This window comes from Canis lupus, chromosome 5 (genome assembly GCF_048164855.1).
Source record: "Canis lupus baileyi chromosome 5, mCanLup2.hap1, whole genome shotgun sequence".
NCBI classification, from domain to species: domain Eukaryota; kingdom Metazoa; phylum Chordata; class Mammalia; order Carnivora; family Canidae; genus Canis; species Canis lupus.
The window spans coordinates 14,954,973-15,027,061 of NC_132842.1; the positions used below are offsets into that span (position 1 = coordinate 14,954,973).

Consider the following 72,089-nt stretch of genomic DNA (forward strand, 5'->3'; position numbering starts at 1 on the left):
GAATATAATTTTTATTTCTCTTGGGTGAATACCTATGAGTGAAACTGCTGGATCATATGGCAAATGTACCTTTTATAAGGAACTAGCAAGTTGATTTTCAAAGTAGTTATACCTGTACCATTTTTCATTCCCAACAGCACTCTATAAGTTCTTCCTCATCTTTGCCAGCACTGGGTGTGCTCTCTGATTTTTTAAACAATAAACCATTGTTTTTCAAAGTACCACAAAATTTAATAGAAACAGGCAACTGCATTTTTTTAAAGAATTTATTTATTTATTCATGAGAGACACAGAAAGAGAGGCAGAGACACAGGCAGAGGGAGAAGCAGGCTCCATGCAGGAAGCTCCATCTTGGGACCCCGGGATCATGACCTGAGCCAAAGGCAGATGCTCAACCACTGAGCCACCGAGGTGTCCCAGGCAACTGTATTTTTAATAACATTCTTAAATCTGCCCATCAAAATCATAGTAATGATTTAAGAATTTTTATTTTATTGGTAAAATTAAGATTTTTTACATAAAAAATCAGCCAAATGACTTTATTTTCAAATAAAGACAATAAAAACTGGTTTTATTTACTGTGGAAAAATAACAACCATTTTTGATAAATGAAAAAGTATGGTTTTCTTTTTATTTGTTTGGCTGTCTTTCATATTTTCATTCTTACAAGTTAAGAAAGTCATAATGATTTTGTTTGCTTCATTGTCTATGATCTAGTTTGACACAAATGGGATTACTTTGGTATCTGCTGAAACATAAGTGATAAGGTTCTTAAAGATTTAATAGAACATTAAGTTGGGTGTTCAATATTTTGAAAGCTGAATAAACTATTTGGAGTTTGTGGTCACAAAGGATTTGTCATTTTTCTTCCTTTGCCCACATGAAAATACATTAATGGAAAAACATTTTAAAATTTATGTTACATTCCTATTAACTTTAATGATAACACTTAGTTAGCAATTATATTAATTTCTTTCACTCAGTATTAATTCTTTATCTAGAATTAGAGTAGAGGTAGACTGATCATTTGTATTCAAACATTCTGAAACAGAAAGTTTTAAAAGCCATATAAGGAATTATATAAAATTGTACTTTAATGATATTTGAGATTTAACTTACTATTAGATTCAAAATAAGTCTCTTTTTAAAGATTGACTGATTGATTAATTTGGGAGAGAGAGCAGGTAAGTAAGCATGAGTGGGAGGGGCACACCGAGAGGGAGACAGAATCTCAAGCGGACTCTGAGCTGAGTGTTGAGCCTGACTCAGGCCTCGATCACACGGTCCTGAGATCATGACCTGAGCCGAAACCAAGAGTTAGACCCTCAACCAGCTGAGCACTGAGGCACTCCCAAAATAAATTTCTTTTTGATATAGAATAAATTGTTGCTTAAAGCCTATTTTATTGAAATTATTGCTTGAAGGAACTATCTTAGGTACTTGTAACAACTAATAGTCTTCAGAAAACAAGAATACCTATTTTCTTATACGGATTTTCATTTTTGGGAAAAAAAAAAAAACTTCCAGTGACATCAGTGTACTTCTAGATCCTCTTACAACAAAGAATTAGGTGCCCGAGTGACTACTGATATAAAACATAAAATTTAGAAATGCAAATTGGGTTAAATAAAATACTTATATTACATTTTGTTATTTTAATAATAAAATGCAACTTTCATCTATAAGAAGTAACTCAGTTTTTCCTCTCACTCTTGTTAGCATCTTGTTTTAGAATAGAGCAAGAAATGGATGGGCCTCTCTGGTGTTCCTCTGTACCTATGAAGGCATCCCTGAAACCCCCAACCACATAAAAGTGGGTGAGATGGGAAGCTGTCTACCTGCCAGAAATAAGAGCAAGGGCTTTAGTAATAAAAAACAAAATGGGGAAGGCCTGGGTGGTTCAGTCAGTAAAGTGTCTGCCTTTAGTTCAGGTCCTGATTCCAGAGTCCTGGGATCTAGCGCCCGTGAGATACTTTCCCTCACTCCTCTGAGAATAATCTCTCTCTCAAATAAATAATTAAAGGTATTTAAAATAAATTTTGCAAATTTTTATATTTTAAGTTTGAGGTATTCTCTATTAATTTTAAAATACATGGTTTTCATTTTTGACACAAAAGGAATTTTTTTCTTTTTTTAAAAAAATATGACCACATTTCAAGTTTCTGTTGAATATGTATGTAAATATAGTAATATCACTTGAAATTTAACAATATAACAAATGAGTCCTTTTCTAGAGAGGAAAGATATCAGAAAATCTGTTTTTCATTCAGCATCTGAAAATAAAAATAAACCTGAAATTATAAGTTTTAGAATTATAATGTAAAAAAGAAATTTTCCATGGTTGAACCCAATTTACAAAAAATTCACATTTTTATAAGATTTACCATTGAATACAACAATACTGTTTATTTTTTTAAAGATTTTATTTATGTATTCATTAGAGACACACAGAGAGAGGCAGAGACACAGGCAGAGGGAGAAGCAGGCTCCCTATGGGGACCCCAATGCAGTACTTGATCTTGGGACCCCAGGATCACGACATGAGCCAAAGGCAGGCACTCAACCACTGAGCCACCCAGGTGCCTGTACAACACCACTGTTTAAGCCAGATTGTGGAGACTAGGGATTCTGAAGTGAACACTCCTTGGTAACCACTCATCTTAAACCTTGGGGAAAAGTGTTTACAACATGACAAAAGCAAATTAAGATCATTACTCCTCTGTCAGAGATGATTTCCCGGATTTGAGAACAAGTTCTTAATGGGTGAAGAAAGTTCTTGAAGCTCTTGATGGGTAGTACTAGTGATATCTTCTTGTTCTTTGTCTAATTCATCACTCCAAGGATCATCTCCCTAGTCTTCTTGTTTTGACTAACTAAATGCTTTACAACCAAACCCTGATACTTTACCAGAAGCATATTCTAATCCTCTGGGATTTTCCTGTTTAGAAGAGTGGTGATCTGGGAAACACATCTTCCAGTTGCACGGAGCATACTGAGGGCAGAGAACTGAAACAGGGCTCAGTGTGAGCTGCAGAACCAGAGCAGGATCTTCTTACGAGTCCTTGATTGTACGCTTTCTACTAGTTCCAGAGGCAGAAGAACACACCACCTCGAGATAAATTTTACTAAGAAGTTTTGTCAAGCACTCAGCAAGTTCAGAAACAAACTCCTCAGGGGCATCTTGCATGTGTTTTCTTTAAAAGTCTTCAATCTCAACCTGGAGCATAAAAGTGATCTCTGGTTTCTTCTTACTGGTGTGAGATGACTCATCCTCATGATCATCATCTTTTCTTCCCTTCTTCTAGATGTTTTTTAAGCTTTGCACTCTCTGGCATTGCCACCACCATCTCCTCCCACACTTCCACTGCTCTCTGTTGCTTTTCTCTTTCGTTCATCTTTTTTATCCTTTTTACTCATATGAATGCTTTCTAAGATGGAGACCTGTTTCAGGTCTTCTTCCCTGATTAAAGGAATAGGATTATTTTCAAATTCCTTTTCAGTTTTTTGGTGCGTCAGTTCACTGAACAGTTCTGTGCTTATCAATAACTATTGATAAGTTTTCCGCTGACTGCAACAGTGTCACTAAAGCCTGCGCCGCACCCTGCTCACTGAATGCTCTCATTACCAGTGGAAGCAACACAGCAGCATCTTCAACTGATGAAGATGTGGGCAACAGAGGTACAATATTAACCATGTTCCAGAGCTCAAGGCTCCCTCTGCTGATGCTTCCACGAGATCCTCAGGTCCATGACCAACACACACTGCTTTCAAAACACAAGAGCTATGTAGCCTTTTATCTTCTCTTTATGTAGATCACAGCACCCAGGAATCCAAGTCTGGACATTCTGCCTGAAAAAGGACTCTGCCCAAGCACTCTGTTCTGGAGTAAATGTCAGGGACAAACACCACCGTGTCCGTCTCTCACCAACCACACTGCCTCATAAATGTCCACTATTAACAAGCTTCCCAAGCACGGAGTAGAACAGCTGCTCTTGACATCCAGATTTTGAAATCAGAGAATTCACTGCTGTAGCCAGAATGGTCCGTGGATGGTGCATGCTTTATGTCAGGCTACAAAAGCTTCAGTAAATATTACTCCTCTGTTGTAAGATAAATGTGTTCATTAATAATTCAACCTAGCCACTGAGTTAGTGCTGGTGTCAGAAAGTTCTCCTGGAAGATCATAGTTCTGATATGGTGACATGACCACTTACTTTCCTGCTAATTATCATTTACCTCTTCTGCTAATCAATGCAAGTAGTTCTCATTTATCAGTTGTCCCAACACTAGCTGAACATGTTTTTTTCTGATTTAACAGTGCCACTAGTTCTATTTTCATTATCAGTCAGATCCACAGTGATCACCTGTTGCAGATCAACAATGTTTACTTGACCACCTCAGACATATAGTTCATCTCTCACTTCTTCACTAATTTGGGCTGGAGTAATATATTCTTTCCCATCAAGTTTGTGAACTACTTCTAGCTGTTTCAGAGCAATCAACTTATTCACAATTTCAACACAGTTCCACTCTGACAACCTCTGCATGGCTTCGGCAGATCTCCTAGCAAGTGTCCTTTCCTTACTCACCCAGCTGCCAAAGAACTGACCACATGTCAACCTAAAAAATAAACTATTCTAATAAATCAGTAGTGATTCAATATATATGCATTTCCCTAATGACTAAGGATGCTGAGCATCTTGTCAACTGTATACCTTCTTTGATGAAATGTCCATTCAAATCTTTTGCCAATTTGTTTTTTGAGTTGTTTTCCTATAGTTGAGTTTTGAGAGTTCTTTATATATTCTGGACACTACTTATCTGTCAGATTTGTGATTTGCAAACATTTCTCCCAGTCTGTGCCTTGTATTTTCCTCCTTTTAAAAGCATAGTTTTCAGTTTTGATAAAATCTGATTTATCCATTTTCCTGTGGATCTTATTTTAGTTGTCATATCTAAGAACTCTTTTCCCAACTCAAAGTCACAAAGATTTTCTTATATGCTTTCTTCTCGATGTTTTATACTTTATTTATTTTTTAAATGTTTTATACTTTAATGTTTGACATTTAGGTTGATGATCCATTCTGAATTAATTTTCATATGAGGTATGAATTATGGACCGACTTTTTTTTTTTTTGCATATGGACATCCAACCTTTTGAGCACTATTTGTTGAAAAGACTATCCTTTCTCTAACTACTTTTGCATATCTTTTTCAAAGATGGGTCTATACTGGGTTCTCCATTTTGTTCAGTCTGTTTGCCTATCTTTTCACCAGTACAACACTGTCTTAATGGTAGTAATTTTTCTTTGATTTCCGAATTGTTTTGACTCCTCCCATTCATTTGCCTGTCAGCTTGTCAATATCTAAAAAGAAAAAAAATTCCTAATGGGATTTTGACTGGGATTGTATTGGATCTATCAATAAATTTGGGAACAATTGACATTATAACACCACCGTGGAACTCCCAATCCACAAACAAGGTACTTGTATCCATTTATTTATGTTTTCTTTAGGTCAGGTAAGGGTCCAACTTCATTTTTTTTTTGCATATAGATATCCAGTTTTCCCAACGTTAGCTGAAAAGTATCTCCTTTCCCCCATCTACTGGTCATGGTACTCTTGTCCAAAATAAATGAACCATAAATATGAGGATTTATTTTTCAGACTTTATTCTATTCCATTGCTGTATATGTCTGTCTTCATGCCATAGTTCTGATTACTATAGCTTTGCAGTAAGTTTTGAAATCAGAAAGTGTGAGTCTTCCAGTTCTGTTCTTTTTCAAGGACAAAACCCTATTCAGGGTTACTTGAGATTCCCTATGACGTTTAGAATAATAGATCTGTCAATTTCTGCGAAGAGAAAAGAGACCATCACTGGGATTTTGATAAGGTTTGAATTGAAGCTGTAGATTTCTTTGGGAAACATTGACATCTTAACAATATGAAGTCTTCCACTTCATGAATACAGGATGTTTTTTGCACTTATTTGGGTCTTTCACTTCTTTCAGCAACATTTTATAGTTTTCAGTGCACAAGTCTTTTATTACCTTGGTTAGATTTTTTTCCTTAAAAATTTTATTCTTTTTGATCCTATTATAAATGGAATTTTCTTAATTTCCTTTCAGATTGTCTATTGTCAGTGCATAGAAATGCACTATTGTGATGTCTATCTGTAATATCTTTGTCTCTGCGTATGCTGCTGTGTATCTGGGAAAATAAGAGTGTTCCTGGTAAAAATTCTTCTCAAATTTGGGCAACTTATCAACATTCAACTTCTTTAACTAGTTTGTCCCCAGGGTTTTCAAGATTTTATTATCTTGCTTAAACACACTGGATAGAACTTTCAGGGTAATGTTTTATGTAAATTTTAATACTATAAATTTTTTATTTGCTCTATAATTTGGGGGAAAACAGTCAGTATTTCACCTAAGCATGATGCTAGATATAGTTTATCTATTGAGATGACCATAAATTTTTCTTTCTTCTTTACTCTAATTTTAAAAAATATTTCATTTATTTATTCATGAGAGACACAGAAAGAGAGAGAGAGGCAGAGGCACAGGCAGAGGGAGAAGCAGGCTCCATGCAGGGAGCCCGATGTGGGACTCAACCCAGGACTCCAGGATCACGACCTGGGACGAAGACAGGCGCTAAACCGCTGAGCCACCCAGGGATCCCTACTCTAATTTTTTTTTTTTAAGATTTTATTTATTCATTCATGATAGACATAGAGAGAGAGAGAGAGAGAGAGGCAGAGACACGGGCAGAGGGAGAAGCAGGCTCCATGCTGGGAGCCCGACGCAGAACTCGATCCCGGGACTCCAGGACGGCGCTCTGGGCCAAAGGCATGCGCTTAACCTCCGAGCCATCCAAGAGATCCCCCTTACTCTAATTTTTTAATGTAAAACCAACATTGCATTTCTGGTATAGACATCATTTAGCCATAGTGCATTATAGTCACTTAGTGTATCATACTTTTTATTTATGACTGAATTCAATTTGCCAATATTTATATTTTTATATGGGAAATTTTCACGTACAGGAATGGTTTATTACACTCCTTTATCTAAACTCATTGGCCAGAACTGAGACCAAACTTAATAGCAAGGGAACTAGAAAATGTGGACAAATGGCTAGTTCTGCCACAGAAGTTAAGAGATAGGAGGATAGCAATGAGAAGGTCCTTTGTATATCTAATTAACCTCATTAGGAGGAAGGAGCATACAAGGATATCAAAGAGAGACTATTTGGCTAGAAGTTGTTGAGAATTTTCCAGAATTGATCAAAATACATGAATCCACAGATTTGAGAATACAATATATTCCAAAAGAGAACAAATTTAAGAAAAATTCATGCATAAACCTGTTATGATAGACTACAGAACATCTAAAACAAATGGAAAGACAGGAATTAGAGGGAAAAACAAATCAATCAGAAAGGATTGGCAATATGACTAACAACAATTTTTCAGTAGTAACACCAGATACTAAAATACCATAGAATGTCTTCAAAATGCTGAGAGAATATAACCATAATACTCCAGAATTAAGCAAAATCATCCTTCAGAATTATGGTAAAATAAAGATACTTTCCGAGAGTCAAACAATGATAGGATTCTATCAAGAAATCTATACAATGAAAGATGGAAAACTGAAGCATTTCTGAAGTGCAAGCAGGAATGTAGAATAAGTAAAATTGTAAACATTTACATAAATAAATACCACCTATCTAAAATATAAGGTTAATTTGTAGGATTAAATAAGAAACAGGCCTAAAATACTGGGTAACAAGAGTATAAGTTGGAGAAGAATAAACAAAGTTTAAGTGTTTTATGTCGTTTGGGAGAGTTTAGATTTTGGCAAATTAAATATACATGATAAAATTGTAACAGTAACCACTAAAAGAATAGAAAAATTATATAAATGCCAGAGTAGATAAAATCAAATTAAACTTAAAAACAAAGAACATATACTCAATTTTTAAAGGAGAAAAGTAAAAAGAACAGAAGAAGTACAAAAACAAAATAATGGAAACAAGTGTAAATATAATAGATAATCATAATAAATGACTTTGGACTAACTAAATTCAGCAGTAAGTAACCAGATAATGAGATTGAAAAAAAATATATAGCTGTCTACAGGTAGCATACTTAAAACACAGGGACACAGGAATATTGAAAGTAAAAGAATGGAAAATCATATACCAGTATAATACCATTAAAAAAATTAATTAATTTTTTAAAGATGAAAGAAAACTGAGGTGGCCATACTAACATTAGACAAAACACACTAGAACAGTAAGTTTCAGTAGAGACAAAAGAGTCATTTTAAAGGTAAATTTTGTATAATATTTCTAAAGTTTAAGCAAACTAAAAAATGTCATCAAAATACATAAAAAGCTTCTGTTTTTCAGACTGTCATACAAGGAACTTGGAAGTCATTGCCTCAACCTAACAACAAGTAAAAAAGACTGAAAAATCACCGACTCTTCTTAGATCTGTCTGAACAGTGAGACCACACCAAACTGCTGTCCCCCTAAACCTAGAGAGAAAGACAAATCAAATATAGAAAATTACAACTTACTAGAACAGAAACATCCACAAGAACTAGTACCAGGATTTAGAAAAAATTTAAACTTATAACTGATGAATTGCTGGGGGCTCAGTGTGGACAAGTCTGAGAATTTAAAACTGTAGGTATCCAGTCATCGAAGACCCTCTACATCTTGGTGATTTTTTTTACCTCCAGGAGCCCTACAGGTTCTCATACTTAATATCAGAGAGAAAACAAAACAACACAAAACAAAATAAACAAACAAACAAAAAACCCTTCCTGTTTCTGACAGAGAGAAGAGAAAAATAATCATTTTGAAGTACCTCAGAGCATTTTGTTTTTCATAAGATCTGCCCTCAAAAGAAACTTTTAACACAGGCTAACCTTTTGGGAATTTTATCTGAGCTTAACCAACCTTGAGGAAGGAAAATACCCAACTCCACCTGGCTCTAGCCTTCCTATGTGAGACAATAGAAAAATCCAAATTGAGGGACACCTAGATGGATCAGTGGTTGAAGGTCTTGGTTCAGGGTGTGGTCCTGGAGTCCTGGGATCAAGCCCCACATCGGGCTCCCTGCATGGAGCCTATTTCTCCCTGTGCCTATGTCTCTGCCTCTCTCTCTCTCTGTCTCTCATGAATAAATAAATAAAATCTTAAAAAAAAAAAAAAAAAGAAAACTCCAAATTGAGCCATCCTATAGTATTCCATGTGGGGGATGCAAAATACACAACTCCAGCCTTCTCAGGCCAGCCTGTTCCATCTAGGGTGGGAAGGGAAATCTGAGAACCACTTGTAAAGTTCACAGCCCAGGGTTACAGGTTCAATAAAAGACTAAGACCTAACCACAGGATTCTAGAACATTTTTCCTCCTACACTTTATCACTACGTTACTAAAGGACTATTTATGACTGTTCCTTTTACTCAGTACATCATGGCTGGCTTTCAACAAAATAGTACAAGGCATACTAACAGGCAAGAAACAGTTTTGATAAGTTCACAGTTATCCTTCATAAAAATTCTTAGCAAGCTAGGAATACAAGGGAACTTCCTTAACCTGATAAAAAGCATTATCTTGCCTGATAAGGTATAATTCAGTTGGAAATATAATTTTATATAAAATAATTTTATAAAAGCAACAAAAAATGTAACATACATATTGCAAAATACTATAAAAACCCTGGATGGAGAAAATTATTTTTTTATTGAAATAGTAGTGGCACCTGCGTAATTCAGTTGGTTGACTGCCTTCAGCTTGGGTCATGATCCTAGGGTCCTGGGATCAAGTCCCACATCGGGCTCCCTGCTTAGAAGGGAGCCTGCTTCTCCCTCTCCTTCTGCCATTCCGAAACCCTGCTTGTGCTCTCATGGACTTTCTCTCTCAATTAAATAAATAATATCTTTTAAAAAAATAAATAGAAAAGTTACATAGATACACACTGTTCTTGGATGGAAAGGCTCAACATCGGAAAGATGTCAATGATTCTCCCAACTCATACATAGATTCAATGCAATTCTGACAAAAATCCTCTCAGGGCTTTTTATGGGATTTGACATGATCCTTAAAATTATATGCAAGAGCAAAGGGCTGAAAAGAGTAAAAACTTGAAGAATAAGAAGTTATGGGAATATAATTCGGACTTACTTTTTGATATTTGATTGCTGAAAGGCTCACTCCACCTTCTTCCCTTGTGTTCCACATCTGGACAACCTGATAAGAAAAACTGGGCACTCCCTCCTTTGCTGGCAGGAGATTCAAACAAGGCATGCCCCTTTCCTAGCCACCACAGCCCTATCCCTATCCACAATAAAAAACAGAGGTCAATCTCCTTTCCTTACTCTTGAAAGCCACTTTGGACCTGCTTGGGAGGCCTGCCCCGCTCTCCTCAAAGATCTCAGATAGGTAAGTAATAAATCTTGTTATACCTTCTTAGAATGTGTGTGTGGCATCTTCTGTCTGGACATCTGAACTGAACTTTAGATGAGGAGTGTCTATCCACCTCTGCAGGTGACCAAACAGGGAGGATACCTGATGATACATTAAGATGTACTGCAAGACATCCAGATGAGGGTCTCTGCATCAATGATTCTGTTGCGTAGGAACCATTGCTTCTGGAGTTGTGCAATGTGGTCCTGGGTAAAAGGGGGTAGACAGGGACCTGATTACATAGAGTTTTGAAAGTAAAGGTAAGGAGTTTGGATTTTACTTTCAAAGTGATGAGAAGCCAATGGGGAGTTTTAAACAGGGAAGAAAGATGATCTGCTTTAAACTTTTTAGAGATTCATCTAAAAGTTATAGACTGAATTGTGTTTCCCCTCAAATTTATATATTGAAGCCCTAACTCTCAAGGTGACTATATTTGATTAAGTCCTTTAGGGATGTAATTAGGGTTAAATTAAATGAGGTCATGAGGGTGAGGACCTAATCTGAGAGGATTATAAGAAGATGGAAAAACACCAGAGATCAACCTCTCTCCACAATGTGAGGACACAGTGAGAAGGCAGGCATCTATAAGCCAGGAAAAGAGCTCTCATCAGAAACCAGTCCTGATGGCATCTTGATCTTGGACTCTGAATTAATTAAATTTCTCTTGTCTGAGCTGCCTGGTCTATGGTATTATGTTATGGCAGCCCTAGTAGATGAACATACTAACAAATTACTATTGTTGTTAGGTGGAAAATGGTAAATCAATATTGGAAGTGAGTAGAGAAGTAAGAAGATGACTAGCTTGAGCTAGGGCATAAGCAGTAGGGATGAGGGGAAGCATACACATCTGGGTTACGGGTTATCCTCTGCAGAAGAGCCTACAGGACATACCAAGGGACTGGAGCTAGAGGATAAGAAAACTAAAGGAAATCAAATTCTAGATATATATGCAAGCAAATAAATCAGGCCAACTTTTCATTTTTAGTTTGGACTTTAAGAAAAAATCATTTGGCTATAAAACAGAAATAAGCTTGAAGAGGAATAAGAAGATATTTTCAGATGGAAACAACAATGAGGTTATATAGGTACTAAATTATCATTTTTTAGTATAATGTAATGCATTTTTTAATAATATAACAGAATCCTTCAATCTTAGAGTACATTAGGGCAATAGCACCTGAAAGAGATATAAGCCATCTCCCTCTAACTCCCAAAATAAGGCCTCAACTATGTTTCTTCCACATAGTAACCAGTGTTTTATTTCCTCAGAATGTACATTCTGACACAGGTCTATATTGCTCTTAAGTCACTTAGACACATATGAGAATAATTATCACTTTAATGAATTTCCAGAAATCTCTGTGAGGCTATTACTTGGGAGCCTAATGACAGCTCTAAATTTGCTGTTATATTTTCAGGGACTACCAGCCCTTTTTAAAAGTAATTAATTAATTAATTAATTTTTAAAGATTTTGTTTATTTATTAGACAGAGAGAGGCAGAGACATAGGCAGGGGGGGAAGCAGGCTCCCTGCTGGGAGCCTGATGTGGGACTTGATCCCAGGACCCCAGGATCACATCCTGAGCCAAAGGCGGATGCTCAACCACTGAGCAATTCAGGTACCCCATATCAGCCCTTTTAAGAATAATATTTCTTGGGGTGTCTAGGTGGTTTAGCCAGTTAAATGTCCAACTTCTGGTTTCGGCTCAGGTCATGATCTCTCAGTCATGAGAGACACTCTTAAATGAAGCAATCTGTTTTTCTCCTGTTATATGTCTGACTTGGCTCAAAATGAATTCACTCATCCATCCATGCATCACGCTAAAACTACCCAATTAAAATTGGAATAATAGCTTCAATTTATCCATATACTGAAATTATGGATTCTGATCTATTGACCAAAATCCAGCCTTACTGTCTGCCAAAAAGGTAAGCTGTCCAAAAGCACAAAATACCATTCAGCAGGGATATACTATGTTACAACTCTTATTAGCAAATATTCTGTTACATTCATTTCTAAAATTTTCCTATCAAAGACTAATTATGTAAATAATTTTCTTAATCGCAACCATAAATACTTCATCATTTAATATTTATGTCAGGAAATATACATCATAATAAATATTATGTCAAAAATGCATTATGACTTATCAAAACAGGACCAAGTATTATTACCTTAATAATATATGAAGCATTGCTTTTTTCTGGTATTATACCTAGAGGATATATGATCTTGTTATCCTAACAGCCACTTACACTGGCAAAATGAAGACAATATCCACCATCATTCTGGTATTCTTTTTCCATATCAATGTTAGTGAGGCATCAAATTTCTACTTCTCCATCACTGAAGGCTAAAGCCTCCTTCCATTTAAATAAGCAGTCTAATCTAAAGCAACTTTCAGGGAGAGAGGTCAAGTTTAGATCTGATGCACAAAATTATTTTGATTAAACCTGAAAATACATATAAAATGCCCAAATTTAGGAGTTTCCTGCTACTTAAATTAATGCTTTTAGATCAAAGCATCTTATTTTTTAAAGTGAACTTAAAACCACATTTCCAGCTGTTCTGTTTCCAGGTCAGTAATTAGAATGCCTGATGAAGCTCTCTTTCCTTCCCACTGTAACTGCTGTAGTTAATTTATTAGTTCATAATGGCCAAGTACACACAACAGGTATTTTCTTGAGAAATGAAAAATAGCTTACTGGCAATGAATACTTATCAAGACATTCAAAACTAATTTTGTTCTCTTACTCTTAAAGAAGAAAAAAGACAGGGGCACCTGGGTGGCTCAGTCAGTTAAGTGCTCGACTCTTGATCTTAGCTCAGGTCTATCTCAGGAGTGTGAATTCAAGCCCTGCGTTGGGCTACATGTGAGACATGGAGCCTACTTAAAAAAGAGAGAGAGAGAGAGAAATGAGACAAAAAATGGCTTTATTCATTAAGATCAGCTAAAGCACTATTATTTTATACTATGCCAAAAAAAGACTGCAATGTCTTTTCAATTAACATATTTCTCATCATTAAAATGATTTTTTAAAGGCCAAAGAAATACTTTTGTCTTGAACAATTATAAGGTTATCAGTATGTCTAGTTTATAGAGTAATTGGTAAAAACCCAAGTTTACTAATAAAATCCAAATTTAATAGGTGAAAAACTTAAAACTCTAGCCCATTATGTGACTTTTATAAATGCATAAATTTTAATTACTGACTTCTTCTTTCAGCCAAGATGGAGTAACAGGGATTGCACTTATTCTCCCACTTAGAATAACTAAAATACCAGATAAACTGTATGGGGAGAAAAATAATGAAAAAAATAAGTTTTTATTACTTCAGACCTAAAAGAAAAAAAGAAGTGAGCTCTGAGAAATGGGAAAGAAATGAAGTGAGCCCTGTGTTTTTCCCAGCCTACTGCCTTGAGAGTTTCCAGCTGTAGTTCTAGGAAGGGGAAGCCAGGCAGAAACATGAGGACTTCCTGAATCAAGGCACTACAGTTTGCATATACTTAGGATGTTGGCACACAGACACTATATAGTTGGATCTTTTTAAAAAGATTTTATTTATTGATTCATGAGAGACACACAGAGAGAGGCAGAGACACAGGCAGAGGAAGAATTATACTCCCTGCGGGTACTCGATCCCAGGACCCCGGGATTATGCCCTGAGCCGAAGGTAGATGCTCAACCACTGAGCCACCCAAGTGTCCCTATATAGTTGGATCTTGTTTCTTAATTCATTCTGCCATCTCTGCCTTTTAATTTTCATTTAAAGCAATAAAAGTACTTATTTCTGCCACTTTTGCATTTGCTTCATATGTCATATTGTTTTTTCAATTCCTTCATTACTGCCTTCTTTTGTGTTCATTTGTTCTAGGGTACAATTTTTATTGTATTCTTACTTGCTTTTCTGTACACCTTTTAGTTATTTTCTTCATGGTTATCCTGAAGTTTAAAATTAGTATTTTAAAATATAACTGTCTAGTTTGAATTTACATCAGTTTAGCCTCAATAGTAGAAGAGTAGCTTCAATCCTGCTCTTCTATAGACTTGTCCCCTATATATTGTAATTGTCACAAATTACATCTTTAAACGTTGTGTGCCCATGACATGGCTTTATAAATATTATTTTATATGTTTGTCTTAAATAATATAAAAAATAAAATCAGGATTACAAATAAAAAATGTAACAACACTGGCTTTACTTATTGCTCATGTAGTTAACCTATGTTGGTGTCCTTTACTTATTCATATGACTTTGAGTTATGTCTGGTAATCCTTTCATTTAAGTCTGAACTTTTCACTTAGCATTTCTTGTAGGGCAGGTCTACAGATGACTACCTGAGCTTTTGTTTATCTAGGAAAGTACTATTTCTCCTTCTTCATTTTTGAAGGATAGTTTTGCCAGATATAGTATTCTTATTGACAGACTTTTTTCTTTCAACACTTTAAATTAATTAGCCACTACCTCTAGGTCTCCACCATTTCTGGTAAGAAATTAGTGGTTAACCTGAATTGAGGACTCCATCTACACAACAGGTCACTTTTTTTCTTGGTAAATTCAAGACTGTCTTGGGCTTTGATGGTTTAATGTAATATGTCTTGGTGTGCAAATCTCTTTGAGTTTATCCTACCCAGAGTTTGCTGACCTTCTTGGATGCATACATTCATCTTTTACCAAGATGGGGAAATTTTCAACCATTATTTCTTCACATATTCTTTCTGCCCCTTTCACCTTCTCCTCTCCTCTTTGGCTTTTTATTATGTGTAGGTTGGTAAGCATAGTAAGTTTCCACAAGTCAGTCAGATTCTATCTCCTGGGTTTTTGTTTTGTTTTGTGTGTTTCTTTTTTTTTTTCCTGCTTCTAGACGGGATGATCTCAACCGACCCATCTTCAAATTCACGGATTCTTTCTCCTTCCTGATCAAATCTATTGCTATGCCCTTCTGGAGAATTTTTTTTTTTAATTGTTATAATATTTAGCTCAAAAATTAGTTGATTCCTGTTTATGGTTTTTATTTCTTTGATATCCTCTACTTAGTAAGACCTTTCTCTTGGTTCCCTTTACTTTGTTGTCTGTGATTTTCTTTATCTCTTTCAGCATGTGTAAGATGATTTAAAGTCTTTGGTAAGGGATCCCTGGGTGGCGTAGTGGTTTGGCGCCTGCCTTTGGCCCAGGGCGCGATCCTGGAGACCCGGGATCGAATCCCACATCGGGCTCCCGGTGCATGGAGCCTGCTTCTCCCTCTGCCTGTGTCTCTGCCTCTCTCTCTCTCTCTGTGTGTGACTATCATAAATAAAATAAAATAAAATAAAAAAATAAAGTCTTTGGTAAGTACAATGCCTGCTTCCCTAAGGACAATTGCTGTTAATTTTTCTTCCTAATAATGGGTGATACTTTGTTTCTTTACATGCCTCATAATTTTTCGAACATGAACATTCTGAATATTATAATGTGGTAACTGAAAATCAGATTCTTCTCCTTCCCCAGGATTTAGTGTTACTATTTTTTGGAGGGATTTTTTTGGCTTGTTTAGTGACTTCTAAAACTGATTTTGTAAAGACTATAGTCTTTGTCATTAGTCACTTTAATCTCTGTTATATAAGCTTATTGGTCACCTAGAGACTTGACAGAGATATCTATGACTTAGCCAGTAATCATCATCCTTATCTTCATCATCTCCCAATCTTTGCAGATTGACTCTGTTTGGACATTCCTTCAATTCTTAGGCAAGCTGTATACAACTCTTTGTTTCCTGCTTCTGTGAAGCCTAAAGGTCATCCAGAGATGAAGTTTCAGGATCTGTTCAGGTCTTTTTTTTTTTTTTTTTTTTTTTAACATTTTCAAAATTTATTTATTCATGAGAGAGAGAAAGAGAGAGAGGCAGAGACACACAGGTAGAGGGAGAAGTAGGCTCCATGCAGGCAGCCCGATGTGAGACTCAATCCCGGAACTCCAGGATCATGCCCTGGGCTGAAGGTAGGCCCTAAATCACTGAGCCACCCAGGCATCCCTCTGCTCAGGTCTTTAATGAGCAAGCTTCCAGTCCTGTGCATCTGTGTGACTTTTGTATATCTGAGAGCTTTTCATTGCTCTTACATCCCTCCATATTCCCTTTCCCAGTCTTTTCCCCCTGGAATTTTCAGTGTATCTATTGTTTACGCTGTTATCTCTTGCCCCAGGCAGTTGTAGCTAGTATATTTCCTATTAAGTGTTTTGATAAATGCTTCCAAGTCTCTGAATCTGATAAAGTTCTGAGGAAAATAAATGAAAGTCAAGCCCTTGAGATGATTCTTCAAGGAATCACTGAACAAGTCAAAACATATAACACAACTCTTTGAAAAATAGGGTCCATATTACTCCCTCTGAACCAGGAAGCTACATTAAGAGTGCAGGCTGCTGTTTTCATAGCCACTGCCAAGTAGAAAACTAAAAAATGGTAAGCAAGTAAATTAAAATGTCACAGAGCTCTTTTACTGAAATCCATTAGCTTCCTTTCTTATGCATCCTACAGTACATTGCATGAAGTTTTTGTTAGATTGCAAACTTTCAGAAAAGTTGCTTCTGAAAGTTTTCTCTAGCTTAATCACTGTTTCAGGAAAGAGATGGAGTTTTGGAGTTCCCTACTAAACCATCTTAATGATGATTGATCAGGAGTAATGTCACTCATGGACAACTGATTTTTGACAAAGGTATGAAGTCAATTTGATGGATATCTGTATACAAAACAATGAATTTCAATCCAGACTCTATACAATATATAAAAACCAAGTCAAAATGAAACATAAACTAAATTTAAAATATAAAATAACAAAACATGTAAAAGAAAACAAGTGAGAAAATCTGTTTCCTTGGATTAGGCAAAGATTACTTACCTATGACTCCAAGAATATGATCCATAAAGGAAATATTTGTAAATTGGACCTCTTCAAAATTTAAAACTTCTGCTCTTCAAAAGATACTGTTACAGAGTTTAGGGAGTTATGTTAGCAACATGATGGGGTAAGACATTCCTCCTTTTTATCACCCGTTTTAATTAAAGAACTGAACATCCTTCCATTAACAAAAGTACCTTTGTGGGGATTTTTTGACCAAGTACTTTATTCCAAGAGACTCTTTAGAAATCTCATGTCTGAGTGCAGCCCAGCCTGTAAGATATAGACAAGCCTCTGTATGGGCTACAGAACCATGGAGCCAGTCAAACTGCAAAGACCCCTCTCATTGCTGTCAGCATAAAAACTAGGTGAGTGCTGTCCTGGGCAGGCACTGATGCATAAGAGAGAATCTGCAAAATTCCAGTCTTCCCAAAGTGGGGCTCTAGGACACCACGGGGGCGGGGGGGGGGGGGGGGGGGGTTGGGGGAGGGGAGGAGGCTGGGGCCAGCAGGTGGGGTGGGAAGAGGGGAAGAAGACAAAGAGAAAGAAGTAGACAAAGAGGAGGAAGAAGACAAAGAAGAGGAAGGAGAGGAAGAGGAAGAAGAAGATGAAGACAAAGAAGAAAAAAGAAAAATACGAATTTGGTTGTATTTTGGTTGCAGTGGAGATAGTAAGAGAAACTTTCCCAGTGCCATCCCCTCTCTCAAAGAAACACTGACATGGACTGATTTATCAGGAAGTTATCTGTCCTACAAGGAAATAGGGAAGTGGTGAGTGACAGCTGAACTATATACCAGTTAGATGGCACTGAGCTGAAAAAAAAAAACAAACAAAACAAAACAAAAAAAAAAACAGTTCTCTCCATCAACACCCACAGTACTAAGGTGGGAGCTCTACAGTGGGGAGAGGGAGCATAATGAGAAATAGGCAGATATGAATTTCAAGTAATATTGATTGTGCTTAGCAGAAAGTCCATTCAAAAGCCTCTAGAAGTACCACACCTGGAGATCTCTTTATTTGGTCCAGGGGCACCCCATGCATGAAGTGCAAAACCCACACCTACCCTCACTCTGGTACCTGCTCTTTGTGTATGACCAGGAGTCCACCTGGGAGAACAAGGTCCAGTACACAGGGAGCTAGTTAAGAAAACAGGCCAAGGTTGGTGGGCAAGGGGCAGACCACAAACTTGAACTATAGTGCCACCTGATGGAAAAGGAGAAAGGTTTCCAAATCCAGCTGAGTGAATTATAAGAACCAGAGCAGACACAAAAGCTTAAAAATTCATCCACAGGAAGGAACAATAAAAGTGAGTCAGATACACTTTCACAGAGACAGAGAAGAAGAAAGAAAGAAAAAAACCTCAGATAATAACAGCATAGAACATAACACTCCGTCTGCTGAAGGATAGGGGCAAAGAGTTAAAGGTGTCTGCTATTTCCAATGTAAAAGCATTAGGACATAAGCACATAAGGATAGCACATAACTACAAAGAATATGAAAATACGGCATCACAAAAAATTATAATTCTCAAGCAAACAAATTCAATGACAAAAGATTGTGATCTGATAAATAATTCAAAATAGTTGTGATGCTCTTGAATGAAATACTTCCACTTAGATATTTGGACTTCCTTCTGTTATAAACCTTCAATTAATATCTTTCTCCTCCCGAAAAACTGTAAGTTCTGTGCCAGCAGAAGCCATGTTGCTTTTGTCATCATTATATGAACCAGCACCTACAACAACTGTGATGCATAGAAATGTAAAATTAAAAAACTGAAATTATTTTTAAATATACATATGGATATATTATTAAAATTGATTTCACTTTTTTCTCTTGTATTTTTAAGGTGGCTATTAGAAAATATTAAAGGAAGTTTGGTAGGGGGGAATGAGTGAAATAGGTGATGGGAATTAAGGAGTATGCTTGTTGTGATGAGCATTGAGTGATATATGGAAAGGTTGAATCACTATATTGTACACCTGAAACTAATATAATACTGTATGTTAACTATACTGGAATTAAGATTTAAAAAATAAAAATAAATTTAAAAAAGAAAATATTAAGTAACAATTATTTTTAAAGGTTATGAAGAAATAACAAGCTATAAGAAAACTCTAAAAAACAATTCAATGAAATCAGGAATAAAGTATATTAATAAAATGATTTATTAAAAAAAGATATTGAAATTATTGGGGAAAAACCAAATAGCAATTCTGGAACTGAAAAATTCAATGAATGAGATGATAAATCTAATACAGAGTGCCTGTAGCAAGGCAGACCAGAAGGAAGAAAGAATAAATGACTTCGAGAATAGGAATTTTGAAATAACACAAATATAATAATAATTTGGGTTCCAGAAGGAGAAGAGAGGGGAAGTGGGCAGAGAGTCTATTTAAAGAAATAACAGCTGAGGGGACTTCTGGGGATGATGGCAGAGTAGAAGGATTCTAAACTCACCCTCTCCCACAAATACAACCAGATAACACCCACATCAGTGTAAATAACCCAGAAAGCAGCCTAAAGATGGGCAGAACATATTCTCCACAGCTAAATGTAGAGAAGAGGCCACATCTTAGAGGGTAGGAAGGATGGAGATGTGGTGGGGAGCTAAAGAGGTCCATGGGACCATCTGCAGGAGGGAGGGATATTACAGGCTCAGAGACAGTAGGAGAGCAACCCCATACCAGGCACCCCAAGCACAGGCATCCCACATGGGGAAGACAAATCCCCATAACATTTGCCTTTGAAAACCACAGGAGCCTAATAATAAGTGGGGCTTAACATCTGGAACTTTAAAATCAGTGGGTTCAGCTCTGGGAGGGCTGTGAAGTCAGAGTCTCTGCCCTTGAAGAGACAGCACAAAAAACAGTCCTATGAAGATATAGTATTAGAAGCAGCAGTTTGAAAAGCACCTGAGTTATATGGGAAGGATATTTATTTACTAATCTTAGAATGTGTGCTGGAGGAGCAAGAATCTTTGGGAGACTTCTTTAAGAATGAAAGAGCTGATGGGTGTCATTTCCCTCCCCTCCCTCACTCCATCCTAGATACATGGAACACTTTCCACCTAGCTTGCCAACAGTGTAGCTCATCCCCACATGCTTCTGCAAATCTGCCCCCTCCAACCCTGGAGCTACAGGTCCACACCAATGCACCAGTGCCCACCTTGCTGGAACAGCATACCCCACCACTACATTCTCTTGCAGACTTGCCCTCTCCAATACTCCCTTAGCTAGAACCCATCCAAAGCAGTGCCACAAGCTTGGCAGTGTACAAGTAGCCTTGACAGGGGCCAGCACCACTCCAAAGTGACTTCTGCCCTGGGGAGAGCGAAAGAAAACCACATATATCAGTCCAACTTTGGTCCTAGTAGTGGACTAGGGGCAGACTATAGGACCTGCCCTCCAGTGAAAGGTTTTCAAGGGACAACACAAGGAAAATGCTTTGCAGGTCAGTGCTACTGCATCATTGGCAAACACCTGGTTTGACCCAACTCAAGCCTAAGGTGACCCAGACAGGCCCACTAATGACATAAGGACCAAACACTGCCCATAACAGGCAAAGAGAGCCATTGGCAGGTGACTGAACTGAAGGCAATTGCAGCTCAGCCACACACTGGGCACATGCTATACACATAGGAGATACCCCTGACAGACCAAGTTCTCGTGAAGGGGACATTCCACTGTAGGGCACTACAAGAACTCTTCATAAAGCCACTACTTTCAAAAGCAGGAGATATAGCTCTCTTTCCTAGCACATAGAAACAGACACAGAGATTTAGATGGAATGAGGATACAGGAATATGTCTCAAATGAAATCACAGCAAGAAAGCAAAATGAAATGGATATAAGTAATATAACTGATAGGGAATTTAAAATAATTTACAAATGGTCATAAAGATACTGGGCTTGAGAAAAGAATGGAGACCTCAGTGAGAGCCTAAATAAAGAGGTAGAAAACATTAAAAAAAATCAAAGATGAAGAACTCAATAACTGAAATTAAAAATACACTAGATGGAATAAATAGTAGACTAAAGAAAGCAGAAGAACCATAGTGGCCTGGAGGACAGAGTAATGGAAAGCAATCAAGCTGCGCAGTGAAGAGAAAAAAATAATAATAATAAATGAAAATAGACTAAGGGAACTCAATGACACTATCAAGCATAATAACATTCATATTATTAAGGGTCCTAGAAGGAGAAGAGAGAGCAAAGGGGGCAGATAATTTATATGAAGAAATAATAACTGAAAATTTCCCTAAACTGAGGAAGGAAATAGAAATCCAGATACAGGAATCACAGAGAGCCCCCAATAAAATCCATACTAAGGCAGTCCACACCAAAAAAAAAAAAAAAAAAAAAAAAAAAAAAAAAAAAAAACATAGTAATTAAACTGGCAAAAAGTAGTGATAAAGAGAGAATTTTAAAAGCAGCAAAAGAAAATAGTTATATACAAGGGAAACCCCGTAACGCTATCAGCTGATTTTTCAGCAGAAACTTTGCAGGCCAGAAGGGAGGGCCATAATATATTCAAAATGCTGAAAGAGAAAAACCTGAAGCGAAGAATACTCTAATCAGTAAAGCGATCATTCAGAATAGAAGGAGAGATACAGAATTTCCCAGACAAACAGAAGTTAAAGGAATTCATCACCACTAAACCAGCCTTATAAGAAATGTTGAAAGGAACTCTTTGAGTGAAAAGGAAAGACCATAGCAGGAGTAAGAAAAATAGAAATAAGAAAAGCAGTAAAAAGGAAAAAAAAGTAAGTAGATCTATAAAAATCAGTCAAGGGATTCACAAAATAAAAAGATGTAAAATATAATACTATATATCTAAAATATGGGGGGAGAGAAGTAAAGAATGGATTTGAACATAAGCAACCATCAACTTAATATAGACTGTTACATGCATAAAATGTTATATGTAAACCTAATGATAACCACAAATCAAAAACTACTAATAAATATGCAAAAACTAAAGAGAAAGGAATCCAAGTATATCAGTAAAGAAAGCCAGCAAACTGTAACAGAAGAGAGCAAGAGAATAAAGGAACAGAGAAGAAATATAAAAAGAACCAAAAAACAAGTAAAAATGGCAAGAAGTACATACTTATCAATAATTATTTTGAATGGAAATGGACTCAATGCTCCCGTCAAAAGATATAAGGTGACTGAATGGATACAAATGCAAGATCCATATGCTGCCTACAAGAGACTCATTTCAGAAACTAAAGACACACACAGATTGAAAGTGAAGGGATAGAAAAGCACTTATCATGAAAATGGAAGCAAAAAGAAAGCCAGGTAGCAATACTTATTATCAGACAAAATAGACTTTAAACAAAAACAGTAATAAGAGACAAAGATGGACAGTATATAATCATAAAGGGAACAATCCAACAAGAAGATATAACAATTGTAAATATTTATGCACCCGACATGGGAGCACCCAAATACATAAAGCAGCTAATAACAACATAAAGGAAATAATCAATAGTAATATAATAATAGTAGGGAACTATAACACCCTACTTACATCAATAGATAAATCACCCAAACAGAAAATCAACAAGGAAACAGTGGCTTTGAATAACGCATTATACCAGATGGATCTAACAGACATACTCAGAACATTCCATCCTAAAACAACAGTATACAAACTCTTTTCAAGGACACATGGAACATTCTCCAGAATGCATCACACACATATTAGGCCATAAAACAAGTCTCAACAAATTAAAAGAGATACATCTTTTCTGACTACAATTCTATGAAACTAGAAATCAACCACAAGAAGAAACCTGGAAAGAATACAAATATATGAAGGTTAAATAACATGCAGCTAAACAATTAATGGGTCTACCAAGAATCAAAGGGGAAATCTAAAAACACATGGAGAAAATGAAAAAGAAAAACAACAGTCCAAAATCTTTGGGATGCAGCAAAGGTGTTCTAAGAGGGAATTTTATAACAATACAGGCCTACCTCATGCAACAAGAAAAATTTCAAATAAACAACCTAACCTTACACATAGGGGACCTATGAAAAGAGGAACAAACAAAATCTGAAACCAGTAGAAATAAGGAAATAATAAATATTAGAGCAGAAATAAATGAAATAAGAACTAAGAAAAAAAATAGAGGAACTTAATGGAACCAGGAGCTGGTTCTTTAAAAAGATCAATAAAATTGACAAATATTTAGTCAGATTCATCAAAAAAGAGAGGGGGGGGGGACTCAAATAAAATCAGAAATAAAAAGAGAAGAAATAACAAAACACAGAAGTACAAAGGATTATATAAGAGAACATTATGACAAATTATAAGGCAACAAAATGGACATACTAGTAGAAATAGATAAATTCCTAGAAACATATAGCCTCCCAAAACTGAATCAGGAAGTAGAAAATTTGAACAGATTGGTTATCAGCAATTAAATAAAATCAGTAAGGCACCTGGGTGTCTCAGTTGGTTAAGCATCTGCCTCTGGCTCAGGTCATGATCCCTGAGTGCTGGGATGGAGTCCCAGGTTGGGCTCCCTGCTCAGTGGAGAGCCTGGTTGTCCCTCTCCCCACCCCCTGCTCATGTTCTCTCTGACTATCTCTTTCTCTCAAATAAATAAATAAAATCTTAAAAAAATTAAATTAGTAATCAGAAAACTCACGACAAACAAAAGTCCAGGACCAAACAGCTTCACAGGTAAATTTGACCAAACATTTAAAGAAGAGTTATTACCTAGTCTTCTCAAACTATTTGAAAAAATAGAAGAGGAAAGAAAGCTTCCAAATTCATTCTATGAGGTTGGCCAAATATCAAAACCAAATAAAGACACTATCTAAAAAAACCTTCAGGCCAATATCTGATGAACATAGATGCAAAAGTCCTTAACAAAATATTAGCAAACCAAACCTAAGAATACATTACAAAACTATTAACATGAACAAGTTGGATATTGAGATATACACAAATCTGTAGTAATCAAAACAGTATGGTACTGGCACAAAATAAACACGTATATCAGTGTAACGGAATAGAGAGCCCAGAAATAAACCCATGATTATATATATATGGTCAATTATTCTTTGATAAAGAAGGCAAGAATATAAAATGGGAGAAAGACAGTCTCTTCAACAAATAGTGTTGGAGAACTGGACAGCTACATGCAATAGAATGAAATTGGACCCTTTCTTACACTATGCACAAAAATAAACTAAAATTTTATTAAATACCTAAATGTGGGACCTGAAACCATAAAAATCCTAGAAGAGGACACAGACAGTAATTTCTCTGACACCATCTGTAACAACATTTATCTAGATATGTTTCCTGATGCAAGGGAAACAAAAGTAAAAATAAGCTATTGGGACTATATCAAAATAAAAAGCTTCTGCACAGCAAAGAAACTTATTATCAAAACTAAAAGACAACCTATTTAATGGGAGAAGATTTTTGAAAATGTCATATCCAATAAAGAGTTAGTCTCCAAAATTATAAAGAACTTATAAGGGATGCCTGGGTGACTCAGTGGTTAAGTGTCTGCCTTTGACTCAGATCGTGATCCTGGAGTCCTGGGATCGAGTCCCAAATCAGGCTCCCTGCATGGAGCCTGCTTCTCCCTCTGCCTGCATCTCTCATGAATAAATAAACTTAAAAATCTTAAAAAAAAAGAACTTATAAAACTCAATACCAAATAAAACAAATAATTGAATTTAAAACTGGGCAGAAGACACAAACAGACATTTCTCCAAAGAGAAATCCAGATGGCCAATAGATACATGAAAAGATGTTCAACATCTCTCATCCTCAGGGAAATGCCAATCAAAACTACAATGAGATATCACTTCACACCTGTCAAAATGGCTAAAATCTAAAACACGAGAAACAACAAGCACTAGAGAGGATGTGGAGAAAAAGGAACACTCGTACATTGTTGTTGGAAATGCAAACTGGTGAAGCCAGTATGTAAAACACTATGAAGGTTCCTCAAATAATTAAAAACATAAATGCCACATGGTCCAGCAATTTCACTACAGGGTATCTACCCAAAGGATATGAAAAAACTAATTCAAAAAGATACATTCACCCTTATAGTTATTGTAGCATTATTTACAATAGCCAAACTATGGAAGCAACCCAAGTATCCATCCATAGATGAATGATAAAGAAGATGTGGTATATATATAATATATATATATATATATTATATATTATATATATATATTATATATTATATATTATATATTATACATTATATATATAATATTATCTATCCATAAAAAAGAATGAAATCTTGCTATTGCAACAACAGGAAGAAAATATATGAAAGTGCACAACACACTGGTAAAGGTGAAAAATACACAGTCAGACTTAGAAAAATGTAACTGTATATTAGGATAGTGTATTAACCACTCAACTATAGTTTAAATATTAAAGGAAAATGGTAGATTAACCATAGTACTATAAATTATTAATAAAAACACAACCTAAAAAGTGGTAAATTGTGACATTATTAATACAAAAGCAAGGAGTAAAAGGCTGAAGCCTTTATAGGTGATTGAAGGTAAGTTGTTATCAGCCTAAAACGGACGGTCTTATCTATGTCTTATGTAAATTCCATAGTAATCACAAAACAAAAACTTAGAGTAGATCCACAAAAGACAAAGAAAAGGGAAATTGTCTACCACCATGGAAAACCAGTTGACAAAGGTGGGTAGAAACAGAGAAAAAGAAACAATGGAAATATAAAACACCCAGAAAGCAGTTAATAAAATGGCATTAGTAAGTGCCTATATATCTATAATTACTCTAAATGTCAGTGAACTAAATTCACTAATCAAAAGACACAAAGTGGCTGGATGTGATGTATTTAATAAAACAAGGTCCCGCTACATACCATTAGCTATGAGACCAACTTCAGAACTAAGGATGCATTTAGACTCAAAGTGAAAAAAATAGAAAAATATATTCCATGAGCAACAGAATCAAAACCATAATATACCTAGGAATAAATTTAACCAAAGAAGTCAAGTATCTGTAGAATGAAAACTGTAACACTCTACTGAAAGAAACTGAAGAAGACAAAACAAATGCAAGGACATCCTGTGTTCATGGACCGGAAAAATTAATATTGTTAAAATGTCCATGCCAGCCAGAGCTAACTATAGATTCAGTACAATCCCTATAAAAATCTCAATGGCTATTTCCACAGAAAAAAAATCCTAAAGTTCATATGGAACCACAAAAGACACCAAAGAGCAAAAACAATCATAAGAAAATAAAACACAGAAACATTACACTTCTTGATTTCAAACTGTACTACAAGCTCTAATAATTATGGTTCTGGCATAAAAACCATAGAGCAATGGAACCAAATAGAGAGTCCAGAATTAAACCCCTACATATATAGTCAACTAATATTGACAAGGGAGACAAGCATACTAATGAAGAAAGAACAGCATCTTCAACAAATGGTGCTTAGGAGACGTGGAAAGCCACTTACAGGAAAAATGAAATTAGACTCCCACCATCACCATTCATAAAAATGAACTCAAAATGAACAAAGACTTAAACATAAGACTTGAAACTAAACTCATAGAAGAAAACATGAGGAAAAGATCCTTGACACTGGTCTTGGCAGTGCTTTTTTGGATGAGAAATCAAGAACACAGGCCACATGGACAGGAAAAAAAACAAAAAACAAAAAACAAAGTAGGATTGCATCAAATTTAAAAGCTTCTGCGCTGCAAATGATACTCTGTAAAATGAAAAGGTAACCCAGAAAATGGAAGAAAATATTTGCAAACCATGTATCATATAAGGGGTTAATATCCAAAATTCATAAAGAGCTCTTATATTTCAATAACAAAATTACAAAAAATCCAATAAAAAAATGGGCAAAGGAACTAAATAGACATTTTTCCAAAGAAGACATTCAAATGGCCAACAGATACTTGAAAAATGCTCAACATCACTAATCATTAAGAAATACAAATCAAAACCACAATGAGCTCACCTCACCCCTCTAAATATGGCTATCATCAAGAATTCAAGAGATAACAAATGGTAGTAAGGATTTGGAGAAAAGAAAACCCTTGTGCACTGTTCGTAGGATTGCAAACTGATTCAACCACTATAGAGAATAGTATGGAGCGTCATCAAAAATTAAAAATAGAAATAACATATGATCCAGTAATTCCTCTACTGGGTATTTATCCAAAGAAAACAAAAAACACTAACTCAAAAAGATATATACCCCTATGCTTATTGCAGCATTACATTACTGACAGTAGCCAAAATATGGAAGCAACCCTAGATGAACTGATTGAAAAGATGTGGTATGTGTACACAGACACACACACACACACACACTCTCACTGGATATTACTCAGCCATAAAAAAGAATGGCATCTTGCCATTTGCAACAACATGGGTGGACCTAGAGGGTATTATACTAAGTGAATAAATGAGACAGAGAAAGACAAATACTATATGATTTCATTTATATGTAGAACCTAAAAACAAAACAAAACAGAAACAGATCCATAAATACAAAGAACAAATTGGTGGCTGCTAGGGAGGAAGGCAGTGGAGGGAGGGACAAAATTAGTGAATGGGAGTGGGTGATACAGGCTTCCAGTTACAGAGTAAATACCTCATGGAGATAAAATGTACAGCATAGGGAACATAGTAGTACTGTGAAATAGTACTGTAGGGTGGCAGGACAGACGGTAACTACATTTGTGGTGAACAGGGTGTAACATACACAGTTGTCAGATCACTATGTTGTAGACCTGAAACTAATGTAAAATAAAAACAGATACTGTTAAAATAATGCAAACATAAGGTACAGAATAGGAGAAGACAGTAGCGGCTCCCATATTTGATAAAGAACTTGTATCCTGAACGCAAATATAATACTCAATAATAAGAAAACAAAAGTTGAAGGCTGCTAAGAGTAAATCTTAAAAGTTCTCATCACAGAAAAAAAAATTGTAACTATGTTTGGTGACAGATGATCATTTTGCAAAATAAACAAATACCAGATCATTGTGTGGTACCGTTGAAACTCACATAACATTATAGGTCAATTATACCTCAATTTTTTAAAAAGTAAAGAACTCAATTTTTAAATTGCAAAATATTTGGTGAAACACTTTAATAAAGAATATATATAAAGATAAACTAAGTATATTTTATGTGGTAATAAGAATAAAGATGATGCAAATAGGATGTTGCAACATGGTTGACTAGGAGGTCTAACCCAAACTCCTCACAAAACAAGAATTTAACAACTACTCACAGATCAGGGATGTCTGGGTGGCTCAGTGGTTGAGCATCTGCCTTCGGCCCAGGGTGTGATCCTGGAGTCCCGGGATCGAGTCCCACATCGGGCTCCTTGCATGGAGCCTGCTTCTCCCTCTGCCTCTCTCTCTCTGTGTCTCTCATGAATAAATAAACAAAATATTAAAAAAAAAACTACTCGCAGATTAATGAGTATCGGGGAGGGCTTGAGAGTACAATTAAGAAGCTGCAGTGACCAAGGGAAACACGAAAACCCAAGATGGCTGCATAGTAAGATGGAGAAAGCATTGTATCTGTGCCACTTCATTCCTCAAGCCAGGATAACTTGGCACCAAGAGACTCCCTCAGCCGTGACATTCCTCCATAAGGGAAAGGAGAACAGGAGAACTGGAGCAGCTTTTGCCATTGGGGACCCTGGCAGCCCTTGCTGTGGCTATCGATGCTCTGAAATCTTCATTGTCCAGTAGTCTCTCAATCTTTTTTCTTTTTTAAGATTTTATTTATTTATTCATGAGAGACACAGAGAGAGAGGCAGAGACATAGGCAGAGGGAGAAGCAGGCTCCCTGCAGGGAGCCTGATACAGAACTCAATCCCAGGACCCCAGGATCATGACCTGAGCTGAAGGCAGACACTCTACCACTAAGCCAGACAGGTGCTCCAATCCCTTAGTTTTTATTGACGCCGACTCCAGCTGACAGATCTACCCAGAGCCACAACCACTGCTGTACTCCTGAATCCAGAGCCAGAGACACGGCTATGCTTCCCCAGGATCAGAGATATCATACCCCATTCCTCAGCTCTGGTGCTTCATTTGCACATTGTGGTCCTGGAACCACTGCACTTACCCCTGAAACAGACAGCCCTCCCCTCACCCCTGCTCTGAGAACTGGTGCCATCATGCACTCCTGGAAACAGTGTCTTCAGACCCAGTCTAGAACCAGCACTGTCATGCACACCACCTAGCCAATGCCCTCATGCTCACTTACAGGTGGTTTTTTCCCTACCAAAGCCAATCCATAGAATCTGAAAGAGGTGACTTCCTTCAAAAGTAGAGACACCAACACAAGGCTACAGAACCATGAAAAAAAAAGAAAAGGAAGCCTGATGTAAACAAATGAACACAACAAATTTCCAGTAACTGACCCTAAAGGAATAGATTGCCTGACAAAGAATTCAAAATAACTGACAAAAAGAAGCTCAGTGAGCTACAAAGGTACATGGAAAGACAACTGAACGAAATCAGGAAAACAATACATGAAGAAAATAAGTTCAGCAAAGACAGAGAAGTCCTAAAAAAGAATCAAACAAAAATTCTAGAGATGAATGAAAACAAAAATGCAAAAGAGCTCTTCAACAGCGGAGTGAATCAAACAGAAGAGAGAATTAGTGAACTCACGTTCATAATATTTGAAATTATCCAGTCAGAGAAAAAAAATTAAAAGAAGACACCTGCTCCCCAATGTTTCTAGCAGCAATGTCCACAATAGCCAAACTGCAGAAGGAGCCTCGGTGTCCATCGAAAGATGAATGGATAAAGAAGATGTGGTTTATGTATACAATGGAATTTTACTTAGTCTTTAGAAACGACAAATACCCACCATTTGCTTCGATGTGGATGGAACTGGAGGGTATTATGCTGAGTGAAGTAAGTCAATCAGAGAATGACAAACATTATATGGTTTCACTCATATGGTGAATATAAAAAATAGTGAAAGGGGAGAAAATGAGTGGGAAATATCAGAGAGGGAGACAGAACATGAGAGACTCCTCTAACTCTGGGAAACAAACAAGGAGTGGTGGAAGGGGAGGTGGGCGGGGGGGTGATGGGCACTGAGGGGGGCACTTGGTGGGATGAGCACTGGGTGTTACGCTATATGTTGGCAAATCGAACTCCAATAAAATATATACATATTAAAAAAAATAAAAGAAGGAAGAAAGCCCATGGGTTTTATACAAATTATAGAAGTCCCACAATAAGAAGGAAGAAAAAGGGCAACTGCTTATTATAAAAATATGCTTATTATAAAAATAATGATCCCCCCAAAAGCCCCAAATCTGGGGAAGAAAGCAGACATGCAGATTCAATAAGTTTAAAAGATGCCAAATAGGCTGAACACAAAGAGATCTGCAATAAAACATATTACAATTGTCAAAAGTCAAAAACAAAGGGAGAATGTTAAAAACAGCAGAAAAGAAATGGCTTCACATGTAAGGGACCCCCTCAGACTATCACCAGGTCCCTTAATAGAAATTTTGCAGGCCAGGAGAGGGGTGGAAGATATATTCAGAGTATTTAGCAAAGCCATCTTTTAAAAATGAAGAAGAGATCAATTTTTCCCCAAGCCAACAAAACTGAGGAACTTTGTCACCATTAGACCTTACATTAGTCTTACAAGAAATGCTTAAGGGAGATCTTCAAATTGAAGTGAAAACACACTAAACAGCAATGCAAAAGCATATGAAATAATGGATCTCACTGGTAAGGTAATTGTATGAACAAATAAAGAATAGTGTAACTGAGTAATGATAGTATGTAAATTACTTTCAATCCAAATATAAAAGTTAAAGGGTAAAAATATATTAATAAATACACAATATAAAAAGAAGCAACCTCTGAGTAGAAGAACACAACGTGTTGGGAGGAGAGTAAAAGTGTAGAATTTTCATACAAAGCTGAAAATAGATGGTTATAATGATAATATTTTTATGCACACCTTGAGGTAACCACTAAAAAAAACCCCTATAATATATACATAAAAGATAGAGAAAAATATCAAATCAAATCACCACACACATAAAATATCATCAAACAACAAAGGAAGCTAGCATGAGAAGAGCAAAACTTCTCTAAAACAGACAGAAAACTATTAATAAAATGGCAATAGGAAATTTCTACCTAACAACAAAATAATAATAAAAATAATAAAAATAAAAGATGAATACCTACCATTTGCCTCCACGTGGATGGAATTGGAGAGTATTATCCTGAGTGAAGTTAAGTCAATCAGAGAAGGACAATCATTATACGGTTTCAATCATAGGTGGAATATAAGAAATAGTGAAAGGGATTATAAGGGAAAGGATGGGAACTGGGTGGGAAAAATTAGAGAGGGAGACAAACCATGATGTTCAAGTCAGTTTCAAAGCAGCTTGGGAGGCCCGCTCTGGTCTCCTCAGAAAGTCTTCTTATGTGATAAACCTTTGCCTACCTCCCTGGTCTGTGTGTGGCATTGTCAATCTTGAAATCCAAACCAAACTTTAGCTGGGGATCCATCGTACCAATACCAGGTAATCAAAACACCATTAAATGGCTAAAATTAGAAAACCTGACTATATTAAATGTTAGAGAGGATGAGGAGGAAGTAGAACAATTATACATAGAAGAAAGTAATGCACAACTGCTTTGGAAAATAATTTGTCAGTTTCTTAAAAAGCCAAATAGACATTGACCCTATGACCCAGCAATTCTGCTCTTAGGTATTTGCCTAGGAGGAAAGAAAGCCTATGTTCAAATAAAGACTTGTACATGGAATGTTCATAGCAGCTTTATTTATAACAGCTTCAAACTGGAAATGACCCAGATAGTTCATAAAATGGAACACTATTCAGTAATTTTAAAAAATTAAACTGGTTATAAATGTAAAAATATGGATGAGTCTCCAAAATTTGTGCAGATTAAAAGAAGAGTACACACTGTAATTTCCCATTTATATAATTTCTACTTGCAAATATCTACAATGACAGAAAGCAGAAAACGGTTGTCTGGAGACCAGGTTAGGAATGGAACAAAGGTGTTGGTGGGGGTGGGGAGGTGGGGAGCAGGAGTTAAAGATTAAAAGGATGCAACATGGAAATTTTGGAAATGATAAATGTATCAAATGTATCCAGTATCTTGATTTTGGTGATGGGTGTATGCCTAGGTCAAAACATGAAATTTCACACTTCATGTTTTATATGGAAATTGTACTTTGAATTTTTTCTTTTAAAGATTGGATAATTTCACCTTGAATATTTGTTGACAGAAGAATAAATACTAAGGATTGTGATCCAAGACACAATGTGTCTCGGATTTCCCCCAAAGGTCATTCTGGGTATTCTCTTCAATTTTCCCATTTTCATTCCTTTTTTGAATCCTGTCTTCCTCTTTCTTGGTTTGCACCCTCATGTTATGCAAGACACCCTTCAGGGGTAGTATGAGAAAGGGCATTTCTGTAAAATTACCTGAATAGTATTTATAGGATACCTTGGCTAGGCACAGAATTTCAGGTCAGAATTTCTTTTCCATTAGAACCTGGAAGGGCTTGGCTATTGCCTTGTTTCCCTTGTTGCTGTCAAAAAGATCAAAGCTATTATTCCTGATAATATTCCTTTGTACATAGACATTGTTTTTTGTACATGATCTTTCCTTTTCTTCACTCCCTTCAATCTCTCTGGGGGTCTGTAGGATTTTCTAATTGCTGCCATCAAAGTTTATGATGATGTGCTTTAGGATGAGTTTATTTATCCATTTTGCTAGTCTCTCAGCAAACATCTTCAACCTGAAAACTCATTATCCTTTAACTTTGACAAATTTTCTCAAGGAGTTTTCCCTCTTTTTTTTTTCCTTTCTCTCAATGGTAGATCAACTCTTCAGGTTTCAGTCGGACCTACTGCTTTTGCTCCATTGATTTTCTTACCTTTTCTTTTCTTTTTTTTTTTAATCTTTCTTGAGCAATTTCCTTAACTCTACCAACCCTTATATGGAGTTCTAAAATTCTATTATATTTCAATTTTTAAGATTTTGAGTGTTTATATGTATATGTACCATTCTGTTCTTTTATGGATGCATACATTCACTTGTTTCTAAAGCATGTCAGGGAAAGTTTCTATCTTTGTGGTGTCCTTCCTCCTGGATATGAGTATGTTATATAAATCACTATTTGGGTTTCTACCATGTAAGAAGCATTTCTCAGGTACCTTGTGTATTATTTTCCTATTGCTAAACAAATGACCACAAATTTACTGGCTTAAAACAGCATACGATTGTGGAGGCCAGAAGTCCTAAAACCAGGGTGTCAGCAGGGTTGCATTCCTTCAGCCTCCCCTCTAGAAGAAAATCTGTTTCCTTGTCTTTTCCAGCTTCTAGATGATACTTACACTCCTTGGCTCACAGTCCCATCCTCCATCTTCAGAGTCGGCAGTGTATCATCTTATCATCTTCAAATATCTCTGACTGCATCATCACATCTTCTTCCCTCCCTCTGGCCCTTCTAATAAGTGAGGATATTGGGTCAACCTTGTGATTATATTGGGCCCACCAAGATAATCCAGAATAATCTTCCTATCTCAAGACCTTTAATTTAACCACATCAGCAAGTCCCTTTACCATGTAAAGGAGATTAAAATGTAGACACAGTTGGCAACATTAATTGGCCTATCACATACAGTGACCTCTGTTTACTGATGAGTTCACCTATTCAATCTTCATCCTTTCACTGCTGATCCTGAATATATTTACAAAATAAGATAATCATCTTTCATGAAAAAAGAAAATTTTCCCAAATGTATTCTTTTTCTCTTACTAAGTAACAAATTACCACCTATTTAGCTGTTTAAGACAATGTATTTATTTTCTCACAGTTTCTGTGACTCTGGGGTCAGAGACTGATTTCACCCTTCTGCCCCGGGTCTGAGAAGGCTCAGTAAAATCAAGATGTTGGCCAGGATGTAATCTCACCTGAGGCTTGGGGGTCCTCTTAGTTTATTCACTTATTATCTCAGTCTCTTCTTGTTTGGACCTGAGGTCCCTGGATTTCCTGCTGGTTGCTGGCAGGGACAGCTTTCAGCTCTCAGAAGTCATTCTTAAGCCCTAGCCACGTGGCCTCCCATAACACAGCAGCTTACTTCTGCAGAGCCAGCAGGATTCACTCTCTAGGTGACTTATATGATCTTAGACATATAATCACAGGAATGCTGTAACCATTGCCTTTGGCATTTAATGCAACCCCACCACAAGAACGACTATTACATTCTATTCACAGGTCTGATCACACTCAGGACATGGGGTTATATAGGGTATATACTCCAAGGGGGTGGGAATCCAGGGAGCCACAACAGAATTCTGCCTACAACACCATGTATTAATTCTCAATCTTTCTTTTAGAAAAAGTAGTTTGAAGATTTAAATGGAAGCTGAGCTCATAAAGTTTTCTTGGTACTATTTTTATATCTTAATACACTTAAAACCATGGGCTAAGATGTGTGTGTGGTGGGGGTCGGGAGGGAGAAAGTAATTTACCGATTACCACATACATGCTGGGTACCATGCTAGACTCCTTTACTTTATATAGTTAACTTCCTATCTGAGAAAAGAACAGCAGTTGAAGCACAGAAAAAAAACCACTAAAAAAGCATGTAGTCAAATCAATTATTATCATGTTCTTAAGGCTTTTAAGTACAGAGAAGAAAATTAGACAATGATAGTCACTGTCATTAAGTTGAAAGGCTAAAACTAGTACTTCCAAATTTTCCTAAATGAGTGACTGAGCATGCTTTTGATGGTTTTGGAACACAAATACTCCACATTTCCCAGCGTAATGAACTTTTTTTAAAAGCAAAACAGATTTTAGTTGCACAGAATTTAAAACAGACTGTAGCTTATGTAACTGAATTTAATGGCCTAAAATATCTTCTCCTAAATCATGCTGGACAGATTTTATTAATCTATGAATAAAATTTACTCCAGGATGGCACTGCACATATTTAATCATAGTCAAATCTTTCTTCATCTAGAAGATCAAATACAGCTAATATTGCTTGGAAAATAAAAACTACAAAGGACTTCAGAATTAAGAATCATTTTAAACCACATCTAAATTCAAATATTGCTTAACCCGACTTTTATCCTGAAGCATCAAGGGGAAGTTTGAAGTATTGTCTTTGTTCAGAGCAATCAAGATAAAAACATCAAATAATTTCAGTTTTCAAAATGGTTTTATTAAATATTTAAAGACCTGAATGAAAATCTCTAGCAATAGTAATATTAGAATATATGTAGCAAAACATAAACACAAGTTAAAAACCAGCTCAAAATAATAATAGCTATTTTTAATTCCTAAGTTCTCTGTTACGTACACAAACATAGGCAGAGCTAAAAAACAAATATGAAATGGCCAAACATCAGAGAAATAACCGACTCATAATAATATAGAAAATCTAAATTATTTCACTGATGTAAAAATGCATGAAATGTTTGCATTCATGAATATCATGATAATAACATATGCTTGAAGTTCAAAGGAAAATTTCTTCTTATAAAATCATAAAAATTCTAAGAAGCATTTTAGCCAAAAATGCCTCATTCCTGGTCTCAACCCAGAGAAATATTTTGGAAAACTGGAAGAAAAACTGTATTTCATTGTTGTCTGAGGTGTCTCAAAATGGTTGGAAAAAGCAGATATTTTCCCCATTCCTATTTGGGTATTTTGCACACATTCACACATGGCATAAATTTAAACTTTGAACTGGCACGTACAAAAATCCTGTATGAGGAAATCACAGCCCAGAAATAATCACAGTCCATAAATAAAAGAAATTTCTGATCTCTGAAACAGAGCACAAAACATTTGCAGTGCCCTGTTTCCTTGGTGGTGAATTAGGCATTCACTGCAGCCAGGTGCTCACACTGTTACCCAAAGCCCATCTCAACACATGTCGGTAAGGGAAATAGCATCTCAAACTCCTTACAAGGAAGCAAATGAAATGAATAGTATATACCATTTCTATAGGGTTAAAAATACACACACACACGCACACACGCATCTGTGTGGAATCACAAAGAACTCAACGGTTCCCACTAATGGCAGACTAGGTAATAAACACCAACTCTGAACACTAGAAAATGTGGGCAAAACCAAGGGCAGTTACTTGAAAGCATCCAAATGCCAACAAGGCAGTGAAAACTTAGAGGACACAGGTATACCCAGCATCTGGGACTGCTATTCCCATAGAAACACCTGCTGATGAGGCAAGTGGAGCAGAGCTTTCAAAACACTCATAGGAAAGGAGACAAAGCCCTGAAGTTCAGGGCTTACCAAAGAGAAAGGACCTTGGCAAAGGCTTCTGACTTTGGATGGGGACACACTCTGAGAGTCAAGAGTAACTAAATCAGGAATTGAATCCAACTTCAAAATCTCAAGCCCTTTCTTAAGGTGATTTATGATCCTAAGTACCCCTACCTGCCTTCTGAAAGCAAAACTGAATCAATTCTGAAGGAAGACTGACACCATCCTCCCCAAAATAATCTCTGCTCTCTCTCATAGACAATGTCAATTGGGCAAAGTTAACAACCAGGTGTACTAGGAGAGAACTCAACATCATGAAAAACAGAGAGAACTACAGGGGAGCAGATATCTAGTGATTACACACAGACTTTAAAGTGACTGTTTAATGTAAGAAAATCAGATAAGACAGAATTTTGTCAGAAAATTAGAAAAAAAATTTTCAAAGTATCAAGTGGAAATTCTAAAACTGGAAAAAAAAACTACTAAAGATGATAATTCAGCAAATCGGTTTAAGAAACTAAACACAGCTTAAGGGAAAAAAAATTAGGGCAGCCCCAGTGGCGCAGCAGTTTAGCACTGCTTGCAGCCTGGGGAATGATCCTGGAGATCCGGGATCGAGTCCCACGTCGGGCTCCCTGCATGGAGCCTGCTTCTCTGCTTCTTCCTCTGCCTTTGTCTCTGCCTCTCTCTGAATGAATAAATTAAAAAAAAAAAAAAAAAAAAAAGAGTGCTTTAAAAAAAAAAATTAGTAAACTAACAGAGTTTCAGAAATGAAGATGGGGAAAAGGTCAGAAAATACAACAAAATATGGTTGAAATTTTTCTAAAACAGATAAAAATTCTTTTTAGGTTATTAGTTAACGCTGAACAACTCCATAGCACATAATCATATGTGCTGACATAATCCACACAATCCACAATGTGGGAAACTCCTTAAGACAACCTATTATCTTCAATAAATTGCAAGGAAGAAGGGAGATGAAACAGAAACCTAAAGATTAAAGAGACTTCAGAACCAGCCCAACCATAATATGTGCACAGTAACTGGATCCTGACTCAAACAAATGCACTTGGAAAAAAAAAACAAAACTGTGAGATCTGTAAGACAACTTGAACACCAATCGGATGTGATGACATTAAAGAATCATTATTTTTCCTTGTCTCATTAAGATTTAATAATGGTTTATGATTGTTAGAAAAAGTATCCTTTGGAGATACATATTTACAGATGAAATATTAGGATGACTGAAATTCACTTAATACAAAAGGGGCAAGTAATAGGGTTGTAAATTAAACACAATCTGTCAAGTTAAGTGTTGAAACAAGTGATAGATTGATGCAAATTCATTATACTTTTCAGTTTACTTTATTCAAATTCTCCATAATCAAGTTTTATATATTTATTGGTACACTTGATCTTTACTATTTCCATGTACATTTTAGTTGCTTCTGTGATCGTCTTTGTTTTTGCCTATTACTTATAGATTTGTAGATCTTTATTAGAAAAATTAGCCCTTGTTCATTAGTTGCCAGAATTCTTCATTTTGTTTATAGTTGTTTTGTGGCATAGCTTTCCATTTTAAAGTAGTCAAGCTTATCAATATATTCTTTTATCAATGCATGTCATACTTGAAAAGACAGGCTTCCCTACTTCACATTTATAATGTTCATTCACAATTTATTTTAGTACTTTATGATTACACTTTTCCTCCTCCGCATTTAAATTCCAACTCCTCTGGAACTTAAATTCCCATTCATCTGGAATTTATAAGAGAATGAGATCAAACTTTTTTTTTTTAATAGCTATCAGCTGTCCCAACACAAATTATCAAATAATCCATGTTTCTATTGATTTGAAATGCTGCACTTAGCTTACTGAATTCCTACATATATCCTGAATCTATTTCTGGGCTGTTTCATTGATTTGTTTATCACAAACCAATAGCATTCTGTTTCACTTTTGTATTGTATGTTAAGGTTATTTACCAAGCTAAAAAATTTCTCCTAGCTACTCTTGTATGATTATTCTTCAAGACAGACTTCTGATGACTTTCACATTTAAAAATCCTTATAGGATTTTAATTCACTGCACTATTATTAATTGATAAATACATGTGAGTAAAACTGTTACCCTTATACTAAGTCTTTCTATTCAAGAACAAAAATCATTTTTCCTGCAATTCAAACCTCTCATATCACTTAGTAAGCAGTGTGTCTTGATTTATGGTGTCTGGTACATAGTAAACATGGTTACTGAATGAATGACTCTATCAAACTGTATCTGGGGATTAAGTGTCATTATTAGAGAAATCTGAAAACTTCAAGAGATCAGTGGAGCTTATAAACAGAATACCTTTCAGATATTACAGAAAAAAATCCTAACTAATTAAAATCTTTAATCAGTATCTTCTTCATATACCTGTACAAAAGTTTCATGGATATTCAGAATGACCTTAACGTCTGCATAATTCCAAGGTTATTTTTCGAATTACAATAAACAAACACACATACGTAATTTCATATTCACTTACCATAATATGTACTCTTAAATCGACTCATTTGAACATTAATGGTTTAAATCAGTAGATAGAAGAGGGAAATCGCTAGGTTAAAAAACAAGCTAATGGGAATGCCCGGGTGGCTCAGCAGTTCAGTGTCTGACTTCGACTCAGCATGATCCTGGAGTCTTGGGATTGAGTCCCACATTGGGCTCCCTACATGGAGCCTGCTTCTTCCTCTGCCTATGTCTCTGCCTCTCTCTCTCTCTCTGTCTCTCATGAATAAATAAATAAAATCTTAAAAAAAAAAAAAGCTAATGGATTATTGCATTAAATTAGGAGACAGATAATCATGAATTAAGCTAATGGCAACAGAAAAAGATTAACCCAACAAAGGGGAAAAACCAGAGTCTAAAAGGATCCCAGCATTTGATCTGTGGTGGCAGAGAATAATGGCACTAACCACAGACATAGGCAAATTATGAGGTTAGTCAAGTTTAAGGAAGAAGATAATTTTAACAACGCAGGCAGGCTCAGTTGGAGGTGAGGAGCAATATTTAGGACACAAAGTCCAGTGCATAAAAGAAATTGAAGTACCAGAGGGTGAGACTAAGACAGTGATTTGAGTCATATGCCAGGAAGGGAGGATGAGGTTGTGGAAATCAATATTGTTCATCTGAAGCCATCTTACCAGTTAACAAAATATAAATGAAGTGCCAGTGCTCGTTATTCTAAGTGTAGTTACTTTAAAAAAAAAAAAAAAAAAAAAGGCAAATGATGGGGCACCTGGGTGGCTGGCTCAGCTGGTTAGCATCTGCCTTCACTCAGGTCATGCTCTTGGGGTCTTGGGATAGAGTCCCGCACTGGGCTCCTGGCTCAGCTGGGAAACAGTGAATGAGTCAAATATAAAAATATGCAAAAGGTGTTATGGTTCTCGCTTTACAAATTTAATTACATAAAGTTAAAGGAAACCAGTCAATATTGATAACTGAATTTTATAACCAGTAATGCCAAGAAATCAAGCAGGAAAACGCCAAAGAAGTTTACTGTTGGGTCTATTAGAGAATGGGAGAGCGTGCAATGTGAAGGGGCATTATCACATAAATTGTTAACAACCCTTTCTAAATCACCTAAATTAATGAAGAATAACAAGGTGAAGCCTGTGCGAGTTTTATATTGATATGTGTACTTACAGAATTACAATACAAAGTTTAGATGGAATAAAAAACAAAAAACAGGCTTTGAATTTCAAATTCCATCTCATGACATCAGCCAGGTTCATAACCTACCTTTTAGTGTTAATCTTTGGGAGAGAGAACATGTCAATATGCTATTTTACAGCACTCTCCAAGTCCATGTGTAAACTCAGTCAAGATTAATTAAAACTCTAATCACTAAGCTGCATGAATCTAAGCCAAATACCAGTAATCTTGTAACAGGAAAAGCTTAGAAAAATGTAAGAATTTCATTCTACCTAACAATTTAATGAGTTAAAGAATTTTGGTAATTCAGAACATAATACAGACCTGATTTGTAATCTCTTCATTAATTTGAGCCATTTTATTTGACAGCATCCATCACAGTAAGTTTTTAACATGCCATAATTCAAAATAAGCTCAGAAAAAATAACCATCTATAACTTATAATTTTACTAATCCTGCTTTGGCCTTTCCAAATTAGGTATTTTACCATGCTTTATTGTCTTCATAGCATAACATTCACTATTCAAGTTGAATCTTTCCAATAGCTTCTTTTAAAATGTTTCAGCACTACATGCTAATAGCTTCAAAACTTTACCACAGGGGGAGGAAATTAAGTTGAAATGCATTTACCTAAGAGTAGACAGAAAAAGTGTGTGTGTAATGCCTTTAATCTAGCTTTGACTCCACTAAGTTTTTAAGACAGTGGGTGGGATACACATACCACAGATAACATACAAATAGTCTATTTTTAAATAATTTGTGGTGATTTTATACATCCTGTATTATATATATTACAGATTAAAAATTCTATCTAAAATAGACTTTTCTGGGAGTTGCTCCCTGGGAATTCCAGAAGAACATTGTAATGTTTATATTCTTTGGGATATGTATCCACAAGTAACTGAACTCTGCATGAAACCAAAATAAGCCTTTCAAGTATTTAAAATAAATTTTCCAACATCATTCCAAGGTGAAAAGTAATTTTTGGTTATGCTTTCATTCCAAGTATATATTACAAAGAATTTTTCATTAATAAGGCTTTTATATGAAATTGTGTGTCATGACCTGATATTTCCTGATGATAACTTTAAACTACTTAAACCTTATTTCCTTATTAATATAAATATTAAGAAAGACTCCTCTGAGGTATATGAGAGTCAGCTTTATGGAAAATTTAACAGCCAAATTTTATCTAACTTAATGAGATCCATGGAACTAAAAATTTGCAGAACAGAAGCAGTGATCTAAAACTACTTGGTATGAACAGATGAATTGTCTAAAAGCACTGCCTTAATTTTTATTATTCTCTTGCAATACAATTCCTCAATAGCTTACCACTGAAAATACACTCAACTTCCTTCACTTGCTATTGGCACTCCTTCACTATCTCACTTAACCTTAACTCTTCTGAGAACCACAGAAAAAACTACAGCCCAACCCATCCAAACTGCCAGTTCTCCAATTACACTTCCCTCTTCCCGAATCTTTCTCAGGCTGTCCTATTTTTCAGAACGGTAAGCCCTGTGCCCCTCTCTCAGTCTACCTATCCTTTCCAGATCTACCTATGCTATTCATCAATAAAGCTTTCTCCTACCATCTCATGCAAATGACTTATTCATGTCTATGGCATTGTGAATGTTGCACTCCCACTATGTTTCCTAAAGGGAGTGAATGGAGACCGGCTAACAGCCACTCATCAACTGAATGCCCAACTCTTGAAAAGTGGAGAGATGCTATGTGGACAAGTTGTGCTGCTTGGCTGCTCTTCCTGCTGGCTTTGCTGCAGATGTTCCCTGTGTTGGTTTAAACTGCACATGCAAATGTTAACTTTTCCCTATAATGGCACCAACAGGCTGTAAGGAACTGTTAGAACTGTACTATAAATGCCAAGGAATTTCTAGGAACATGACGTAACTTGAAACCATCCAATTCTGTTCTTACCTGACTACAGCCCCTGAGCAAAAGGAAGAGGCATATAGTAAATGACAGCAGGTAGCCCTACTTTGAATATTTTCTCTTCTCTATGATGACTAGAGGTTTGTGAATGAGAAAGATTATAGACTTTTTCCTAGAATGTCTCTGACCAATTCTCCAGTTTCCTGAGGATGGGTGGTAGTAACTCCAGAATTATACCAGTGGGCCATAAAATCCAGAACGATGTAGATGTAGAAGTGAAATCGATCCGATCTAGGTAGGCTCATATTCAAACTGTTTTTACAGACTGAGCAAAACTCATTGAAAGCTAATGAATGGAAGCTTAGTAACAAACAGCTAGAAAAGAAACACCTTGAACAAAACCTTTTTCCGGACCTTATTGCTGTAATCAGTTTTAAGAAAGAACTGGCAAGGTCAAGTAAAGGCAGATTATCCCTAAAATATAATAAAAACTAAACTACCCTTTAAAAATTTGGGAGGTGATACAAAGAACTTAAGGGAAAACATTAAATTTGTTTGTAGTCTATGTTCAGTTGACTAGAACTAAAATTTTGGATTAAAAAACCTTTATAGATTAAAATTCATCACATAATTTAATCTCAGCCTGAAAAGTAACACAAACCTACAGCGTCCAAGTTGTTCTATAGATTACGAAAGAAAGAAAGAAAGAAAGAAAGAAAGAAAGAAAGAAAGAAAGAAAGAAAAAGAAAGAATACCAACACTTATTTTATGTGCCTAAATGATCATTTTAGACTTAACACCAACCTAAAAAAGAAAACATTCGATCAAATATCTGGGAACAGAAAATCACTTCACTTAGAAACTCTAAAGTAATTATGCTTTTTAAATCTCTTTTTAATTCTTAGTATAGGTTTCTATCCCAACAGAATAAACCTAATTAAAGAACAAATGAAAAAAGGCTTTTAAAAGAACTGTATAAAGGAACGCTGTATATGTACGAAAGAACACAGACACCTGTTTGTTGGTTTCAGATGTGAAATCCAAACAGCAGAGCCACATGAGCACAGCACTCACTGCTTCATAACAATTCTACTAGTGAGTCCCCCAAAATATCCCAAGCAGAGCTCATTATGATTTCTGACCTAAAATTTAGATGGAAACTATTTTGAAAACCAGTATAAACTCTAAATCTGAATTCTGAGTAGCAAGAATTCTTATATACCACAAAAACTAAAAAGTAATAGCTAAAGTAACACATATCATATGCCAGACTCTTGACCTAGCACTTTCCTATGCAGCTCACATAATCCTCACAACAATCGGTGAAGCAGGCATTAGGATCAGGCCCCCTTTTACAAAGAACACAATGGGCGCCTGGAGAGGCTGAGTAATTTGCCAGGAAGCCAGTCTGGCTCAAGACCCCAGTTTTTTTTTTTTTTTTTTTTTTTTTTTAAATGGGATATGCTTTTATTTTTATTTTTTTTTTAATTTTTTATTTATTTATGATAGTCACAGAGAGAGAGAGAGAGAGAGAGGCAGAGACACAGGCAGAGGGAGAAGCAGGCTCCATGCACCGGGAGCCCGACGTGGGATTCGATCCTGGGTCTCCAGGATCGCGCCCTGGGCCAAAGGCAGGCGCCAAACCGCTGCACCACCCAGGGATCCCAAGACCCCAGTTTTTAAGCACTCCTCTATTGGCTTCTAAAACCGAAAGTTACTCCACAGGGAATGTATGGAAATTATATTTCAATATGAATCTGTTTCAAACAGAAAGAAAGTTTCAAAAGATAAGAAAAAGGATATTGGGAATATCATATAGTAGAAACAGGGTTTTATTTTTGAAAACAGAGAAAGTACCTATTATTCTAGAATACAATGTATCAATATTTTTATATACCTGGGGTAAAATACCTAGAATGTAGTGAATCAAGTATCTGCATTAATACCTTTTAAAAACATGAACATCTTTGGGACTCTGTTTTAATTTATATGTGAATAAGAATACTTTGCTTGCGGAATACAAAAATACATACTAAAGAGTACTAGCAAATTCTGAAGCTTTATTGTGTTCACTGACTACATATGTACATACCCAGAAGTCCTTTTAAATGATTTCCATCCAGTGCCTGATGTATATATCAACAATGGTTTGATTCTAAAACTGATTTTTACCACTTGCTTTGTATAGTTTATTTCAAGTACATTCCAATCCTCTTTCACTTATTCCTTGTGGCTGACGTTTTGAAGGGCCAGTGGATCTGAGGCTTATCAGACTGAAAACAGCCCAGAACCGCAGACCAGAAAGAGGCCCAAAGCGAAGATCATGAAAAGAGACATCAGATGAAAGTGGTTATGATATCTGTGAAAATTTCACACCAGTTCTTCCAGGCAGTCCAAAGAGCATGTTCTCAGAGAAAGCCAGTTCTTAAAGCAAAGGAGTAGCCATTATGCCTGAGTACTGACTGTTCTTTTCCCATTGGTATTTGTATCATTTTCTGGACTGCTACTTTTGATGGATTCCAGCAAATTTTTAATTCTTTCACTTGCAGGCTTCTTCCTTTTCTTCTTGGCAAGAGACACACTATTTACCACGGAAGGGAGCAGCAGGGCTGCCAACCCCCAGGGCTGATTACTTGATGGGGAAGGGCGATCTTTATCTTCCTGACTTAAAATCCAGGCACTTTCTCTGGCCAGATCTACAAATTTTTGTAGCTGGCTTTGACTTACATTTTTGCTGATGTTGAGAGAAGTTTCAAAAGGATTCTGAATGTGCAGTGGAGATGATTCAGGTTTGTTTTGTTCCCTTCCCTATATATTATTATAAGGAAGAAAAAATGTATATTAAATATATGAAAGACTCAGATAGAACAATCTGGTTTAATAAAATGTCAGAAACATGTAAAATCCCGGCATTAACTTTACAGAGTAAAGAATTGCTTTCCTAAGAGAACTGGGTATGTATGCATATTATAGGTCTGTGTGTATGTGTCTGTGTGTCTATGTACTTCTTTCTTTTTTTTTTTTTTTTACCACTATAGTTCTGTGATTATCCTCTAGAGAAAAATAAATCAGGATTATGAGCTATGGATGATGATGTTCAGATGAGAGGTATATAGACTAAATCAATCAATAGAAGTATTTTCAAAGTAACAGCTTTTACCTAGGAGGATAAAGCTGAGGAAGGGAAAAAAAATGAAAAAGAAAAATAGAAAATAAAATGAAGACAGACATATTTTTGAGCCTTGCCAAAAACATAATAGAAGCATACAAAATTAGAATCCTTAAATTAAATACAGTAATTAATGTTTCCCAAGAATAAAGTCGGAAAGGAAGAGAAGGAACAAAGGATAATTCATTATTCATTTTAAAACACTGAACGTTTCCTATTATATTCCTAAAATACCAAGTTATATAAGGCTCTGACAGGTAAGACCACATCTCACAGAGATTTAAAAAAAAGCTTAAGCTTTCATATGATTCATATGAATGGCAATGATGCATTGGCATACACAATCTTCTCCTCTTTCAAATGAGATCACATGTACTACTAAAATATTAAGAAAACAAATGGCCAAGATTCTCCAATGTGAGTAGCACCTCTATTCCCTAACTTCTCTCATGCCCTGCCCAGCAGGGGTCCTGTCTGTCCAACCATCTCTGTCACCTAGGGGTAAGGGTACAAAAAGGATAAAGAACTTCATATAATCAGCGACTTTTTTCTCATATGGAATCTAATTGCCATAGTAGCTTGCATTCCAGAGCCCTCCCCTCCTTCTCCCTTCCCCACACTTTTGTTGTTGTTGTTGTTAAACAAAATCTCCATGAGCAGGATAAGAAGCAGGAATGAACAAAGGAGATGTGAAGAAACAACAAAAAGAGTATCTGATTATGTGTCTTATGTAGCCAATCTTATAATGGTTGTAGCCAAGTACTCAAATGCTAAACAGAATAAATCTAAAGAGAGAGCTATCTCAAATATCCCCAGCTTCGGAACAGATTTTGCCTAAGGTTCTGCTCTGGGTTATCTTTTTTAGAAAAATGTCTATGATTCCAGCTATTCAGATGAACCAAGATCATAAATTCATTTGCTTGAGTAAATTTAGAGCTCAAATTGAGAGAATCACTAAAATCTATAGGGCTGTGTATCCTACTTCTTCTATGAACACAAAAGCAGTTTAAAAAGAACTGTATATAAAATTATGTTTTCTAGAAAGTTTTTCAGACTATAATACACATTTTAAAGGATATAGTATTAGACACTAAAAGAGCTGGCTTCCAAATAACTAGATGAATGATCTTATGGAACTCCTCCAGGCATCAATTTCTTTTAGTATCTATCACTGTGGAATTAAAATACACTAACACATTACAGTGCTTTGAAAATGAATTAAATACTAGTACAGCAGAATCAGATATTTAATCACCAAATATTAAAATATTATTTACCTGTCGAATATTTATGGAATTTTTATTGAAAGCGAAATTGCCAAAATACTCAAAAAATTCTTTGAGTAGTGATTCTGTAAGAAAATAAAACAAGGAAAATAAGAGGAAGGTCTGTTTCAATTAAAAACAAACAAAGAAAGAGGGGGAAAAAAATACAAAACACCTACCTAGTGTTTCTGTGTTTCCTGAAGGTTTAATTCTATTCAAATCACGAATAAATGTACAGTTGTGGCCTTCTATTATACATTTATCTTCTGCATCTTCAATAAACAGAAATGGAAAACATTTCACATTTCAAAGATAGTGCCTACTTAAGAAAAGGAATCTACAATTAAGTAAATCAAAGTTACAGATTAATGTGTTCTATTTTTTAGTCAGTGTTATATATATTTACAGTTATTAGGATTTAAAACTCCTTACAAAAAAGATTTAAGACTAATTACAGTACAGTGATATTAACATTACTTTTTTGGCATACTAAAATTGTCTATCAACAACGCAATGATTCTTAATCTATCTTGTGAGGTCATTAGTTTTTCAGTTATAAATGAAAATGTAGATAGTTTCCATCTTTTACCAACTCAAATCTCAGCACTATCTTAATAATATTTCATTTTCTCACCATTTCCATCCTTATCACCCCTTGGTGCATATTTTTTCAACAATTCATCTGTGACACAAACTGAATGTTCTAAGAGTTTTGAAGAACTTCTGATAATTTCTAAAGGCAACTAGAATTCACTACCACAAAATAAACAGCACACTGGGCTTAAGCATTCACCTTGTCTAAAAAAGTATTTGTATCTTCATAAGGAATCCTTCCCTTCATGATAAATATACAGCCAGCATGAAATTCCTTGCCCATTCTACCTTCCACTGTACAATAAGCAAATTCTCAGTCTTCAAAAATCTAACAGCCACCTCACCTTGAAAGCATCTCCTAATTCCAAGTTGGCCATCCTCCGTTAGTTATTCCATGTTCCATGAGCACTTATCTGACTGCATTTTGACTGTATACACGCTGCCTACTCTCCTACCTCAGGCTAGGATTACAAATGTCACTGTCCCCTTCACTACTCTCCCTCCACACACCCAGTCTAGCCACAACACATGTCTAGCTTACAGCAGGCACATAACCAGTAATCTGAATGATCAATATTTTGAATGCTATAATAATCCCCAACAGGGGGATTAAATATAGAAATTAGAAAGTGACAAATAAGGGTCTTTCAAATTTTTGTCTCTTTTTTTGTGGTTTTGGTATTTTTTATTAAGACTTGGGTTACTAATATAATTTCTTAAAAATCACTCTAGATCCTAACATATTAATTTTATTTTTTTTAAAGATTTATTGATTTATTGGAGGAGTGGAGAATGTAAGCAGGGTTAAGGGGTAAGGGGAGAGGGAGAGGAGAAGCAGAATCTATGCTAAGTGCAGAGCCCCATGTGGGGCTCGATCCCAAGACCTTGAGATCATGACCTGAGCTAAAACCAAGAGATGGATGCTTAATGAACTGAACCACCCAGGCACCCCACATATTAATTTTAATAGCAAATTTTATGTCCTCTATTATAGTACCCTGAAGAACTTATACACACACTTAGATTTTTTTTTTTCTTAAAAGATTTTATTTATTTATTTGAGAGAGAGAGAGAAAGAGAGAATGCTGAGCATGGAGTTTGATGCTGGGCTCGATCCCAGGATCCCAAGATCATGACCTGAGCCTAAGTCAGACTCTTAACTGACTGAGCCACCCAGGTGCTCCACACTTAGTTCTATTTTTCATAGGACCCAGACACATGTTTTACTCTTTCAAATTATCAAGTTATATTTCTTGTGACACAATGCCAGTCACATATATCGATGTTATTTTAACTACTGTGTCTTTGCAGGAATGTACTTCCAACTAAAGCATTACTACCATAGAAAAATGAGATCCATGTTAAAATATTTCTAGGAATGTACATTAATGAAAAACAGACTGTTTCTGTGACTGCTGCTCTTCACTAAAAGAGTTTTTAACAGAAAGTACTAAAACTTTAAGGAAAAAAAGTATCCTCTGAAGATAGGGCCATCTTTGTTTTTTTCAAAATCTCTAAGACATTCAAACCTAGCAGCTTGCCTGTCAGGTCTTTTCCCTCCTTTCCTCTCTCCCCCATTTGTTTTTAACATCCACAGTCCAATATACAGCCACCAGCCACATGTGGCTATTAAAATAAAAAACTCAGTTCCTCGACCACACTAATCATACTTCAAGTGCCTAACAGCCTCCACAAGAGACCAGTGCTTACCTTATGTACAACATGGATATAGAACACTTCTATCATCATAGAAAGTTCTACTGGATAGTGCTACAACAGAAAAATGATTCTCAACCTATTCAGACATATGAAACCCGATCACTATTAGTTTAAACCTGCAGTACTTTTTTTCCTAAAGGTATTATAGGAAACAATGTCAAAACTTTTAAGTAAATACAAACTCGCAGTCGTGAGGAAAAGAGCCAGGTAATAAGCACCTTAACTATCTCATATTAGGAGCTTGATGACAGATTCCTTCACTTTCACCTTACATGAACTTAGAAACTATGAAAAAGTCAGGTTATGTATTTACTAAATTTGATTTCCTTGCTTCCTTTGGAAACCTTAGAGCCTCATGGATTGGTACACCCATTATTTCTTTTCAGCACAATATACGTGACAAATGAAATTCACTCAATAAGTTTTCACAGACATAGCCAGATTGATAACTTACCCAACATTTTTTCAGGGAACTAATATCCATACTATAGTAACTCATAATTAGTTACAGAGATCACTATTGGCACTCTTTATAGATTACTCAGAGGCTGCAGTACAGATAATCATGTCTATGGGTTGTATAATTATTTAGGTTAATCATTCCGGTCAAAAGAGAAAAATCTACACTGTGCCAGCTACGTACATGCATATCTAGTAAGTAACTTGAAGTTGACCGGCACTTATGTAAGGGACAGAACAGGCATAAAGTTCATATGAAGGCTTAGTATTTTTTTTCTTTGATAACAAATCTTTTATGATGTCCTATTTCATAAGAGGAGCTTACTGGAACAAAGCTTGAACAGCTAAGAATCATTTAACTATATTCTGCTTCTATTATAACTATTAACAGGTCTAACGAAAGCTTCTAGTACACCATGAGTCATTAGTAATTAAATGGGAGAAGGCAGTAGGTGATCTTTGCTGTACTAATCAATGCAGACTATTTAATATTAGGGGGTGGGGTGATATTCACTTAGACACACTGTCATTTTGTTTCCTTCTAGTCCACTCACCCAGAATGCTTTTTGAAATGCACATCCAAGCAACTGCCTCTCAAGTACAGATCTTATCTTGTGAAGAATTTAAGTGTTACAGTTATATCCATGTTTCAAAGGAGCTTTACTGCCTTGTAGCTCACTCAACTCCAGAATGTGACTGATACTTAGATACTATTCTTCACATACGCACATCTATAATATAGACTCTTCTCTATTAATCACTTATGCTAATCAACAGACAGGGTAAAGTTCTACCTGCTTCTCCAAGCATGCCGTATGCTCCAATAACACCCAGCCTCACGGAGGGTGACTATATACTGGTTAAGAGCACATGCTATAGGGTAAAAATAATGAAATGAACACAAGCATCTACCTTAATCCCCTCCCAAAACAATGAAATGACAGTAAAATGACATAAAATCTTAAACATGGAAAACAGAAGAAATAAGAACAACCCAAAATTTTTCAGTTAAAGAATTGATAGACAAGTAGCAAAGACTCAGGAGATCTGAAAAGACTGAATTCTAAACTAGGAGTAAAGAAAGCCAAGAAAATATCCAATTTACAAGACAGAGCTCCCAACAACTCAGGAACTGCAATGCAAGCACCAGGTCTACCTGGAAGCATTGAGACTGGAACCTGACGGTTGAAGAAGCAGTTAGACTCCCCCAGATCTCTTCTTCCCTGACAGAAAACCTTAGGCTTACTTTAGAAAGAGTAAAAGAAAGGATATCTACACAGAGAGACAGACAGAACTGAGGGTAGGAAAACTGTCCTAAAAGCAAGTTTTAACAAAGAATTTATTTGCTGATCCCCCAAAAGCAAGAATCAGAAAAAAGACTCACCCTTTCATTTCAAGAATAGTTCTATAAAAAAGTTTCCATCATCATCTCCTTTCTCTCGAAGGTGTGCCCTTGCTTGTGTCCATCATTGCAGAGCAGACCAACATATGGAAATACTTTGTATGAAATGCACATGGCACTGTCATATTGCTCACACCTTCAGGTATACCTCCCTGGCAGGCAAATGGAGCCTTTCCTATAGCCTCCTTCCTTTGGTAGAAATTTACGGATTTTCTTTATAGCACAGTATTTAAAGATCCTTCCCCCTGTTCATCTCACTTATCTATTGAAAAGTATAGAACGGAAAGGATTTTTGCCCCTGCTGTGATCCAAACACTAAAGAGTGAAGAACATCTTAAATACTCATCACAGAGGAATCTGTACCCCAAGTTCTGGATTTGATTAGAACAGCTAAAAAAATGGATAGTCATTCTATGATGGAACAAAGCAGGCTTTTCCAACCATACTACCTCAATGATCCCAAATCTTATAAAGATCCAAGATCAGAGCCTCTCATACAGACTATATTTCAAAGAGAGTCAGCAGAGAATGCTAAGGTATGTGAACAGAGTTGAATGCTGGTGAAGGCACAGAGTAAAGGAGCCCAAGAAATTTTTAGTGCCATTTTTATTTAATAAGCCAGTAGTAGAGCAACCTAAAGGCCTTAGCTGTGATCACCCCAGGATGTTATGACGGAACAGTTGCAGGAGAACATGACTGGCAGCCGGGATCCTCTGGCTCACTGAGCTACGCCAACAGCTCCAGCACTAATTAGTGTCAAAGTTATGGCATGCTAGTAACCAGAACTTTTCTTCCAGCAAAATATTAAAAGAGTCATGTCTGGGGAATCTGAATAGCTCAAGAGGAATGACCCACAGATAGTGACATAAAAAGCACCCGCCAATGGAACAGTCCAGCTACATTACCCTACAATGAAGCTCTTGGTCAACAAGCCCCCTCCCCTTAAGCTCAGAGGTTCAAATTAACTTTTTATTAGTTCCTAACTCAAATATGAGCAGAAAATCAAAGATTATCAGATACCTGAGGAAGGCTTCTAACATGACACTAAACTTGTAACAAAAACTCAAAAAAAAAAAAATGGTAAAAAAATAATTTATTTAGAAAAATGGAGCCTACATAAGGAAGAATTAGAGTATGTGATGATTCTGACTGTTCCGACAAGATTTACAACCAGTAGCAAGTTGGAGATTCAAGTAGTGTTAAGTACAAACAAAACTAAGCAAACAAGAAATTAAGTAGTATTAAAAACTATTATCTCCAAAGAATAGAAAAAGTTGGGCAGGAAAGGAAATTAATTTTAGTTTACTCCATGGATTAGACCAGAATAGCATTTACATAATCATAATAGTATAAAGAGTGTATAGCAAAATTGAGCCACAGCCATATTCAGAATATGAGGGGCAGAAGAGATATGTGTATAGTGAGGGCTACAGGAGGAAAAAAGGTAATTTCTCTTCTTCCATAAAGGGAAATCATACCTGATACCTAAAACTAAAAATCAAGAAAAATGGTCATCATTTTGCAACATATACAAATACTGAATCATCAAACTCTATACCTAAAACCAATACAATGTATATGCCAATTCCACTCCCCAATAAATACAAAATTAAAGCACTTTATTTTGAAATACAGTTTATAATAGCAAACAAATCAGCTAAAAGAGTTAAAGTAGCTGCCTACAGAGCAAGGAAAAGGAATAGAAGGCACAGGTTCAGAGTGTGAGTTACTGTTACCATGTTTGTAGAATATTTTACTCTTTAACAAGTGCATCTGTAACTTTGACAAAACTAAATTTTAAAAATTAGTTCTTTTCACCAAACACCATTAAGAGAGTGAAAAAGGAACCATAGTATGTATTTATTTGAGATATCAAATATACACACACATCTGTAACATGTGACAAAGGATTCAACTGTGGAATATGTAAGGAATTCCTACCGATGAATCTTTTAAAGAGAAGCCAAGAGAACAATAGGCAACTTAAAGAAACATCACAAGAAATACCCAAATGGCTGATATAGCCCAAGAAGGTGCTCAACTTCATTAGTCATTAGGAAAAAGAAAACCAAAACACACCATTATGCCACTACCATGCATTTAGAACAGCTACCATAAAAAGATAATACCGCGTGTTGGCAAGATAAAGCACAATTAGAATTTGTCCATAATGCCTGTGGGAGTTTACACTTTGGAAAATTGTTTGGCAGTGTCTACTAATGCTGGATATGCCCAAATTCCAAGACTCAGAAATTCTATGACCAGTTTATATTTGACCAACAGGAGTGCCTATGCTCACCAAAAGAAACACATGAGAATGTTATCAGCAATTACCTGTAACAGTCCTAACTACAAGTTATTCAAATGCCCATCAAAAAATAAGTATTTTTTGGTATATTCACATAGAAGAGTACTATATCACAATGAAAATGAATGGTCCACTAATACACAAGCAGTAGGACTGAATCTCTTAAACATCATGTTGAAAGAGAAGAAACCAGATACAAAACAATACACACTATATGATCCTTTATATCTAAGAGACATAAACAAGTAAAATGAATCCATACTATTGAAAGGGAGGTCAGGGAGGGTGTAGAGACCAAAAGGAAATACAACTAGTGCTTCTGTGGTATTCATTCAGTCCGGCTGGTAGTTACATGGGTGTGTTCAGTTTGTGAAATCTGATATATATATATATATATATATATATATATATATATATATACACACACACACACACACACACACACACACAAACATGTACTTCTAGATATAGTATATTTCAGTTACCTTAAAAAATTTGGAAAAACTCAAAACCTCAGTTTTCTCATCTATAAAATGAAAAAAATAATTGTGTCTCATTAAGATTTGCTGGGAAGACTGAATAAGATGATGTGTAAGACTTTTTAGCCAAGTACCTGGCACAGAGTTAGCACCCAATAAATTGTGACTGGGTCACACAGAGCTACCAATTAAAACTCTCTTCCATTCTGGGGTTTCTGCATCAACATTGCCAGAGATACTATACCCAGTCATTTCTTCCTCAAATCTTTAATTCGTCACAGGAAGTAAGCACAGGGATCCTAAGCAAAAAACTGCAATCAAACAAGTATTTATAAAAAGAAAATGCCACAGAAAGCACCAAGTACAGAAGTAAACATAACAAAAGCAGCAAAACCAATTTAGGAGAGAACACACAGTAAGAGACATAGAGGGGAAAGGAGTGGAGATTCTAAGAAAACACAAAGAAACAGAAATTCAAGAGTAACCAAAATATGAAAATGGCCATCATGCACAGTACAAAAAGCTTTCAACTGCAAAACGTTCAGCCAATTCCCTGAAATTTACTGAACTTCTCCTAGGGACCCGATACTATGCCAAGAACAGAAAATGCAGAAATGAATCAAAGATCACCTGCCCTAAAAAGGCTTGGCCAACACAGGCAGGTAAAAGAAGTCAGCAGTGTGGCAGTTGTTACACGTGTGTACCAGGTGCTTGGAAGCCAACCTCCTGGGAGGAAGGCAGGAGGGAGCCAGACACCAGTGACCCAACACATGAAATCCTGGACTGGATCTGTCTTCTCTCTTCCCTGGCATAACAGAGAAGAGGTCTCTCCATGTGAAGAGACAAGGTAGTGAGAAGGCGGCAATTTCACATAAAGACAGATGCCAAAAAGAACAAAGCATTTGAGGATCAGCAAGGAGTTTAGACTGCGGAGGCTCCAGATTTGCACACAGAAGTGAACACAGAAGACAAGGAAAACAATGGTCAAAGAGACCCTAAATACAACTCTACAATGTCTGGACTTATTCTCGGTTCCAAACAGGTTTATCAAGTCCTAGAAGGTGTTCCAGAAATTCATGCCACCTTTTATTAATAAACAAACAAGGAAGCAAGTTTTTTTTTTTTTTTTAAAGACAAATCAAGTGCCTCTATATGAATGAATATCCAGTGAGAGGCACACTTAGAAAAAACAAAATGTACACAAGACTTAACTTACTCAGCTAATCAATCACAGAGCACCCAAGATGGTTTGGATTATTTCATAGTTTAACACTGTTTTTATTCTTAGATATACATATATTAGATATATATACCAACATGGGACCGCTGGTTAAAATCAGGAAGTACAAAAAACGTGGTATTTGAAAAATACCTAAATGAATAGAAAAAAATATTTTGATAAAATCTCCTTAAAATAATCTTTACAACATCCTTAAAATACATTAATTTATGAAAAATTCTTTTATAACAAATTCAAGATATTGCTAGAACATCAAAAATAAAAGATAAAAAAGTAGCAATAATGCTATCAAATTTGCTTCTTCATTTATTGTCATTCACATCCACAATGTGCTATGTGTAGAAAAATAATTGCAAAAAAAAAACCTGAAAATTTCTTTTAAAAAGCTAACATGAAAAATTTTAAACAAGCAATTTGGAATTTTAAAATAGAAAATTAAAGGATTCCAAAAACAAGTTTTTTCTGTTTTGATGCCATTAGATACAAATACATTTGTTTTAAAAAAATAGATTTGAAATTAAAACATGTAATTTTCAGTTTGTCCATCAATCACATTTTTTCTAAAATAATTAGAATTTTTTTTTTAAAGATACTAGGAAGTTACTGAAAGACTTCAAGAGAGAATAATACAATTAGACATGAATTTCTGACAACTGCTCTGCTAGTTACAAATATACTGGTGGGTAACAAAAGGAGGTAAGGAGAGAAGGTTAGTATAAATGTTCCAGGGAAGGGAATGGTAAGAGCCCCACTCTGGCAAAAGTAACAGTACAAGTAAGACTAGAAAAGAGTAATAAGATGTTAGGAACAGTTTGTCCCCAACATCAACTTGCCTCAGTTGATTATAGCTCTACTTTCTTATAACTTCTACTCTTTCTTATAGCTTCTACTTTCCTTAGCTTCTAAACTCTGAAAGGTCCATATTTCCCCGAAATGGTCTCTATGAGGGCAGTTTTAAGCGTTAGCACACACAGCAAAGGTTGAAGAGGAAGTGCTATGTACAGGTTTATTCTGAAGATCTACCCACATTTTATGTATGTCTGTATGTCTGTATGTGTGTCTCTTACATCTCTACCGGACTGTGAGTTACCTAAGAATACATCTGTATCCTCACTGCACTAAACATAATACCTGTAAGTAACCAATAAATATTTAGTGAGTGAATGATACCAAACAATGAGATGAGCACAGCCATGGATAGTGCCCCTTTATTTCAACCTCAAAAGTGAGATACATGACCACTATCCTATCTTCTGAAAACTTCCTACTTTCCATTAACCTCCTACACACAGAGGTTTTATAAAGCTCAATTTCAAGCTAAATCAGTACTTAACAGTGTTCATAGGAAGGAACTACTTCTAATTTGGATAATAACAGAAGGTGCACAGAAGAAAGAACTGAGAGAAAAGAAGTTACAGGCCAGGCAGAAAAACAAATAGTGTGAACAAAAGATTTGAAATGGAATGTGATGGGAGGCCTAACAGTATTGAGTGGAATGTGGGAATGCAAGAGGTGGAACAAGGGAAAAAGAGACTAGGAAGTTGGGTCTGACTAGCTAATAAGTGAAGATCTTTAATACCTAGCTAAGGAAACTGAGGTTTGTCCATAGAGAATTAAAAAAAAAAAAAAAAAAAAAAAAACCTTTAAAGGTTATTTCAAACTGGAAGATTCAGAGATGTACTTTAAAAGTATTTGGGATGCCTGGGTCGCTCAGTGGTGGAGCATCTGCCTTCAGCTTAGGGCGTGATCCTGCAGTCCTGGGATCGAGTCCTACATTGGGCTCCCTGCAAGGAGCCTGCTTCTCCCTCTGCCTTTGTCTCTCTTTCCCTGCGTCTCTCATGAATAAATAAATAAAAACCTTAAAAAAAATTACTATTTGGCAGCAACATACAGAATGGGTAAAAGATACAGTGTCTACACATTTTGAGTGTATCCCTGATTTATCTTCTTTTTAGAATTTAGAACTATTAATACTTTAATATCTCCCTCCAGCACTCTACCAAAATATCAATTTACAACATAAATTTTAAAATATACTAATTTAAAAATAATTCATCTCAGATTGCTTGTGAACTTTTAATCAAAAAACATTTAGGATCTTTAAAACATTATGAAACCATTTTTAGCATCTTCAAAAAAAATCTGGAAATAAATTCATATTTGGAAAGTCCTTGTTGAAACTGTGATCCACTCAAAAGCTGTATCTGGGATGTTTTTTTCCTCAAGGTCATTCCAGGCTTGGTCAAATAAGCGGCTCCAACTGTCTCATGATAATTGTAAACAACCTTGCCAACTGACACAAATAGGACAGAACTTTCAAGGCCTCAGCTTTGCAAATCATCTGCTCTCATGACCCCTAGTGGGCATTAAAAAAATAAAAAGCACTTAAATTTTAGATTCACAAAGCTTTAAAAATAAAAACAAATTACAGACTAAAAAACACACGTGTCTTTGATAACGGTAGGTAGGTAATTATATTCATTTAAAACGTCAGAAAGAGAAAATAGACTGCTGCTAGTCTTACCTGCTAGGGTTTTTAGGTAGTCAAGTGTTGGAAGAATAGGGGGTGATCTCCTCTGGAGAAAAAAGATGACCATCATTGTAAGAGAGAAATTTGTAATCCAAGAACCAGGAATACTACTTGTTAATGAATGTGCTCGAGCCCAACATCGAATACTGAACACCATGGCTCTCACTCTTGAATCGAGAGCACCATATATATAAAGCAGTTCAGAACTTTTCAAGGCAATCCTTCAAAAGAAAAAGAAAAAGAATTTTCAAACCCCCAAATTACTGTTCCAGAGAAGAAAAAAACACATACCAGGGAACATGTAAAATATCTTACTATAACTAAGCATATTCAGAACACCATGATCAGATAATCAAAGCATTATATATTTGCAAATAAAATTTAATGTGAATGGTTAAATATCAAATACATTCATTAACATTAAAATGTTCTTTTAAATATTGACAGTCATATTGTAGTTATAAAATTCAGAATTTTTAAATCGAAATTTCTAAATGATTTAAATAATAAGGGAAACACACTATATATGTGCTCTTTAGTAACTATCAGTAAAGACACTGACACATTTGTAAATAAGAGGCTCTACACCTCACTTTCACACTTTAGTTATCTAGTCCTTCAGCATGCAAAGAAAATAGTCTACTTATTTTATTATAAGTATATATATGTCTTAAGATTCAGCCAAAATTATGTTAAATCTAACATTTAAAAAACCAAAACCCATGAAGATAAAATGCCTTTTAAAGAAATCAAACTTCAGAACTTATTTTCAATGTTTCCTAGTCATAATGTTGCAATGCAAAAAATTATTAATCAGAAATATTTTGAAATTAAGCTCCCACTGATCAAAATACATTCTGTAATTTCCCAAAGAACCGACAGAGGGCACAAAACCATTAACAGTATGGCATGGCATTTACATCCTGAGTTTTAAAGAGAACAGAAGAAATGACAAATTAGAAATTCAAGGTGATTAGATGTTTTATGTCAATGAATCTACATTAAGCTGAAAATACATTATCAAACAGTGCAAGGTATTTGATATAAAGAAACAATACAGGCGTATAAAAACCTGAAGAATACTAAAATAAATTTTTAAAAACTGATAGAAAGTGCATTATATATATATATATATATTTTATTTTTACTCCCTGAGCTACTTGAGAGAAATTCCAAAGTACTCAGCACTGACTTGTTAGTGAACACAAGTTGAAGCAAAAAAACTGCTCTGGAATGGATTTTCTGAATCTGTTTTTAGTAATGATTATTTATCGAATGGATAATATAGTGAAATCTAATGCAGGCAAGGAGAATACTAGTTATGAAATAAACTCAATTGAGAAGTTTTCCTGACAGAGAATGAAAGAAAAGAAATCAAGAGTATGAAAGAACCTGTCATTCATACCCTATTTTTTTTTTTTTTAAGGAAGCAGGTTGCCAGGATAATAAAATGAAAATCTGCTAAAGACCCAAAGCTGACTATATCTGGAGGCAATTTTTAAATATACTTAAAAGACTACACACAGAAGACCTACTAGACTACTAGAGCTGCTTTCATGTTGTTATCAGTCTAAGTTAAGAACAATGAAACAGTTCTCCTCAGAAGATGATGTTAGTTAGGTATAACACTTTAAACACATTATCCTAACGTTTTATTCATGAAGACCAAAGAAACCAACAGATACATATAAGAGAAAATAGTTCCAAGTTTTAAATCCAAGTGTTCAAAATTTTTAAAAGTTACTATTTTGAATCATTTGTAAGAGTCCAAAGCCACTGTTTCTGTATAAGAACTATGCTAATACTTTATAATATTCATATATAAGGTGATAAAATTAAAGAGATCATACCTATTGTTAGTAGTCAAATCACACTGAAATCCAGAGGCCTGGTGTGAGAACCTCACAAGAGGACATCGAGCATTTAAGATTTTTTGTACACCCACACAGCCAGGGCCAAAGTGGTCAAGGCATTCTCCTATGACAGACAGGACCTTCTGAGTTGCAACTCTTTCTGAAGGAACACTTTTCACTTGAAATTCCATTAGAAAATTTCCTGAGGTCTGAATATAAAAACATGTGTAAATGGGAGCTTTTTATAAGCAAAAAATAATCACTGGGGTAAAATTACTACCTAACAAATAAGTTAAGCGGCCAGTGGAAAAAATAAACTAGATCCTGATGTTAGTCCTAAAAGTAAATTCAACATAAATCAAGATTTACACATACAAAGTTTTATCAGTAAAGTATCAGAAGACAATGGATGAATGTTTTTACAAGTAGTAAAGGATTTCCTAAGCATGACACAAAATTCCAGAAGATACAAAACAAGAAATGTGATTATATGAAAACTAAAACCATCTCAAGGTAAAACATAAATTCACTGCTAGAAAAAAATGACAAAGGTATAATAATAATTAATACATATGTCACATACAGGGCTAATTTCCCAAATTTATGAAGGGTATATATAAATGAAAGGGAGAAAAACTCACCCAATTCTAAAAACAAATTTTTTTTGAATAAGAAATTAACAGTAGAAATAAAAATGGCTAAGAAAGACAATAAAAGATGCTCTTATTTCCTAGAAACCAAAGAAGATATTAAAACAACACTGGGATTTTTCATTTATCAGTCTGCCAAAGACCAAAAGGCTGCCAGGATCACCATCACTGAGTTACTCCCAGCTGCATGGACCAGGCACAGCAGCTGATGTAAGCACCAGAACACTATACCATATATTCATCCAGAGACTTCTGAGAATTGGAACTGAAGTTCAGAGGCAACCATGTGGCTGAAATATATGACTCAGAAGCTTTTTGCAGGCACATTCTATATCACAAGAACAAAAATGTAAAAAAAAAAAAATCAGTGGGGATACAGAGGGTGGAATGAAGGGGAGAAAGAAAAACAGCAACTAACCTCATGGACTCTTAATAATTTTCACTTCCTACTTCTAGTTTTTTTTTCCTAAGACTCATCATCCACATTCCTGGCCCTGGGTTCTATAATGCTTCCTCTACTTTTTTTTTGTTTTGTTTAAGCTAGTTTGAGTTGGTTTCTGCGAATAACTGAAGAGTATTAACTAATACAGTTGACAACAAAGAAAGGGGAAAAATACTCCACCATGTCTAACAAATAAAAGACTGGTTAAAAAAATATGTTAACAAATAAAGGACTGGTTAAATAAAGTATTCCACCATTCACTTGATGGAATACTCTGCAGCCACTGAAAAGGATGCAGTAGACTGAAATGCCAAGATACTATTAACTGGAGGGAAAAAAAAAGATCAAGTTACAATCTATGAAGATTAAGGAGATTTTGTTATAAAAAAGAATTTCTACATGCAAAGGAAAAAATCCAGGACAAAATATAAAACTATTCACAGTAGCTACTTCTGGAGGTGGGGGGACCATCAAAGATATTTACATTACACATTTTTTTAAACTAGTACCATATAATCAGAAAAAAATACATTAAAAAATATATACATGTATCATGTATATAATCTCCACAAATAAGTATGCTGTGTTTTCTCTATTCTGCCATCCAGACAGATTTCCCTTTAAAAAAATTAAAATTTCAAAAATCTGGCTTAGCCAAAGGAGACACACACCAAAAGGAAGGAGAGTTCACAACTGCACAAAGCAAAGAGACTCTTTTATGAAGTTGGTGAGTTTACTTTTTTTTAAGATTTTATTTATTTATTCATAGAGAGAGACACACACACAGAGAGAGAGAGAGAGAGAGAGGGGCAGAGACACAGGCAGAGGGAGAAGCAGGCTCCATGCAGGGAGCCTGACATGGGCTCGATCCCGGGTCTCCAGGATCACGCCCTGGGCCAAAGGAGGCGCTAAACCGCTGAGCCATGTGGGCTGCCCTGAAGTTGGTGAGTTTAAAAGTGGGTCCCTTGGTGGCTCAGTTGGTTAAGTGCCTGGCTGGATTTAGGACCCCAGTCATGATCTCAAAGGTCCTGAGATCCAGCTTGTCCTCCTTCTGCTCTCCACCTCCCCACTTCTGTGAGCGCGCATGCTCTCAGATAAGTATAATCTTTTTTAAAAAGTGCTTGTTTTTCATTGTATTTCATTTTTAATGTTTCTATTAGCAAAGCTATTATAATCCTAAACAAGCACATATTTCAAAGTATATGTTTATAACACATACCTACTAACCAAATAACATCAAATTGTTTAGTGAGACTGGAGCACTGTTTTTTATCTATGTTTTTAAAGATTTATTTATTTATTTCAGAGAGAAAGAGGAGGGGCAGAGGGCGAAGCCGACTTCCCGCTGAGTGAGGAGACGACCAACAGCACCCTGAGATCATGACCGAAGCCCAAGTAAGACACTTAACTGAGTGAGTTACCCAGGTGCCCCTGAAACACTGTCTTTTAAAATATCTTTTCGGAATACCTCTGTATTTCAGAAACCTAAGACCTAACTGAAAGTTTCCAACTCCTCCCTCTACTTTCAAAGAAAAAACTGTTTCGTATTTGCAAAATAATTAAATAACTAGTAATACTGCAGCTGACTGTGATCAACATTTGAACACTTATTACATGCCAAGCACCATCCTAAGTATGTCATGTGTATTAGCCCAGTCAGGCCCCTCCAACACTCTAGGTGACAGCTGCTCTAGTACTAACTCAATCTCAGAGCTAGAAAACTGTAGGCACAGAGAAGACAAATAATTTCCTGAGGATCACACAACTAGTAAGTAGAAGAAGTACTCTTTGGTAGTTTGGCTCCAGAGCACAGGTTTTAATCATCCCAAAACATTTTTATGCACCTTGATTATTTAGCAAAGTCTTTTTACCTACATTAAAAATAACCTAACCCAATTTAAGTGTCCCTGCCAGGAATGTAATACAATTTCAAGTACATGTTAGTTTAACTAGAGGAATGATTCATTTTATTTTGATGTATTTTGCATTCCTTGGCCAGTTTTAATTCCGTAAGCATATTACAAGTATATTAAGTTATGCCAGGCACTCGGTGGGATAAGAAAATGAATAGACATGGTTGCTGCCCCACCGTATCTTATAATATAGTAGAAGGAATATATCAGCCACTAACTAAACATAACAGAAGGAATTTGGAGAAAGACAGAAATATGAGCAAGACACTGAGCGTTTATAAGGAACTGTGTGACTATAGCTTTGAGGATATACATAAAAGGGGAGATACAAAAGATAATTTGAAACAGAATTAAGATAGCAAATGTCAGGAAAACTAAAATGCCACTAAATTAACATGTGAAACATACATAAGAACTTTTATAAAAACTTCCAAAGAATATTCGCAAAAAATGAAAAAAAAAAGTTTCATTTTCAAAATGGCAGGCTGAAGGGCCACCTGGACATCCACATAGAGAATTACTAGCTTAAGAAAGACAGTCTTTCTTATGAGATATAAAAAAGACAGAGTCATAAAAACCTACATTTTATAAACACACAGAAGCCCCCCCCCCCCTTTTTTTAAGACTATTTCTTCATGAGAGAGACAGAGAGAGAGGCAGAGACACAGGCAGTGGGAGGGAGAAGCCGGATCCCCATGGGGAGCCCAATGTGGGACTCGATCCCAGGACCCCGGGATCCCGACCTGAGCCAAAGGCAGACGCTCAACCACCGAGCCACCCAGGTGCCCCAGAAGCTTTTTCAAAGTTGTAATTAAATTAAAGCTGGGCAGCCCAGGTGGCTCAGTGGTTCAGCGCCCCCTTCAGCCCAGGGTGTGATCCTGGAGACCTGAGATCGAGTCCCACGTCAGGCTCCCTGCATGGAGCCTGCTTCTCCCTCTGCCTGTGTCTGTTTCTCTCTCTCTCTCTCTCTCTGTTTCTCTCTCTCTCTCTCTGACTCTCGTAAATAAAATCTTTAAAAAAAAAAATTAAAGCATTCTGGGATGATGGCTTAGTGGTTGAGTGTCTGCTTTTGGCTCAGGTTGTGATCCCAGGATCCAGGATCGAGTCCCACATTGGGCTCCTTGCAGGATGCCTGTTTCTCCCTCTGCCTGTGGGAGGCTAAGTGGCTGAGCGTCTGCTCAGTGGCTCAGGGCATGAGTCCAGGATCTAGGATGGAGTCCCACATCGGGCTCCTTGCAAGGAACCTGCTTCTCCCTCTGCCTGTGTCCCTGCCTCTGTGTGTGTGTATGTCTCTTATGAAGAAATAAAATCTTAAAAAATAAAAAAATTAAAGCATCCTTAGGGCATCTGGATGGCTTAGTGGGTTTAGTACCTACCTTTAGCTCAGGTAATGATCCCAGGGTCCTGGGATCTAGCCCTGCATCAGGCTCCCCTCTCAGGGAGGAGTCTACTGCTCCTTCTCTCTCTCTCCCCCTTTGCCTCTCCACCAGGCTTGTGCTCCCTCTCTCTCTCTCTCTCTCTCTCACTCTCAAATAAATAAATAAATAGAATCTTTAAAAAAAATTAAAGCATCCTTTATGTTGTTTGGGAGAATGGCAGAGATACTGGTCAACTTTACCCATTAAGACATATTAATAAGAACTAAATGGAATATATAATTTCTAAACTATAAGAGGAAAATCCACAGGAATAAAAGGTACAACATAGAGAATTTGTTCAGTGGTACTGTAACTGCATTGCACAGGGACCGATGTGACAAGATAGACTCTTGTGGTTAGGATAGCATAACATATAAACTTTTCAAATACATCCACTTGAAACTAATGTAACACTGTATCAACTATACTTCAGTTTTGCTTTTTTTTTTTTTTTTTTTAAAGCAGTAATCCGGTAGGAGGAAAGGAAAGGGAATAAAAGCAAATAAAAAGTACAGAAAAAAGCATAAATAAAAAGACAATAAAAATGAATCCAAAAATAATCAGTAATAATGAATAAATACATGATCAGTAACAATGAACAAATACTTGAAGAAACAGCTCAGAGCATAAGCACAAAATTCAGTGATCTGGTGATCAGAGATGAGAGAGATACCCAAAACATATGTAAAGGTCAAAAATGAAGATACAGAAGATATGTGAAGCAAATAACAGGTAGTTATCTTAACAAGAATTTAGGGGAAAAGCATATATAAAGGACATAATTTAATAATAAATGAACAACCCAATAAGAAGACATAATAATCATATACCTATATACTACATGTAGCTAACAGAGCCTCTGAATAAAACAAAAATCAAAAGAATTCCTAGGAGAAATTAACAAAACCAAAAATCATGAGATTTCAAATAACTAGTTATTTCAATAACTAGATCACACAGATATAAAAAAAACATTAGTTAAGATACAGAAATATGAATAACCCAATAAATAACCCTGGCCTAATGGAAAAACTTCAGAATCTTTGGAAAAAAAATACTCCTTTTATTTGCATATGTGTAGAATTTTCACAAAAAAATTATCATCTATTACACCAATACAAAGAAAAACTTTATAACTAAATAATCAATATCAAGTAGGTATTCTTTAGCCATATTTATTAAAGTCTATAAACCAACAGTTATAATTTTATTACACCCAAAGATTACTTCTATAATATCTTAATTTTAGTGATCTAAAGAAATATAATTACCTTGTTGGTGTTAAGTTTTCCAATTTCATCTAGATCCAAAAACATGTCCAAATCACATCCTAATTTCCCAAAACTGTTGACTGAGGACCCAAAGGGTCTCACTGTACAGTCCAGAAAATATGCAGCTGCTATGTCTTCAATAAGAGAACAGGTGAGATATCGTAGTTTAATGTCCTCCTCTGTTAACTGGAACTCCTTCAGCAGAGTATTCAGCTGATCATCTATCTAGCTGACCAAAACAAAACCAACAAAATACAGAAAATGTACAGGTCATATAAAATAACTGTCATTTTACTTCTAGAGATTTGATGGCTTTGGAGACTTACCTTAAAAACATACACTTTCTCCCTGTGACCATTAAAGTTGATCAAATTTTTAAAAAGATTTTAACTATTCTTTTAAAGAGAACTGAAGAATGGTAACATGAGCAAAACCAAAGTTGGCTAGAATTAAAACCACTACTACTTTAATACAACTAAAGTATTGTTTTAGGAAAATGAAAATAGTAAAATGCTCCAGAAGAGATCAAAACAACCACATAGCTAGATATTTTAAATGAAGTTGGGGGGACGGAAGAACCATGTTAAAGGCAAGAAATACCAGAAATAAGCAATACCTCAGGTAATGAAGGCCCAAGATCCCTCAATTCCTCAGAATAAAAATCCTGTATTTTCACCAGAAAACTGGGATTTAAAAGCACATTTTGAAACTGCAGTATTTACAATAAAAATCATAGCCTCAAATGCCCATTTTTGGAAATACTATTGAAAATAACTGAAAAAAAAATTGAACTATAAAACTCAAGAAAAATAAATAAAAGAAAACAAAAGAAATGTATAAGGTTAGAAATAAATTTTTTAAAATTAGAAAATCAAACAAAAATAGCATTTGGTAAAAATTATGAACTGATTCTTTGAAAGGACTACTAAACTAGCTAAACCTCTGACAAGCCTCAGGAAGAAAACCCAAAACTAATACGAACAATGTTAGGGCAGCAAAATAGATTAAATCAGAAATGAGATTTTTTTTTGGGGGGGGGGGGGAGATATTTTTAAATTTATAGAAAAATGCCAAGTACAACTGTATGCCATTATGCTGACCGGAGAAAGAAAATCTGCATAGTCCAAAGACTGAAAACTCTGGAAGAATGCGGTTACTCAGGAGTATAAGCAGGGCATGGGGGAGGGGAGCAGAGAAGGATCACTTTCACTTTTCACTTGACACATTCTACAGTATGAATATTTTATGAAAAGAACCTATAATATACAAACTAATATCATACACACACATATTTTTAGAGATTGGGAAGTATACCTAAAAACTTACACTTTCTGCATAACAAAGTAATTCAGAAAGCTTCTTGCTTGAAGGAGGGGAATGATTACTGCATTGTATACAGGACTGTTCTGAAGTCTGACTTGATGGATTTTTCATCTTTAAATTGAAGAAACGTGACTTGAATGGAATTGCAGCCTCTGTGTCCATACTCGGAGTACGAGTTATATTCTGTAGTGAAGTAACACTTTCCTTCTGACAAAATTCTACAACAGCATAAAGACCCTATGCCAAAATCATAAGGAAAAACAGAAGACATCTCAGATGGATATATTTTACATAGTATTTCTGTTCAAATTTCCAAATGATTATCATAATACTAAAAACGATTACAGATAATAGACTTCTAACATAGCACTGGTTTTAATCATTAGAAGCAGACTAAGAAAAGGAACAATACAGCAGCCTGGGTGGCTCAGCAATTTAACACCGCCTTTAGCCCAGGGCATGATCCTGGAGACCCGGGATGGAATCACACATCGGGCTCCCTGCAGGGAGGCTGCTTCTCCCTCTGCCTGTGTCTCTGCCTCTTCCTCTCTGAAAACAATGATGAAATAGAAAATCAAAAGGCAAAACAAAAATCCCCGTCCCCCCTGCCTTTACCCCTAAAATAAGAGACTACTTATTCAAATAATGGAATTAGTCAGTTATAAACTACTTCTAATTCTATAACAATGCCATAAAGATTTCTATTCTCAGACCAAAATATCATTAAAGAAATTTAAAGAAATCGGACACCTGGGTGGCTCAGGGGTTGGGTGTCTGCCTTTGACTCAGGGCATGATCCTAGAGTCCCGGGATTGAGTCCTGCATTGGGCTTCCTGCATGGAGCCTACTTCTCCCTCTGCCTATGTCTCTGCCTCTCTCTGTGTCTCTCATAAATAAATAATTAAATAAAATCTTTAAACAAAAAGAAAAAGAAAAAGAAATTTAAAGAAAGATGTAAGGTATCAAAAGAGAATCTAACTTTACCATATTGCAAATAACCAATGTTATTTTCATAATGATATGATACTATAATAATAGCAAAATAGCAAAAATGCATATCTTTCAAAAGCATAAATGTTAGATGATTTTCAAATACTTACAAAGCTCTCATAGAAGAAATGATTATTAATAGGTCCATGTTGGGATAAATATTTCAGAAATTTTTTTTCACTGATTTTATTTGGGCAATGTATTAAAACAGTTCGCTGTGCCTGTTCGCGTCTTTCTTTCTGCAACTCAGAGAATTTCTTTTTGGGAGTCCTGCCTTCAGAGTCTATGAATGAGACAAAAACATTTCCAATACACACACTCACAAATATAAAATTTAAAGCATACTTTGATAAGGTATATAAAGATTTTTTTTTTAAAAAAAAAGGGTATATGAAGATTTTATAGCTGATTAAAACAATTTTATCCAAATCTCATCTTCTTTCTTTTTTACCTGTATAAGAATAACGCTATACTACTTTCAATTTTCATTTTACCATTCTCTTGTAAATATCATTACCAATGTCCACTTTTCTAGTTTTGATTTACTGTATTCAATACACAGCGCTGCAAAGAGAGATAGCCACAAAATTTTAAAAGCAAAATCAGGAATGTAGTCACTCACGTAACACTTCCCCAAATATACACATACAAAATCTGTATAAGCTGTAACATTCCAAAGCCTAAAAGAAATTATCGTAAGCCTAAGTGTAATGAGAATGAGTTTAGAACTTTAACGTATTAAAGTAAGTTATTATAGTTTTTCTTTGTCATAGGTGTTGGTCTGGCTGCAACAATTAACAATGAGTTACCAATTATCATGTGCTGTGTGTCACAGGGAAATCAAAGAATTTAAAATCCAGTTGCTGCCCATAAAATGTTCATGATAATTTTACTAATGAAATACAGGGTTATTTCTTTTCTCATTAAAAACTACTTCAGGGGCTGGGGGTTTTACAATCACAGGAAATGAAGACAAGAGCTGTGACAGTCAAGAATTAGATATTAATAATTGACCACAAAGGAAAGAACAACTAAGTATAAAGAAAAGGAAAATCATTCAAATTCTTAAGAGCATATTCAAGCCAAATACTGAATTTTACCAACTCATTTTTTTTTCTCTAGATATTTAACTTCTAGTTGGGTGGCTTAAAAATGATTCTTTTAAAAGTCTGAAATGGTAGATTCTAGAAATTATAAACCACCAAGTCTGATTATCAATGCCCTAAAGAAATTCCAAAGAAGTTAAATAGTACAGAAAGTAGAACTGATATATATGGAAATTGGCAGATGCTTTTAGACTCCTCTTCTTTATTTCATAACTGATGGATCAAGAATACTACAAACACACTACACCTTAATTTCAGCAAACTCCAAGACATCCTCACAGACCAGACAAACAAATGTGCGTTAATGCTAGTTAACGGCTTGCTGAACCATAAACTCTGCTCATTAGCACAGGCCTGGAGGCAGTCTCTGATGGCACACCACAGAACTCTGGCTCCTGACAGAGTACACGTTCCCAATAAGTGATCAAACAGGTACTGAACACCTTTCCTACATTCACTGTACCAGATGCTGAAAACACATCTCTTAAATAGGGGTCTACGTCTCCATTCTGAATGCCAACTCTTTAACATCAATCTCCTATTTCAAGGCTTGATCCCTAAACTGGTCTTACTCACACTAGTCGTCTTCTCAGGCCACTATTTGCTGCCAAAGCGATCTTTGTAAATTAACCTTTTTAAAAAGTCTTTGACCTCCCTGCTTCAAACCCTTCAGGAGCTTCCCTACTGCATCCAAAATCAAGTCTATATTCGACAGTGTGGGTACAGTTACTGGCATCTTGTCCCACTTCCTCTTCAGTGTCAATTTCTACCATTTCTTCCTTTTGCAGTTGTTCACTTAAGGTACTCCACATACAATACTACCACATACTGTGAACTTTTAAAGCCTTCCAGTCTCTGAGTGGAACGCCCACCTCCTCATTTTCTGCCTGGAAAACTCCCAGTCATCCCCCCCCCCCCCCCCCCCCCCCCCCCCCGCTCTGTGAAGACTTCTGACTTCCCATGGTAGAACCTTCTCCACCTCTGTATTACCTTCCTTCAACATCTGTGAAAGAAAGTAATTCGTGGTGTTGTATTTACTTAATAATATGGAAGGAAATCCATCTTCCATACTGAAGATAGGGACTACTCTTACTCACTTTGATCTCAGTCTACTAACAGTCCTTCCAATTAGTCCATAGTTCCTTCTTTTTTTTTTTTTTCTGATACAGGCTCTGCCTAGACTACTTCAACCACTTTTCCCTATGTAATTACCACCTACATATTCTTGTCTCTGGTTTTTACTGATGTCCAAGTGCTTATTGTAAAAGTAAAGTCAAATTGTTAAATTTTATTAAGTAAAAGTATAAATCTTTCCCCAATTCTCTGCCCCTAATTACATCCAACCATTAAGGTTGGTATTTATATTTCCAGATATTTTTAAGGCATATGTAAACATATACGTTTGTATTTCTCCACAGATAAACGTTTTTTACACAATTAAAAATCACCAAAATTATACTATACATTCTGTTTTACAATATGCTTCTAAAAACTTAATACATTGGGGATATCTGTGTCTGTATATTTCCCTCATTTTTTAAATGTAATGTAGTATATTGTTAATTTATCATAGTTTAGCCAATCCTCTGCTGATAAATATCGAGATGGCTTTCCTTTCTTCGCTATTACAAACAATACTGCAGTATCACCTGCATACAGTGTTTGCACTTTTGCAAGTATATCCCTGCAGCTGATCACTAGGGAAGAGAAGAGACTGAATTTAGAGAAGTCTGATAAAAGATGAAGAAATGTGCTTGAGAAGATGGAGAGGTAGAACCCAAAGCATTGACAGCTCTCTGGCCCCAAACAGTAGGCAGGAGTGATGGGGACAAGACAAAGTTGTGAAGGAAGGGACAAAAAGTTCAGGTAGTTTAAGTTTATTATCTCACAAAAGGCTTATCAAATCTACAAATGACACAAAGTTGAGAGTATAAAGTAGTAAGTGCTAATATTTTATGACAGACTCAATTTATGGTCTTTATGACATAACCTGGTGACCATAAACTAAACTTAACACAAGAAATAAGACTTAATACAGTTCTGCATTTTTAATTAAAAACAACATAAAGATACAATGACACAATGGGGGAGAAAATTAACCTAGTAGTAGTTGCATATAAGAGGCCGGGAAGAAGTTCAATCTGATCAAAGCTCAAAAGCAGTCAAAGACGTGTCTTAACTTCTGCATTGTGGATAGGGAGAGAATAAACACACTAAAGAACCAGAACACCTGGAGAGGAGTAGTAAGATGTCTAGAAACTGACAGAGAATTACTGTAGATAAAGTAGGATTTACAGCCTGGAAATAAACTAATGAGAACCCAAATGCTGTCTTCAAATATAACAGTGAACCCTCCACTCACCCAGGACTTCAGTTTTCCAAGTACCTTCACGTATACACTCTATTTCGAGTCCCACAATAATCTTTGAAAGAGTGGGTCTCGTTATTGGTGAAAACACTACACCAGTTTTTTCCAATAGTCTAGATAGCCACTTACAGAATTAATCTGTCCCTTTTGTTCTAGCAACAGCGTATCCCTGCTTGTAGAAAACTGCTCTGTGAAGTTGCAGGGGTATCCTACCTATAGCACTGACCCTCAGCCCATTAGATACGGCTAACATTATCATACCATTTTGGATAGCTCCTCTAGGTCCAAAGGGTGCGGGGTGGTGGAGATGGGGGAGTTGTGATAAATCAAAAGCTCTTTCTTAGAACTCTTCAAATTCAGGTAAAAGATTATATTTTATTCTCCTTTCTGGAGAAGGCTACAAGCAAGTAAACAGGAAGCTGCTGGCGGCCAGGCCTTCAAGTACACGAATTTGAGATAAGGAGGCCACCAAACAACAGCTGAGGAAAATATCGCACATTGGCCATATCCATCCAGCTGACCTTAAACTCTCTCTGGAGTTTGGTTAAATGAGTGGAGTTGGTATATCCTCCCCCCATACTTAAACTAATCCAAGCTAATTCTGTCACCTGCACGCAAAAGATTCCTGAATAATATACTGTATATTCTTACTCTTAGAATCAAGGTTCTTTTCTACTACTGAAATGAAAGCTAAGTCAAAACTAAGCTCATTTTAGCTCATTACAAACATGTTCCAACCATTAGAGCCTGACCAAAAAATGGAATTGGCTGATTTATGAAATAGTGTGCTTCTTGTTACTAGAAAACATTACCGGAAATGTTCTCCAACAAGTTTTCACACTAAGTGGAAACCTCAATTGAAAATTTCTCAAGTTCTTTCCAATTACAAAATGTTATGCTACTGACTCTAAGGTGCAGTTACCTTCTTCTCTTTTTAAAAAGGAAAAAGAAATTCGGACAAAGATTTTGTTAGGCACCACAAGAGTCTCTGAATACTTAGCCAGTTATGATAGGAAATGAAACATGTTTCCTAAGAAAAACAACAAAACTGTATGAAATGAGGAGTATAGCCTTGGAATCAGGTTTTTCCCTTACCTTTGCTACTTAATTATTTAAGTTCGAATTAGCCACTTGGACTAGCCTACTTTCTCATCTATAAACTGCAGTAGTAACTGCTGCCATGCCAACTTTACAAAGTTGTATTTCTCAAAGAGCGTAAGAAAAAACTCCCAAATTTAAACCACTTATACGGATGTTAAATCACAATAGCTTCTTTGGCAGAATCCTTACTCAAAT

The 72,089-nt window shown here is 35.8% G+C and overlaps 1 protein-coding gene and 1 pseudogene across 1 annotated transcript in view; both read right to left on the minus strand.

The window, feature by feature from the left end:
* Positions 1–2,462: 2,462 nt before the first annotated feature.
* Positions 2,463–31,931, minus strand: LOC140633123 (E3 UFM1-protein ligase 1-like; annotated as a pseudogene).
* A 12,403-nt stretch (positions 31,932–44,334) lies between these two features.
* The window catches only part of MTPAP (mitochondrial poly(A) polymerase), a 29,008-nt gene continuing 1,253 nt past the window's right edge, over positions 44,335–72,089 (minus strand). Inside the window, exons 2-9 of the mRNA XM_072825556.1 lie at positions 67,430–67,602; positions 66,333–66,566; positions 65,007–65,231; positions 59,310–59,521; positions 57,454–57,680; positions 46,908–47,000; positions 46,741–46,814; positions 44,335–45,102 (exon numbers count right to left, since the gene is read on the minus strand). Coding sequence (XP_072681657.1) covers positions 44,740–45,102; positions 46,741–46,814; positions 46,908–47,000; positions 57,454–57,680; positions 59,310–59,521; positions 65,007–65,231; positions 66,333–66,566; positions 67,430–67,602 — 1,601 coding nt within the window. The 3' untranslated portion in view covers positions 44,335–44,739. The remainder of the gene's footprint in view (positions 45,103–46,740; positions 46,815–46,907; positions 47,001–57,453; positions 57,681–59,309; positions 59,522–65,006; positions 65,232–66,332; positions 66,567–67,429; positions 67,603–72,089) is intronic.